Source organism: Oryzias latipes, chromosome 13, assembly GCF_002234675.1.
Source record: "Oryzias latipes chromosome 13, ASM223467v1".
NCBI lineage: Eukaryota > Metazoa > Chordata > Actinopteri > Beloniformes > Adrianichthyidae > Oryzias > Oryzias latipes.
In genome coordinates, this window is record NC_019871.2 from 16,450,763 (window position 1) to 16,520,630 (window position 69,868).

General features: G+C 42.5%; 4 protein-coding genes across 6 annotated transcripts in view; 1 reads left to right on the forward strand and 3 right to left on the reverse strand.

The window, feature by feature from the left end:
• Positions 1-1,881: 1,881 nt before the first annotated feature.
• rnf26 (ring finger protein 26) lies at positions 1,882-5,352 on the forward strand. The gene has a single exon (XM_004075683.4). It carries the CDS (start codon positions 2,259-2,261, stop codon positions 3,600-3,602), a length of 1,344 nt encoding a protein of 447 aa, XP_004075731.1. The 5' UTR covers positions 1,882-2,258; the 3' UTR covers positions 3,603-5,352.
• A 5,431-nt stretch (positions 5,353-10,783) lies between these two features.
• c1qtnf5 (C1q and TNF related 5) lies at positions 10,784-15,069 on the reverse strand. The gene is made up of 3 exons (XM_020708292.2): positions 14,449-15,069; positions 12,429-12,667; positions 10,784-12,349 (listed from the first exon to the last, which is right to left on the reverse strand). Exons 2-3 carry the CDS (start codon positions 12,652-12,654, stop codon positions 11,829-11,831), a joined length of 747 nt encoding a protein of 248 aa, XP_020563951.1. The 5' UTR covers positions 12,655-12,667; positions 14,449-15,069; the 3' UTR covers positions 10,784-11,828.
• Positions 15,070-15,166: 97 nt separating this feature from the next.
• On the reverse strand, positions 15,167-51,197 carry kmt2a (lysine methyltransferase 2A). 3 transcript variants are annotated; one of them, XR_002291524.2, is made up of 35 exons: positions 50,878-51,197; positions 44,257-44,329; positions 40,799-44,127; positions 40,276-40,453; positions 39,862-40,090; positions 39,050-39,744; positions 38,758-38,831; positions 38,366-38,602; positions 38,120-38,266; positions 37,020-37,118; positions 36,692-36,812; positions 36,435-36,548; positions 36,079-36,263; positions 35,791-35,970; positions 34,887-34,997; positions 34,561-34,634; positions 30,309-30,523; positions 30,102-30,196; positions 29,889-30,026; positions 29,647-29,805; positions 29,435-29,546; positions 29,271-29,349; positions 28,986-29,146; positions 28,525-28,677; positions 25,759-28,405; positions 23,049-25,676; positions 22,309-22,377; positions 21,936-22,162; positions 21,772-21,846; positions 21,520-21,694; positions 21,307-21,414; positions 21,140-21,220; positions 20,858-20,987; positions 20,261-20,781; positions 15,167-15,234 (listed from the first exon to the last, which is right to left on the reverse strand). XR_002291524.2 is itself a non-coding variant. In XM_011482583.3 (34 exons), exons 1-34 carry the CDS (start codon positions 51,121-51,123, stop codon positions 20,506-20,508), a joined length of 13,617 nt encoding a protein of 4,538 aa, XP_011480885.1. In that variant the 5' UTR covers positions 51,124-51,197; the 3' UTR covers positions 16,468-20,505. The 3 variants fall into 3 exon arrangements, 2 of the variants coding, with proteins under 2 accessions (XP_011480885.1, XP_011480884.1); XM_011482583.3 differs by lacking the exon at positions 15,167-15,234 and having other exon boundaries at positions 16,468-20,781; positions 30,309-30,520; XM_011482582.3 differs by lacking the exon at positions 15,167-15,234 and having other exon boundaries at positions 16,468-20,781.
• A 4,480-nt stretch (positions 51,198-55,677) lies between these two features.
• The window catches only part of ube4a (ubiquitination factor E4A), a 17,361-nt gene continuing 3,170 nt past the window's right edge, over positions 55,678-69,868 (reverse strand). Inside the window, exons 3-20 of the mRNA XM_011482584.3 lie at positions 68,418-68,594; positions 65,641-65,753; positions 65,208-65,360; positions 64,924-65,083; positions 64,590-64,792; positions 64,280-64,471; positions 63,834-64,167; positions 62,542-62,668; positions 62,140-62,447; positions 61,454-61,586; positions 61,169-61,359; positions 60,438-60,538; positions 59,837-59,950; positions 59,507-59,681; positions 58,240-58,420; positions 57,902-58,049; positions 57,591-57,748; positions 55,678-57,385 (exon numbers count right to left, since the gene is read on the reverse strand). Of these exons, the coding sequence (XP_011480886.1) occupies positions 57,253-57,385; positions 57,591-57,748; positions 57,902-58,049; positions 58,240-58,420; positions 59,507-59,681; positions 59,837-59,950; positions 60,438-60,538; positions 61,169-61,359; positions 61,454-61,586; positions 62,140-62,447; positions 62,542-62,668; positions 63,834-64,167; positions 64,280-64,471; positions 64,590-64,792; positions 64,924-65,083; positions 65,208-65,360; positions 65,641-65,753; positions 68,418-68,594 (3,101 nt within the window). The 3' untranslated portion in view covers positions 55,678-57,252. The remainder of the gene's footprint in view (positions 57,386-57,590; positions 57,749-57,901; positions 58,050-58,239; positions 58,421-59,506; positions 59,682-59,836; positions 59,951-60,437; positions 60,539-61,168; positions 61,360-61,453; positions 61,587-62,139; positions 62,448-62,541; positions 62,669-63,833; positions 64,168-64,279; positions 64,472-64,589; positions 64,793-64,923; positions 65,084-65,207; positions 65,361-65,640; positions 65,754-68,417; positions 68,595-69,868) is intronic.

Below are 69,868 nucleotides of genomic sequence, written 5' to 3' on the forward strand. Positions count from 1 at the left end.
ACACAGCCACTCAGTTTGAGCGCAATGTGTGACGTGTGAGGAGCTGCAGCTTCAAAGTCTCAGCGGGACAAAGACGGGAGAGGATCCACTATTTATTGTTTTTCTTTTTAATTTATCAGTATGTTTTTTCCTGACTTTGTGTCTTTTAATGTCACAGTTATTTGGTCATTTTTTATTTTATAAATAGTGTTATTTCTTTTATTAAAAGGATTATGAATTAATATACTTTATTATAGGGCTTTACAAAAAAGAAAGATCAAAGAAGTTTAAAGAAAAAGACTTATGTGGCCCTCACAAGAAAAAGTTTGGGGACTCCGCTCTAGCATCCATGTGGTGTTGGAAGATTTGTTGTTTTTTATTCTTCCTATCATTCAAACACCACATGAACGCAGCATTTCTCTAAGTTTTACACAATTGGCCCTAAAATGAGAACAAAAGTTCTTACCCTAAAAACTTTAAAATGCTCTGTTTTAAAATATAAATTTCAATCCAAATGTTTTCAACCAGATTCCATGTTATTTCTTTCTCACTCCATGCATCTGCTCCTGGTCCGGCCCTTCTATTCAATTTTAGAACCCTATGTTGCCCAAGAGTCAAAATAATTGCCCACCCCTGGATCACAGTTATTTTTAGAACGTAACTCCTGTAATATACGAGGTAACTCTGTACTGGTGAAAAGGTAACGCAGATATATGTCCAGCTGCAGCAGAAGACATAGAAATGTGCTTTTTTCCTTACTGGATGAGAAACAGAGAGCTGCAGCCCTCAAAGTCTCAGCTGGTCTGAGACGGAAGAGGATCGACTATTAATTGTTTTTTCTTTTTAATGTATCAGTCAGTATATTTTTCCTGACATTTTGTCTTTGAAAATCACAGAGAGAGTTATTGGTCATTTTTTGTTTCATAAATAGTGTTATTTATATTATTAAAGAGATCATGAATTAATAAAACTTTATTATAGGGCTTTACAATAAAAAAAATATAAAAGAAGTTTTAAGTTTTAAAGAAAAAGACTTATTGTGGCCTTCACTACAAAAATGTTGGGGACTTCGCTCCAGCATCCATGTGGTGTTTGAAGATTTGTTGTTTTTCATTCTTACGATCATTTAAACACCACATGAATGCAGCATTCCTCAAAGTTTTACATGAGGTACATCAAGCCATTGGTGCAATTGGCTCTAAAATGAGAGCAAAAGTTTTTAACCTAAAAACTTTAAAATGCTCTGTTTTAAAATATAATTTTCAATCCAAATGTTTTCATCCAGATTCCATGTTATTTCTTCCTCACTCCACGCATCTGCTCCTGGTCCAGCCCTTTTATCCAATTTTAGAACCCTATGTGGCCCGCGAGTCAAAATATTTGCCCACCCCTGCTCTGGACTGTTAAAATTGTATTCCTCTCCTTTCCACTGTCCTTTTTTACATAATGACAGATACAGTTTCATAGGCTTATAAAGGCTTTACCGGAAGCATTAAAAAAATTACATCTATTTTATAGGTTAAAGACTTAACTTGTCTGCACATTCAGATGGCCTTGATTCTACTACAAGATACTTGTTTTGTGGAAATTTCATTTTTTACTGATTTAAATAAAATTAAATTTTTTCTCATTACCAATCAGTTTTATGATAATTAAATAAATCTGCATCACGTTAACTAAACACTTGGATTTTGTGATTTAAAAAATGACTATATTTTATTGTTTTACTTTTTGTACTAATATTTTATTACAGAGAGAAAACGCTGTATTTGTAATAACTAAAATGTATTCATTTTTTTAATCTTCTGCTACTACCTTTTTGAAGTGTGGTTTCCTTTGTATTTTGGTATTGTTGATTTTTTTAAATAAAGTTTAAATGCTTCCAATTCACCGGAACTACACGAGATCACGTGAAACGAGCAAAACAAATATGGCGGTCACAGAGAGAGTACCATAAAGCTAAGCGGTCATCCTTTTTGCGTTAATTCTCATTTTCTAGTTGTTTTAAAAACATTTTTACTGCCATATGCACGTCGCTTGATGAATACGAGCGTCCTCGCGCCGCAGAATCGACCACAGAGCAAAACCGAAACCAAGAAAATGAACGGAAGTGTCAGGCGTTCGTTTGAAAACAAACATCCGGCTTTGCGTCGCGTGCGTTTTTGTGTCCCTGTTAAGAGATGGACAGACATGAACTCTTAGGTGAAGGAACGTCTGTGATGTTCGTGAACGCGGATAAGGCCGCGGGGCGCCGCAAGCTTAAATAAGGACGAGCCGCCATGGGTTTTGTTAACTTAGTGATAACTTCAGTAGGAAAATGTCTGGACGCGGTCTGCTTCCTTCTGGACCTAAACTTTCTCATGGTCCACACGGTGGTCCGGACTCTCCTGACTCTGCTTGCCTTCATACACAGCGTGCCCTCCCTCCTCATCAGTTCGGCTCTGCAGCTGGGGAACCTCTGCATGTACTGCGGCATGTGCGTGGCAGAGGCATCCTCACACCTCGCCCACGGCTCGGTCAGCCTGCTGGGTAGCGTGGTCCTGGCCCTGGAGGGGCTGCTGGAGAGCCTGAAGATGGTGGGTTACCTGTCGATGCACGTGCTGCTCAGAGGAAAAGAGCACCTGTACCGCAGTGTGCTGTCACTTCTGGAGGGTTGTGGCATTGCTCTCAGCCTGGTGGTCTACTTCACCAATACGGTGGTGAACTTTGTCCTCATTGCCACCCACAATGTCTACTTGGCAGCAGTCAGTGTGTGGCAGACGGTGTCCAGCCCACTCCAGAAGGTGGTGGAGCTCGCTCTGACCTCCATCACTTGTCTGTCCAGCTGCCTGACGGGAACGTCAGCTTTCCTGTGGTCTCCTTGCAAGCTGGTTCTGGACTTCCTGATCTCCCTGCTGCATATGTTCATCAGTATCTTCATATTGAACATCTATGGCCTTCTACTCACCGTCACTATCGCCTTGACTACCACCGCCTACCTTAACCCAGGACTGGTCCATCAAGCCTTTATTCGCCTCGTGGAATACATGAAGTCTTTTTCTGTTTTGCGGGGATTTTATCGGGCTGTCCATCGCTGTGTCACGGCCCTGTGGAACACTCGACATCTGCTCCGCCGAAACATGCAACACCTGCATAGGTCTCTCCGTCACCTCCAGCTACTGCAGGCTGCCATGTGGCAGCAGCTGTCTCAGTGCAGCAGGCAGCTGTGCCGTCTTCTGCGAACGATGCTGCACAGGGGCAACAGAGTCGGAGGCGACGGCGACCCCGGAGAGAGGAGGCGGGACCCGCCGGACGGGAGAGCAGGAGGCGGGGACCACCGGGAGCTGCTGGATTTAGTGTTTCCCTCCTCCAGCAAAGACGGCCCTTTGAAAAAGCTGCTGTCTTCTGGAAAGAAGCGTAAACATTTGCCTGCTGAAAGCCTACTGACTTTACTGAAGGAGCAGGAGGAGAGGAAGAAGTGCGTGATCTGTCAGGATAGCACCAAAACCGTGGTGCTGTTGCCGTGCCGACACCTGTGCCTGTGTCGAGAGTGCACAAACATCCTTCTGAGGCAGCCCATCTACCAGCAGAACTGCCCTCTCTGTCGTCACATGATTCTCAACACTATGGACGTGTATTTATAGGGATCAATGATCCGTGAAAAGCCTTACAGTATTTACAGAAATAGAAAGGAGTAACGATAAGCCTAAGAGTAACACCAACACTGTTCTTATGTGATATTCAATCTGTTCTTTCTCCATAAAGCTGTAAATCTAAAAAAAAAAAATGTATCTGTAATGTTTTATTTTGAAGGTACTCCTCAATCTTAAAGGGATCAGTGTTAAAACAGATCATAGTGGATACTTGGTATATCGCTTTTACTATTTTAGATGTGAAAAGCAAAGAAGATTTCCAGACTCTTCTTGCAAAACTGGGTAAAAAGCTGTGGAAACTAAACTCAAAAGTTGCACATACTCAAAACGAATGCCAAAAATCTGCAGTCTAAGCTCCATTCTGCACATTTGATACCAAAATGAGACAAACATTGATTAACACGCATAGTAAATCTGTTTTTATAGACCAGAAGTGTGTTTTTTTTAATGCTGGGTAGTGCTGTCACTAACAGTCTCATTTGGATTCTATTTTTTTTTTATGTTTCTTTTGTTAGCTTTCTTTTTCGACGTTTATTTATGGAATAATTCTATCTCTAAATAGTATTTTTACTTGCCCTGCATTTAAAATTAACAATGCTCTGTGCATAGGATACACATGTACCGTTGAAAGTATTTTTTGATTTTTTTTTTCCCACTTTTAACCCTCATTTCCATATTAACCTATTAACATTGCATCCTAATGCTGGTTAAAGGTAGTTAGCTTAAAATCTCTAGTACTCAAAGAAAAGTGAGGCATCCTTTTCATATTTTAACCCAAGAAATCTACCAATACAAATGGAACATACCATGTGTGTAGCAGGGTCGTACTAAGTTATCAGAAGTGCAAAAACGCTAAAACTGTGTACACAAACATTTTAGAATAAAAATTGTGCTTTAGGTTTGTGTTCCTGTCACTCTCATTCTAAACAGCTGCAGTCTTTGTTGTTTCACTACATTGCTGTTGAGTCTCAGGTGTTCTGATCCATGTGTGCCCCCCAGAAGAGCTGAAGCGTTTCCCACCGCTCACATCTTAAAGCACTGAGTAAAGGTGCCATTTTTATCTGTTCCTATCACAAACCTGGCAACCCATAAGGAGTTTCGAGTTTTTCCCTCTGACCTCAGCTCTGTGTGGCATTAGAGGCTTTTTCCAGACTGTCAGCTGAGCTCTGTTACAGTCACCATCTCCAAACAATCCATAAATGGTCTCCCCTTTCTGTCTAACACACTAAGAAGCAGATTTCTGTTGTATAAAAGCAACATAAACTAATAACACCAGTAGCCCAGTTATATTTGCTCTCCTGGTTTATTTAATGCTTTCTCAACTGAGATGTTGGTTTTATCCTGTTAAAAGTTTACAACAACAGGAGGAGGACATGTGGGATCACATGAGTTTCAAGGACAAATGTCCATATCATTTATACATTTTTTTTTACTTTTAAATCAACATGTATTTTGTGCTATGAAATTATGATTGCTGTGATGTAAAAATAAAAAAGTAGTAAATGAATGTTTTTTTTTTCCTGTACTCTGGCTCCTCAGGTATTTTTGAAACACTGTTGGCATTCCTTACTAATTCCTTGCGTGGGTTTGAAAATGTGACTCAGCTGTTGTTTGCTGCTACATTTGGCATGTATGATTAGAAAATCTGAAAGTATTGTGTAATTATTTTTTTTTTACAGGTGTGAGTCTGCAATAAAACTAGCAAATTCACAGTTCATAATAAAACAAAATCTAAAAGAAAGTTTGTCTGGGTTCTCCTTCATGAGTTTGGGATACAACATCTTTCTGAATGAAGCTTATACTATATTATTTTTTTAGAATTATTATTTTTTTATATTATTTATCGCTGGTCATATTTCACTCTTCAATACATCCTTATTCACTTCTTCCTGCTCCTCAGCAGCCACCTCTTCCACTCTGCTCTCTAACTTTTTCCTCATTTATCAGCTCTTCAAAGTTCTTCCATTTTTCCAGCACACTTGGAACCTGTCAACACTTTTCCATCCCTGTCCTTCATTACCATAAACTCCCAAACACCCTTTCACCTCTGTCTTTCTGTACAGATCCACCTCTCCCTCACACACCCTGTGTTTGGTCTTTTCCACCTCCACCTTGTGCTGCAGCCTCCTTTCCGTCCTCCCAATGCCCCGCGTTTTCCTCTAAACACTCCTCTAAACGTCTTCATTCCACCACCAGGTCTCCTTATCTGTCTTCCTTGTTTCAGATGACACACCAGTCTCTCAGATCATTTTAGCTGTCCAGTCATCTGGAAGAACTCCTGACCTCCCAAAGTTTGTTTTAAATCCTCCCTAAAAGCCACACAGCATTTAACCACTAACAAGATAAACGGTCTATTTCAAGCTTTAGACTTGTCACCTTATTTTACTCTTTTCACCTCCAGAACATTCTTAGCAATCTCCCCCTTAAAGATCTCTCCTCCTCTGTTTCTCTTTTCATCCGCACTATGATAACACTGCATGAATTTGTTCCCATCCTGTAATCCCTGTGCTATCCTAGGCACTTTAACATTGGGAGTTGGGTCATCTAGACCCACTAGACAGTGCTCTGAACCTTTTTTCTTCAATGATTTCTGATCTTCACTGGTGTCCATGGATTACATGAAATCTTTCCACCTTTATCCACCTTTGTCATGGTAGGGAGAACACGTCAATGTAAGGGTGGGGTCATTTAAGATAGCACAAGGGATAAACATTGCTTTTCTTCTAACTGTACACCTGAATATCCACCTTTCTTCTCTCCTTCATGTTAACCAACTCTTTGGTTATTCCTGTCAAAGTTCCCACATTTAAATTTCTACTCTTCTGGGTTTTAACCCTTGTGGTATCCTATGACCCCACCCTTACATTGACGTGTTCTCCCTACCATGACAAAGGTGGATAAAGGTGGAAAGATTTCATGTAATCCATGGACACCAGTGAGGTTCACAAATCATTGAAGAAAAAGGTTCAGAGCACTGTCTAGTGGGTCTAGATGACCCAACTCCCAATGTTAAAGTGCCTAGGATAGCACAAGGGTTACACTCATCTCCGTCTGACCCAAGGGGTCGTTCCTGGGAATGCCCCGACTCCCTCATCAGGCTATATTGTCTGGTTCTATCCTTGTTCTCTGGCCTTCCCCTCCTCTCCTCTGCCCTCATCTCTAGCTTCAATCTTTGCATGCTGGTGGGCGGGGTGGCGTCTTCTAAACCATAACAAGCTCTCACCTCCCAGGGTTTTTATCCATTCATTAATTCATCTACTTCACCATTTATTCCCTTTCGGGGTCACGGGGTTGCCGGAGCCTATCCCGGCCACTTGGGCGAAGGCAAGGGATGCTCTGGACTGGTCGCCAGTCTGTCGCAGGGTAGAATATCCTCAATCACACATCCATTCACTCTCACACTCACACCTATGGACAATTTAGAGTTGCCAATCAACCTATGAAGCATGTTTTTGGACGGTGGGAGGAAGCCGGAGATCCCGGAGAAAACCCACGCATGCACGGGGAGAACATGCAAACTCCACACAGAAAGGTCCCCTGTTGATGTGTTTTTCAGGTCCACCAGCCGGGACTTGAACCGGGGGCCTTCTTGCTGTGAGGCAAGAGCGCTAACCACTGCGCCACCGTGCAGCCCCGGTTTTTATCCATCACAAGAGAAATTCTGTCAGGATCAGCGATGATCTGTGATAAGCTCCATGTCAAAATGTTCCTGACAATTTTTAGCAGGATTCATTCATGTTCATAAAAATGAAGCTATATTTGGTCCATAAAAAAACACCTCACATCAGTTAAAAGCCAGACATGCACAGTAACCCAAAAAGTGCTTTGGTGTCTCATTTTTTGAATTTATCTTGAGCATTTTTTTCCATGAAAACAGTAATTCTCTCCAAAGATGGTAGTGTTTGTAGTATTTTTCTGTCTATACATAAAACATTGTGGTGTGTTCTTTTATCTCTACAACCTTTTAAAATTTTGACTAATCCCCCTGGTGTTTAACAGTTTCCTTATTTTATTATGATCATGCAGATCTTAATTTACGAAAGCAATATTTCATTTGTTTTTGAAAAGAACTCTTTGTGATATCAGTATTACACTTCACGTTAGTAATAGAATAATAAAAAGAAAAATACTGGTTGAATTTATTTCTGTGTGATTGTTTTTTCTTTTATGCATCATAGCATTTTATTAGTAATGGGATTCAAACACATTTGGACAGAGGACTGACTGAAGTGGTCACTTTGAGCATGCGCGACATTGCCCCCTGCTGGATAAAATAACCCCCTACTGCAAACTGCAAGGTTCTCAAAATCCAAGCTTTATGATGTCACCCCTTTAGCAGATTTTTTTTCTACGTGATATTTTTTCATATTTTTTTTACATTTATTATGTATCCTTTTTAGTAGAGGACAATAACGTAAAGTTATTTGTTTCAAGGTTTTAACATTAAGGTTTGATTTGTTCTTGAATGTTTTGCAAAGAAATTATAAGCATTGCCAAATAAAAAGAATAATTTTCCCATGAAAATCAAATACCTATTAAGAACAAGAAAGCAGTGAAGCAGAAAGAATGAAGAGGACAGGTTGAAAGTTTAGAATTGCCTCTATAGGTATTGGGTATGAATTTTTTTAGCATATTGACCTTAAAGTCTCATACAGTCCACGGTGTTGTGGAGGCAAATGTGAGGGGATAATGCCTGGTCAGAGCTTGTGTTGGTTCACGCAACATGACAGCATTTCTGAAACACCAAACGAAGCAAAAAAATGACTTTCACAAACAAAAAATCCCAGACTTCAACATATTTTAACCCTTGTGCTATCCTATGACCCCACCCTTACATTGACATGTTCTCCCTACCATGACAAAGGTCGATAAAGGTCGAAAGATTTCATGTAATCCCTGGACACCAGTGAAGATCACAAATCATTAAAGAAAAAAGGTTCAGAGCACTGTCTAGTGGGTCTAGATGACCCTACTCCCAATGTTAAAGTGCCTAGGATAGCACAAGGGTTACAAATTAAGTCCCCCTAACATTAAGTCCTAATGATAAAACCAGATGTGCCAAGTCTTGCTTTAAAAGATAATTTTGTGTCCCCCTTTATTTTATTTTTTAATGTAATTGCAGACTACAACAGCCCAGACACAGTTTCAGATGTCAGGAATTTGTGCCAAGCATTGAAACTGGTCATAACGTATTTAATTTACACCACAGAAGCATGAAGCCTGCATAAGGTCATATAATATTACTGTAATAGGATATATTCTGACTCTGTTTTCAGAGAGGAAACATTAAGATTTATCAGCTGCATAAATTTAACTTCAATCTATCTTGTTTGATGATTCCTCTGCTCTCACTGAGGTTTCATGGCACCTCAAACACATCTGCCAAACAGAAACTTAAAACCTGCTCTGGTTCTGGAGGGGATGTGACCGTCTGCCTCAGAGTTTTCCTCCTACTGTGAACACATGACGATAACGGATTGATGCCAGTGGAATGATTGATTCCCTCCTTGCCACTCCCAACCCGCCCTGAAGGGAATGCGTTTGCACATTTGGAGCCTAATCATGGGCGTGAGTCTCAGACTTATGAATGTGGTAGACACAGAAAGGCTGCCAGAGGCTCGGATCTTGTCAAAGTTGGCTTGCCTAACTTATTAATTAAGTCTCAATGACAAGGTCAAGGGAGGCAGATTTGTTTGAATGAAGTGGGACGACCGTGTCATCACAGCTGGAGAGGGTGGGGAGCTGATGACCCGGGTCTCGTTGAAATGTAGCGTGTCTCTCTCAGTGTTTGGTGGACTCATTAGGCAGAGGTAATCCACAACCAGACAAATGTTTTCCAGACTTTTTCCATGTGGGGATTTCATTCGGGAGCTTTCTGCTTTGGGTTTAGGAACCAAAAATGAAGGTGGAGATTGTCCTTGAAAATGCAGACTTTCCACTTGTTAGCCAGACATAGATGTTAAGCAAGTTTGAAACGTTTCTGCAAGGTTCATTTTTTATTCTGTAACTCAGCTGGTTCGGTGTGAAGACTGCAATAGAGTAACTCCTGTAACCCTTGTTCCTAGGCACTTTCACGTTTGGAGTTGGGTCATCTAGACCAGTGTTTTTCAACCAGTGTGCCGCGGCACACTAGTGTGCCGTGGGAGATGGCCAAGTGTGCCGTGGGAAATTGCCCTCATTAACTGATCTAAAAACATTTCCCATCTCCAGGATTTTAGCTCTCTGTTCATCCAAACAGGCCCTGATGAAACACTGAGGAGTTAGGAATATAAAAGATCGTAAAATACCTTTTCTTTGCGTTTATTTTATTTTATTAAAGACATTTTGATAAGAATGACGTACCGCGATTCAGCTGCACCTTCGGCTGTATTTTGGAAAAGTCCCGTGTTGGGGGGGTTAATCACATGTCATCGGTCTGACCAATCAGAAGTGCTTAAAGTATTCACTTCCTTGTCCCGATTTAGCTCGTAAAGTCGCTCAGTTCTAACAAAAATACCAGCTAAAGCTCGTCTTTAGCGGTGTAGCTTTCCACAGAATCCGGTATCAGACCGTGGAACAAGTGAACAAAACAATGAAGCTCCGAAAACCGATCTTCGGCCGTTTTATGCACTACATTTCCCATGATGCATTGGGTTGTGAGAGTGACAGCCCAAAAGGAGATCTGTTGTTAAACGTCTTGAAACTAACGAACACACAAACTGTTTTTAAATCTTCTAACTTAACTTTTATTGCATCTTTTAGAAAAAAACAGCTGCAGTTTCCAGCTTTTTCTGTAACAATTATCTCAAAAATGCATGTGAGATTGTGGAGGGGCTGTAGATCAATACAGACTATGAGTTTCTCCTTTTTTTAAATTTTTGGATGCTGGTGTGCCGCGGGATTTTTTTTAAGGTTAAAGTGTGCCGTGGCTCAGAAAAGGTTGAAAAACACTGATCTAGACCCACTAGACAGTGCTCTGAACCTTTTTTCTTCAATGATTTGTGATCTTCACTGGTGTCCATGGATTACATGAAATCTTTCCACCTTTATCCACCTTTGTCATGGTAGGAAGAACACGTCAATGTAAGGGTGGGGTCATCTAAGATAGCACAAGGGTTAAACATCTCTGTTTTTATTTCATGTGAATTGGTTGTATTAAAATTATTGTTCAGATCTGATGAAATAAACAAGTGTAAACTTAGAAAATCTTTTAATGAATGATAATGTTTTCACACAGACACTGAATCCTGAAGCTAAAGTCCTTTGTAGCTCAGCTTTCTTTTCCATGGAACCAGTTTTCAAACACAAGATGGAGAGGAGAACTATCAACCCTGTTTAGAATCAATTATAACGAATCCATTTATGCTCTTATCTCACGATATCCCTTTCAGGTCGGGGTCGCGGGGTGACTGGAGCCTGTTTGGTGAAGGCAGGTACACCCTTGACAGGTGGCCAGCTTGTTGCTGGACACACAATCACTCCCACACACACCTAGAGAGACTTCAGAGTAACCAAATAACTTTTTAAGCATGTTTTTTGGCTGCTGGAGGAAACTGATGAAACGGATGATTCAGCACTGAGTTTTAATGCAATTTGTATCAATAAATGTAGCGTCATAATCTGTGAAGAGTTGTAATATATACAGTAATGACTGAAACTTTTAATTGAATGAAATGAAATACAGATAGAATGACTTCAAATACCTATGTTATCAGTAAGAGAAAATATGTATAAAATTGTGTGTTATGTCTCTTTATGTCTTCTTTTCTTTCCAGAGAAAGTTGTCAAAGAATTGGAGGCAAAAACAATAAAAATCCTGTCATTTCTAACTCTGTTTAGTTTAGTCAGTCACCTCCATTTCAGGGTTGTTTTCAATAAAACGCAGCTTATGGCAAATGGGATGTAAAAATGAGTCTTTTCCCTGTCATTATTATAAATTGCTCTTTTTACAGTTGTGACCTTTTGCATTTGTGCCTCAGTTTCCAGCATGATGAGGACTTTTATTCCATTTGAATAATGGCTTTCATCTTTTCAAAGCTGCCAAATCTGCTGATCTAAAAGCATAGGATCTCCTTAGAAGATCAACAAACACCTTCAATTGGTGTGGGATTATTGTGCCTATTTTTTCTAACATCTGTAACTAACAAACAAACATGTAAAACTGTCTGTATACGTCATTGGATCTAGAAAAAAGAAAAGTGAAATAACACAAACTTGGACCTCATTTTCCACATAATGTTAAGCAAACACTGCAGAATTTTTCCAGTCTGAGTTCACCAGGAAGCCGGAGAAGGTGCTGTCTGTCTTGGTGCTGGAGTAAAAGCCGTTGTATTCAGAGAGAGCCATCTGTACCCACACCTGGTCACCAGGAACAAGGTGAAGCAGGGAGCCCCCCGATAGAGATGCTGGTTTGGGCCAGCTGCCGTAAAACTGAAAGTAAGACGCCTCAGCGTGGCCGTTCTTCATCAGGTCAAACTGAAGGCTGGCCCGGTAAACTGTGGCGTGGACAGCAAAGTAGTAGACCCCAGGGACCTTGCAGGTGAAGCGTCCTGTCTCTGCATTGTAGTCACCCTGCTCGTTTAGCAGGATTGTGTCAAAGCGAACGGCATCACCCACACTGAGGGGCAAGGGTAGACCCTGAGACAGTTTGGCGCTGAAGGCTGATTTGGGCGCCACTGCACACTCCCCATGCTGCCCCCTTTCACCCTTTTCTCCAGGGTTTCCTTTGTCTCCCGTCAGGCCTCGCTCTCCTGTTTCCCCTGAAGAAGAACACAGTTATGTGAACGTGTTGGTGGTAACTTCGGTTCATTCTCCCAGACTTGAAGTGAAGTTGGGTACCTGAGCCCCCTTTGTCCCCCTTCTCCCCTTTCTCTCCCGGAGCAGCATCCCTCCCATCCCGGCCATCTCTGCCCGGCTGACCGGGGCTCCCATGAACTCCAGGAGACCCAGGGATCCCAGGGTGACCAGTGCACAGACTGGGAGGGATCTGGTTGTCCTCCAGCTGCTTGGAAAAATGTACTTGAAGAATGAGGAGGGACTGAAGCAACAATCTGAGTGAATCCATCGCAGACGTCAGGCTTCGAGAGAGAAAAAGGTTGCATTGGTTAAGGAAACTCTGAAAACAAAAATATTTATTGAACATCCTAAAAACCTCAGGATGTTTAAACATCTGGTTCCTACAATAATATGGTCTGAGATCAAACAATCCATTTAAAATGGAATCATCAACACAGAAGCTGTTATCTTCTGCTTCATAATCATGATTTAAATTGGATCTTTAATTAAAATTTAAACGTAAAAAATGTGTAAACCAAAAGATAATCTCCTGGCCTCCTCAGTTGGTCAAAGTTAAATTAAATTATATGTAAAATAATTTTGCTCTGTGCACTTTTTTGTAAACTGGCCTTGGATGAAAAATTACTTCACATAACAGAGTGTGCACTCATGTCGAAACACTTCCTTTGGCCATTTGCTAATCTGGAGCAGTGTGTTTTTTCAACACAAAGCCAAGCAACAATCTTTAAAGCAGCTACTAGCGTCCAATATGAAAGCAAAGAGGCTTCACAACAAAGAGCAGAGTTTGAAGAAAAACACATAAAGCGTCTACAACAACCTCCTCATTCCCATTGTAAAGCACGGTGTTGGAAGGGAGGTGATGTGGGCTTGTGGAGATTCTTGACAAAGATTTTTTAAGCTGTGGTCATAACATATCTGCAAAGTAATATATATTATTTAAATCTACAATTAATCTTTTTAGAAGGCTGAATCTGGAACTTTTCTGTGTGGAGTTTGCATGTTTCTCCTCGTGCATATGTGAGTTTTTCTCCTCCCAATGTCCAAAAACATGCTTTGTAGGTTGATTGGTGACTCTAAATTGGCTTAAGCTAAGGTGTGTGTGTGTGTTTGTGTGGCCTCTTGACAGGCTGGCGATCTGACCCCGCCTTCACCCAACAGCGACCAGGCCATGCAACCCCATGACCCCCAAAGGGAAATAGTGGGTTAGGAAAATGGATGGATCTTTTTCAGCAATTCAAGCTGACCAAAGTGTTGTTAGAGGCGCTTCAGATTGAAATCACAAAAACAAGCAGTATGGAATCTGCAGAGTCCTTCCTGCCTCTGCCAGGAGAACGGTGGGTATCCCATCTTCACACTATACTGTTACTTCTCTGTAACAGAGGTGCAAGACAGATGTTCTGCTGTTTAATGCGTGGAGGGTTTGCATAAATGCTGTATTGACATAAGTTTCTGTTGAGTCATCATTATTTGTTTCTGAAGTGTTCTACAGTCACATCTGTCCAACAGCTCACCACCAGCGGAGTTCAGTGAAGAAAGCCTGTCAACTCATTTACACAAATATGCTTTCTGGAGAAACAAATGCTGCTAATTTTGTCCAGTTTTTAATCCAAAAGCTTGAGAGAGATTAACAAAGTGATGCTAAGAATGCACAGTGCATCTAAAGAATCTGTTGTTCACCTTTCAGCATATCTTTTCTGTGTGAATCAGCTTTCACTGATTTGTACTGGTGATTTGGGCAGAGATTTTTACGCCAAACGCCCTTCCTGACACAACTCTGTATTTTATCCGGGCTGGGGGATCGGCACAGGGGGACCCAGACTTGGGCCACTTGCGGCCCCATAGTTAGAGGGGTGAAGGGTCTTGCCGAAGGACCCACATTGGATAAAGCTTGACGCATCCCATGGGATTTGAACCCTGGTTTCCTACGCACCAGTCCTACACACAGGCAACTAAACCATCCAGCCGCAAACTAAAATGATGGAACGATGCTCCAAAACTGATGTTTCTTTGTTTTTTGTAAAAACTACATCCAAATTTAGTCTCCACCTCCTCTGTAACTCACCTGACCCCACTACCAAAGGGTTAAAAGGTTCCCAATTCCTGATTTGTTCCACTTTTTTATATCTGGGACATGTGAGGAGCCCTATTTTCATGCCGTCATGTTGTCCTCTGATATAAGAAAACTTTCTTGGGCTTGTTGAACAACCTGAGAGCAAAAGTGAAATCACAAAATAGAGGAGCAAAGCAGAAGGAGGAGTGACTGCTGTTTTTCTGACACTCTAGTGGTAAATAAGTCGCTGAGTGATGAGAAATGCTGCCAATCAGCAGGTTTCCTAAGGAGCTGCTGGAGTTTTTACATCCACAACAGCTGCAGACAGAGGAGAGAAACTATGAGGGTGGAACAAAGAGTCAGCATTCCTGGTAGAAGCAGGGAGCAGACGAGAACACAAATATTGGGGAGTCTGAGCAGCTGTCTGCCCTCACAGTTCAGGCCCCATCAAGATTTAGTTCTGTTGTTGAGAAACGCCGTTCTCAGACCTTTTCAATGTCACAGAGATTTTGTCGTTACATAACAGTTAAATGCCACCAAAAACAGGCAAAAAGTAGTAACATGAACACAACACTGAATTTATTTAAAGAATGTTTAGTCTTTCTTTGCTTTTTAAACAAAGACAATAGCTCAGACAGGACACACTTACTGGTAATGCGGTTCATGTTTGTTGGCAAACGACATTTTCCATGCTTGGATTGATGAGGTTTAGCTCCAGAGAGAATCAAAACCTTACCAGAATGCTCAGGAACTGCTTCTTCTGGTGCTTGTGTGTGCTGCGCTGGACCAAAAGATTCCCTTAACCAGAAAAAAAAAAAAAGTTACAAGGAAATGGTAATAAAGTCCCATTAAAACTGAGCAGGGAGAGGAGGAGCCATGTGTCCAGAAATGTGATGTTAAAGCAGCGCAAAAAAAAGCCAAATAACTTGAAGGCAGTGTGAGAAAATCATTGAGGAGGGAGGGATTTAAGGAGGAATAAGCAGTCTAAAGGGGAGGGGGACACATGTTTGCATAACGGTCCTCCTCTGGACATGACCACAGAAACTTCAGAGGACTGCGATCTGAACAGCCAGATGCCCCACAATGCTCTGGGAGTCAGCTGTGTTTTACAGAATTTGAGGTGAAAGATGCAGCACGGAATACGATTTCCACATTTTTCTCTGTGCTGACTCAGATGGGTTCACAGTTGCTCAGTTTAGATGTTTTTACTCCAAAAAAAAAAAACTATTAATAGTAATTCTCTTCTTTATATGCTTCGTCTTGCATCACCCTGATCAATAAGCTAAGCATCCTGATCTTTTCCTCCATCACCAGCTTCATTTCAAGTTTGCAAGACTGTTTGAGTTTTATATGACAGAGAAAACTTTCACTTTTTGAACACAATAATGAGTTTCCACCATTCACTCAGGTAATTAATGAGGCATTATGGCCAGTGAGTTCAGAGGCTGGTTTTATGGGGATCTGCAGGAAAACGAGCTTGTGCTTGGTGTTTGAGCAGTAAAACGGCTTTTATGGGAGCAGAAAACCCTTTTAAGCACAAAACTCATCCTTTTTTCTTCTTTTTTTTTGTAAAAGTGCGCTCCCTGTGAAGGCAGCAAGACGACACCGAGCTTCAAACGTTTAACGAGCAACACATTCAGCAACTTCTACTACAGCCACTTCCTGTTCTCTCCTAAAATGATGACGGAGGGGCATTTACCTCCATACCATGAAGCAATTCAGCAACTTCAACCTTTAGCATTGGAAAAGCCGTTTGTCGTGTCAAATCAGAAAAAAATAAACAATAAAAAATAAAAAATGTGATGCTAGTTTTGATTTTAAAACACGAGAGCCGATGCGATCAAAAAGCAGACAGAGCAGAGTAAAGGAGACATGTTTATTATTTAAACTATCACTTAAATAAAAAAAGTGCATAGAAAATAAACATGATTAGAAACTTTTCTTTTTACACTTATGTACAACTTTGTTTCCTAATTATACATTCAACCAAGTAGTTTGTAGTTTATTTTCACATGGTGGTTTTCCTTCATATTGTTGATGTGTATTGAAAAAAACAAAACACTGTTGAATGGGAAAATATATATATATATAGATGTATGACTGTGGTGAATACCGTTATTACAGAGCAGGGGGGGGGGGGTTTGATATATGACAAAAGATATATTCAAGGCAGTTAAAAAAAACAAAAAACAAGCCGTTCATGATCTTACTTCCTCCCCCCCCCCCCCCCCTCCTAGATAGGAAGACAACGTCTATACACAACAAGGAAAAATCTACAAATACAGGCTAAGTACTCGTCCCACCTCCTCCTTTTTCTCGTAAAAAGTACAAATCTGGGTAAAGATGCAGCCCAAAATAAATAAATAACAGGTTTTTAACATCAACGTTTCTTCAGCATGATGACTTTCTGGTACGACAGTATATGACAAAGCTTCTGTGGAGAGATGGTTTGTCTTTCAAAGTGACCCAAAAAAAATAATTTATCCCCCCCCCCCCAAAAAAAAATAAAATTGGTGGTATTTTCAAACTTCAAGTCAGCCTTTTTTTGTTTGTTTGTTTTGTTAAATTTACGTCCGTCATCTCTGATACCCCTGTTAAAACATACAAAACATTCACTATGACAACTGGGGGGAAAAAAAACAAAAAAAAAACACATAGTAATGAAATCCAATCAAATGTCTGACTTCAGAGAAGTTCACAACCACATTAAAAACATTTCTCATCACATTAAAACCGTTCTGCTCCAGAGAGAAAAGAAAAGCGGCGCCGCTCCTCGCTGGTGGAGGAGCAGCGCCGGCACGGCAGAAAAGTGGTACTGAATATCCATATACAAAAGAATGATGCACGTTAGCTGATAGTACTGTAACACAAAACCATTATAGGTACATTGAAACATTGCTTTAACCGTTATAAATCTGCTGTTTTGCTACGGTAACTAAGTTTGTCTGACCATTCCATATACTATAGATACTAAAGTACAAGAAGTTACTATGCATGTTTCTGTATAATGTTGTCAAGTATTTATACTATAATTACAGATCATGACGGAGAAGGGCCACTGGTGTGGCGTGGAACAATGTCCCGAGAATCAACAGAAGCTGGTTCCTTATTGGATTCGCTTCATTCTGTAAAGTAAGTGACTTCTTGTTGACCCTGAAAACGCAGAAGTGGAGCTTGTGAAGTGAGAGTCGTGCCCAGAGCCCTTCGCGCCAGTAACTGTTCCGCCCACCGCCGCTGACCGCTCTGCGGTGGACAGAAACGGCGCTCCCTTCAGCTGCTCGCGCTTCCGGTTTCTTCCTGGTGCGGAAAAAAAGGAAAAAAACTGCTGCTGGAGCCCACTTTTCAGGCCTCGTCCGCGTCTTCCATGTTGACCGGGGGGGGTTGCGCAAGAACTCCAAACAAATACAGCTGACGAAGCTTCAACATCGTGTGAAGGAAGAATATACATTCATTGTTGACCTTAGCAGCAGAAACTCAGCGGGCCCACAGTCGGTGCCGCTGTACGGGGCCGCTCTGCCAGCGGAGGAGCCTCAGCCCAACGGTGCACACGTTGCACCAACAGGAAGGAGAGGGCTGCTGGTTCAGTCCCTGCCCTCACTTTGCTGAAGAGAAAGAATCAAGAGAAGTGCACTTTGCTGCGGCCCCCCAACAACCCCAAAGAGCCGGGTGCACAGACTCAAAGCGTCCCAGCTGACCGTGAGTGCTTGTGGTTTCAGGGAAAGAGATGTTTTTCCTATGTCCATTCAGTGCCTGTGTCACAGCTAAAGTGCAAACCTTTCAGGGGTCATATTTCACCTTAAGTTCACAGCAAGGGGGCAGTGCGGGAGGAACTGCTGACGGCCATGACGTCCCAACCAAACCGGCATGAGTGGAAAACGATAACGGGGGGGGGGGCAAATTGCAGTCACAGACTTCAGATCAAACTGTGGACGCCAATTGTCCCGCCTCAATATTCCATTCAAGCCTCATTAAAAAAAAACAAAAAAAAAAACAGCTTTAAAAAAGGACATGCTCACTTACAACTAAGGCAAACACCAAGAAGACACAACCGAATGCATGTTTTCCAAATGCTGGTGAGCCACGGACAACACAGATCACAGATGGATTCAGAGGAGATCTGCAGCCGACTGGAGTTTATGGTTAAATTAAAGGCACCTCTTTGTTTCAGGGTCTGCAGAGAGAGAGACTCATCACCGTCGACCGGTGGGATTCTGCCGAGTTTAAAAAAAACAAAACAAATGTGCACGCTTACTTTAGTGCCAGTTGACCCATGGTGTGACTGCCTGGGAGCAGCCAGTAGGCAGACTGGGTGTGGGGCTGTGGCGACAATAAGGCTGGAGAAAAGAGATATCAGCAAACGACCAATAATCCTACCTCTCTCAAGTGCATAATAATAATAATAATAATAATAATAATAATAATAAAAAGAATTCACATATCTGCCATATCACCAACATAGAAAAGAAAAAGCTCTGGTAAAACGGCCTGGGGTGAATGAAGAGCTACTGGTGGACTGAACTTAAAAAGGGAATCCCCTCACAGACCAGCGTCAGTCTTTGGAATTAAAGAAAAAAAAAAAACATTCAGGCTTTGAATTTAAAAAACCAAAAAATAATGTTAAAAAGTGGAATATAAAACAGAGACAAAGCATTAGTGTTTGTAAACCTCTATTTCCTACAAAAATGGCAATTAAAATAAATACAATTTTAAAAAAATATATAAATACCATCATTAAGTGCTGTGAACAACTGTTTACTTTCTTCTTTTTTTTTTTTTTTTTTTAGAAAAATATACATTATTTACATTTTGGAAAAGTAAGCATATTTCCCTGTCCGTAATAAAAAGACAACAAATAAAAAAACAAATAAACACTTTTCTCATGATAATATTCATCGCAACAGGTCAAGAAGAAAATTCAGCTTAAGGGCTTAATGTTTGGTTTTCCTGCTGCTGTAATTTGGAACATAACTGGAAAGTTCAAGTTTACACACACACACACACACACACACAAATAATCGAATTCAAAACAAAAAGCAGCATGCACAAATGTGCAATACGCCTGTCTGTGCAACTTTCCAAAATAAAGAAATGAATCAATGACACCGAAGCACAGCAGTGGGTTTCTCTGGTCCCATGCTTGTCAGTCCACCAGAACCTCTAGCTGCCTGGCCCTCCCCAACAAGAGACTTCATCTCCTCCACAGCACATCCAAGTTGCTCCCAAGCGGTCAGACTCAAGTTCAATCTAATACCGTTTCATCCCAACGACAAAAATCAAGTTTTGAAAAACGTTCTCTCTTTTTTTTTGTGGACTTTCTTCCCTCGTCTGTCCTGTAGCTAGAGCTCCCTCTAGTGTTTCCATCTGTTCCGCTCAATCGCTCGGACCTCCCTGCTTCGGCCGAGGAGAAGCTCCCAGTAAACTAGAAAAACCACTAAAGGCATCAGGGCACATTCAAACAGGGAGATCTGAACCACGAACAGCTGATGATAAAACACAACACCATGAATTCACTGTCAATCTGAACGGCTAACCAAATGTCCCCTCAGCAAATTGCACTTTGGTGGAAAAATGGAACCAATTTGTTCACTTTTTTGTCATTCTCTGTTCACATGAGCAAATCTGCACATATGTGTTGAAATATGCTATGAAGGGGAAACTTTTGCACTTTGGTGGAAAAATGGAACCAATTTGTTCACTTTTTTGTCATTCTCTGTTCACATGAGCAAATCTGCACATATGTGTTGAAATATGCTATGAAGGGGAAACTTAATCATCCAAATATAAATAAAAGTTAGTATTGCGATGCTGTTCCGTCATTACTGACCTCTTCCGAAGAAATGTCCAATGCCAAATTTAAAATAGACTAAAGGAGGCACATCAGATGGAATGGCCCATCCTCCAAAAAATGGCCCTTTCTGCATATAAAGTATGACCCACAGCTGCTGTCTCTTCCAAATCTGCAGAAGAGGGTCTCTGTGGGCCGGACCAATACGTTGACATGAAGCCATGGCAAAGCCTCAGCAGGGTGTTGGACGCTGCTCTTCAGAGAAGTATAGGAAAAAATGGCCATCAGTTGAGAAACTTGCGACACTTCTTGGTGCCGCAGTTGCAGGGCAGCTTGTTGCTGGCGTCCTCGATTGGGAACTTGTAGTCGTAGGTGAGCTCCTCTCCGCAGCAGATGCGGCGAGAGGCAAAGATGACGATGTGCTTCTGGCCGTCCACAGTGAGGACCCTGGAGTAGCAGTTCGGCTCACAGGAGTGGTTGATGAAGCGGGCGGCGTTGCCGTGCACCGTAGCATCCACCACTTCGTAGTCATCGATGCGAAACATGTAACAGCCGATCCCCTTTGGAGAGCAAAGACGGTCATTTTAACACCAAGCTACAAATAAACCTTCGTCTATGGTACCGAAACGCTCTCACCTTTGCGTCATAGTATTTCTCCCGTTTGTCAGTGAGTACAGACCGAATTACATTCCCAGAATATTCAATGACCATCTCCCCGGCCTCAATGGTTTTCTTGCAGAACAGACCTCTGCCATGAATAGGAGACCTGCAGAGAATCAGAACACCATTAACCAGGGGCAACACATTTTGACATCATCTTTCATTCTTTCATGCCTGTTTTTCTCTTTTGAACCTTGAACTTTCTTAACTTTCAATAGAAAATCTAGCAACATTCACAGAAAATTGTTGTGGTCTAACCTGTAAACTCCAACAGTTTCCTTGGACATGGCCTTGAGCTGTTTAAACCTGACAGCAAGCGGCAGCTCCATGGACGCTCGCCTACAATCACAGATGAAAAAATAAACAAGACTCTGAGAAACTACGCTTTTGGGTCATTTTAGGGGAAAAATAATCCGGAGACATACCTAATGATCCTGAGCTGACCTTCATCCTCCTCTTCCTCCTGTGGCCTGTATTCGGGCGGCTGACGATGTTTTGAGGCCAGGAAGTTGAACATGTCGAACACAGACCTCCTGGAGAGAAAAAGCAGAGCCATGATCAAAATACGACACAGCCCAAAGAGATTTCATCGGCATGCTGCAAAAAACCTGGGTGCTTGATGCAGTTCCCTTCCTCACCTGTGGTGGATTTCTGCACGGGCAGAGCCGTGGGGATTGAGGGGAGGGTCTTCGCTCTCCTCTGGTTTGTGGAAGCGAAAACTGTAGCTTCGGCAGTGTTTGGAACCGCACAGCTGCTCCAGCAGGAAGACCACGGCTTCATGAACGATGCCAAGCATCCTCAGTCCGTTCACACCTGGGATGAGCAGAAAAAGACCGTTTCATGACTGACATCTGTAGTTGCTTTTTGTTGTCATGTGAATGAGCCCTTACCATCGAAAGAGAGGTCGCTGAGTCTTGCGTGGGAGCGAGCCTCCTTCACCTTATCCGTCAAGCACTTCCAGGCATCTGCACAAACAAGGTCGCATTTCTTTCTCAAACAGTTGTCCTCTTTCACTGACAAATTAAACAAGTAAATTTAGCCATTCTGGTCTCACCTTCAATACTCTCAGAGCGAATGTGGAAGCCATCCTCACTACAGATTTCAAAGATGATTCCTTTTTTGGGTTTGCTGTCCGTGCTCGGATCCTCGACGTTGCTGTCCTTGTTGGGTGGTAGCGACACAGGAACAGACACGCCTCTTCCAACAGGGCACGCTTTGTCTTTTCCTACTGGCTTCCCTGGTGCAGCAGTCCCTTCAGGTGACTTCTTGTTACCAAGAACACTACGCGAACAGGTCAAACATTAAAAAACATCTTTATGAATAGTTTGAAATTTGATGTTTTTATTTATACATATTCACCAACAGGCCGAAACCCATTAATAGGTGAATTGGGAAAAAAAAATGTCATTCACTCTGACACGGTTTACCTTTTGCTGGTGGTTTTTTCTGAGGGCTTGGCTGTGTCCATGGGTTCAGGAGAGCTCAGGTCTTTGGAGCTACTCAGAAGAACGATAGAGAAGTTTCAGTTAGAATCGTATTTTTATGAAAGTTACTTTAGCAAAGTAAAATAAGCCTTTGATTACTTAGTAAACTAAATTTTTTGAAAATAAGAATGAATCCAATTACATGGATTTATTGCCATGTCTGGGAAACCCCATCTCCTGGGGCAGGTCAATTTTAGAGGAAAAAACTAATAAAACTAGTTAAAAATGTTAAAAACTGTGCTAACAAAGTGGGCACACTGCAAGAACTAAATCTTAAGAAGGTAAAAAGAACCTTGTTTCAATAAAAAAAACTTTTTTTATTTCTTCTTTTGCAAGAAAATTGATCTCATCAAGAAAGTTTTTGAATAGCAGCAGGATGTTTTTCTTGGTTCGACCATTTTTCTTACCCCCAAAGATATCTGCCAATGGGGTAAAAATGTATGACTTATTTCTAAGGAGCCTGTTTTTGCAAGAGACCTAAAGAAATCACTTTAGAAGGTGAATATTCACTACTTGGCAAAGACAAACACAAGAAATGATATAAAGGACAATAATATAATACTGGGGGCTGCTAAAAATGCAGCCAAAAGAAGCAGAATTCCTATTTAATTTTAAGTTAAATTGTATTTTGTCAATGACTGAAATGGGGAGGATAGGTTTCATGAAAACAGTGAATTTCTCACCTTGGCTTTAAGATTGGAAGCTGCCCTGCAGGTTTGTTGACTTGATCTTCTGCCTGTGAGGCCTTGAGCTTTTTGCCACTGCTTGAGTCCAGGCTCTGCCTGCTCCTCTTCACCTTCTGTTTGCTCTTCTCTGAGAGTGCGCCTGATCCCGCTGTGGTAGAATTGAGTGGCCTCTGCTCCGACGATCTCACGATGGGTGTTGTTCTGCTACTCTGGGAATGCGCAGAGGGGAGTGCTTGAGTGAACACTCCGACGACACGTCCTTTGGCGGGGCTTTGAGGTGTAGATGGGCTCGGGGATAAAGCAACAGTGTTGTTTGCACAGGAGTCCACGGTCTGCGCTCTACTAACAGGCTGGGACTGATGTTGCAAGTACAGGTTATTAACCTCTGTCTCTCCCTGCCGGTTGACGGCCATGGTGATGGTCTGCTGAGTAGGCAGGACACAAATGCTACTAGCGATAGATGTTTGAACAGGAGAGCTAAGTTGTGACATCAAAGTCCCCGTCCCTGCTGACTGAATGACCACCGGCTGGTCTGACAGGCCCAGACCATGAGGACCTGCTTTAAAAAGGAGGTTGCTGATTGGCCCAGTGATCTCAGTGGATCCAAGAACAGGGGTGGAGAGGGACACCGATCCAGGTGCAAGAAGGCCAGCGGAGCCACTTGGGGGCACAGACACAACATTCAAAACTGACTGACTGGGACTGAGGCCAGAGACGGTACAAGGTATCAGATGAGTGGAGGATTCGTGACCCATAATTCCAGACTGGGTGGTACCAGGAATCCTCTGCTGTAGCAGGGTAGTGGGGTCCAAGTACATGAACCCCCCTGATTTTCTTTTGATAATATTGGGAACCTTGCGCTGGGAAGAGGACAGGGTGCTTAACTCGACCAGACCACTCGGTTGGCCGGGGATGCTCGCAGTGATCTGTGGGGAAGACAAGTTGATGAGAGTCATGTTGGCGGGGGCCACGTCAGAGGGCGCCAGAGTGGGCTGGCTGCGAGAGCGGCTCGCCTTTTTGCTTTTCCTTGGCAGGCGAGAGATGGGACGCTTCTTGCCATGAGCCGAGGCAAGCACAGCTGGGGAAGAGTTCATAGAAGAGGGGCTGGAAACGATGGCGACACTAGGACCCAACTCGTGTGGCCGACCAGCTTCTGAGACAAGAATCTGGGACTGGTCATGCGCCTGAGAGGGAAGACCAATGAGAAGACCGGAGGTGGTGCTCGGGATTCCTGTCTGGAAGCCTGTCTGTGTGGGTCCTGTGAAGGCGTGAATCTGAGAGGGGTGGGGTATGGTGCCCAGGACTTTGCCCCCACCAGGAAACATAGGCTGACCTGATGATAAACCAGTATTCAAACCTGTGGTGAGTGTCATGGAGCTTAGCACTGTGGGTGAAGCAGTGTCCATCACTCCTGTGGCGCTAATCTTTTGAGTGACTCCGTTAGGGACAGTCTGAAGGACGTAAAGAGGCTGGAATTGCTGATGGACCACGATGAGCTTGTCTGGGCCTGATTTGATGACAGCAGGACTGGAAACCTGAGTCTGGGAAGGTCCTGGTCCAGGCACCGGACTGGGGCTGCCTGCAGTGGTCACAGAAGCTGGGAGGTACTTCTGACCCTGAAGGGGCATTGATGGAGAACTTGGCAAACCAGGGGTACCCGGATTCCTTGGAACATCCTGGCTAGCTGGAGCTTCGTTCACGGGGCCGACAGCAGGACTGGCAATAAACTGTTCAGGAGTCATGTGACCTTCTGTAACCTGAGTCTCCCTGTTTCCCAAAGCTGTGCTGTTATGCTGGTTCTCAGAGGGGGACAAAGCTGGCCCCGCTGTTTTCTTACCCCCACTCTTTTCTCCACTGATGGTCTCCGAGTCAGAGTTTAGGCCTAGAATAGTACGGTTTGAGGTATTTGAGATAAGAGTCCCGGCAGAGTGGTTCTGACTTGTGCCGACAGTGGGGCTGCGTGTGGTCAAGACGGACAGATCTGAGGGCAGCTCCAATGGAAGATAAGGCTCTTCCACAGAAATGGAGCTATTAACACTGCTCTCCACAACCCCTCCGCTTTCACCACTCGCTAGTGGCTGTGGAAAGTCACCAAACAGCATATCTTTAGGCCTGTTGACATCCACTCCTACATAGCTCTCATCCAGCAGTGGCTCAGACTGCTGACCTAAAGTTGGCAAAGACATGGACTGCGTGTTCAACACAAACTCCATGATATCCGATGGTAAAATATTCCCACAGTCGTCGCTGTTGTTGTTGTCGGAATCTGATTTAAGCAGGTCTGTGCTGAGGGTCAGTGGAGTGTCCAGGGGGTCCTGGGCCTGACTCTGAGGCTGGGACTTGACACTACCTCCTAGAGGAAGGCAGTTTTCCTTCTGGTTCCTTCTGCTTTCCCGGGTGTTGCTGCTTACGGCTCCGCCGCAGCTGTCCGCCTCTTTGCTTGAAACGTGCGCAGCAGTTTTCTCTGTGTGCCTTTCTCTGCCCCTTCTCTTTGGAGTAATCTTGTGAGGCGTGGACGTGGAGGTGGCCGTGGTAGTCGTGTTGCTGGTGGTGCAGATGCTGGTGTCACTCTCAGAGCCGTCATCAACACCGTCAAGCTGGCCTATTTGCTGCTTGCCAAGGGTCCTGTCAAAGACAAAACACAATGTGTGAAAAAAAAACATTACAACCAATGCAAAATCATGGTTTCCAAAGTGAGTATACTAACAGAGATCCCAGCATGTCCGTCTCTGTTTTTTCTTGAACTCTTTGTTGCTGCTGCTCCTCATCTTTGAGAAAGCGCTGGAGCTGGGACCCCCTTCCGAGACATTGGTCTAATCCTTCTATAGATGGAAGGCCCTCGCCGGGATTGATAATTGTCCGAGTGAAGTTGTAGTAGTAAGGATCTTTACCCCTCTGTTTCATTCCACTATCGTCATCCTCTCCACTTTCCCCTGATGAAGATGAGGTGCTTATATCATCTGCTCCATCCACCTGCCCTTCCGCTGACTTCTTACGACTGCCTGTCCTCCTCTTCACCACAGGGCCCGCTCCGTCACCACTGCCATAGAAGGGAAGGTCCTCTTCCCCATAGGAGCGGACTCCATAAAGAGGCGTGAGACCAAAGAACGTGTTGGAACGGGCACGAGCGCTGCGGCGCGGGTACCGCCGCTTCGCTGACCCTGACCCGTCGCTGTCATCTTCGTGATGTTTGTCATCCAAACTTCTGTTGTGGTCGTCCTCTGGGCCGTCGTCGTCTGCGCACTCGGTGAGTAGACTGTGGTGATCTCGGAGCTTGTTGCTTGAGTAGTCTTTGTGAAGCTCGTGCTCCTCTGCTTGAGTCCGAGTATCAGACTCCGAGCTGTCACTGCTGCTGGCAGATGGGGATGAAAAGAGGGCAGAAAGGACAGAGCAGTGAGTTGTCTGTCCAGCAGCAGCGGCAGAGGAAGTAGTGCCAGTGTGACAGGAGGATGGGGAAATGCCTGCAGCTGTGATAGTGCCATTAGGGTCAGTCATTTTATCAGTCTTCAGTGGAGTTGGGGTAGAGAGCCTGACTGATCTCTTTTTCTCTCTGGAAGCCAGTGGTAGCTGGTTAGCTGCCTGCTTAATATAAGACTGAACAGTGGTGTTTCCACCCGTCTCAGCTGCTAAACTAGTCTGCTGCAGCTGCTGCAAGCTGCTCTCCAGACTGGAGCTGTTCTTCCTCTCCGGACAGCTGTAATTGTCCCTGCTCTTGGAGGACGACCTGTCCCCTTCCAGGTTAAAATGCTTCTCCCCCTGAGCCTTCCCGTGGGCTTTGGTGCTGTTCCCAAGCACTTTGTTATTGCTGCTGTTGTAGAAGCTGGTGCTTGAAGCATGCGTGTTGGAGCTGCCAGAAGCTTTTGTGTTATTGTTGAGAAGTGGCATTTTGTTACTGCTGTTGCTGTTTGGAATGTTCTTTTCTCTGTCTTTGGACACGTCTCTGCTGCCTGCTGCCTTAACTTTGGGGTGCTTGTCTTTGGCAGTCGAAGCTGCATTTGGAGAGGCCAGGGGCATGGTGCCTCGTTTGATAACATCTTCATCTGCTGACGCCTTTGACAACCACTGAGTCTTCGCAGCTGCTGCTGTGGCTGGACCTGATGCGTGTTCATTTGATTTCCGTGTGATAGACTTCTGCGGGGAGCAAGATTTTCCAACAACAGAATCTTTTTGGAGTGGAGGTGGGACTGCATTTCTTGTGCCGCTGATGCTGTCCTTTCCTGAAGCGAGCCTTTCTTTGCTTGATGTTGTGTTGGAGTTGAAAGAGGGACGGTGATGAGACAAGAAGTTCAGGCTTGCAGACACATCTTGGTCTTTGCCTCCATGTTTCCCCTGCTTGTCTACTTGTTTGTTGCTGCCACTTCTCTGTAGACCTGAGAGAACTGCAGTGCCTACCGGAGGAGAGGACTGACCACAGCCTGCAGGAGCCAGTCTGGAGCTCTTGTTCTCAGTGCTCATTGGTTTGCACTGGCTGCCTGGGTTAACTTCTTTCCCTGAACCAGTTTCTTTGATTCTCTCTGTGTTCCTATAGCTGGAATCTCTTGACGGATGCTTACCTTTATCAGAGTCTCTGCTAGGAGGTCTGTCTTTCCCTTGACCACAGTCTTTTCCTGTTTCCCTGCCATACTGCCTGTGCTTGTCAATGTTTCTCATTGCAGAATCTTTACTGAGAGATCTAGTTTTGTCAGAATCCTTGTAGCTGGGGTCTCTAGAAGCTGATTTGCTCTTATCTGTCTCTTTATTGCTGGAATCTTTGCTCACTTTTCTTCCCATGTCAAGGTCTCTGCTTGCTGGTCTTGGCTTTTCTGAATCTTTTGAAGGATCTCTACTCTGAGGTTTCCCCCTGTCTGATTCTTTTAGACCTGAGTCTTTACTTAGCGGCCTCCTCTTTTCTGGGTCTTTGGTTGAATTTTTGCCCTTGTCGGATTCTCTTTGTCCGATTTCGCTAGACGATCTGTTCTTGTCAGATTCTTTGGATGGGTGATCTCGGTTTGAAGTCCTGCTCTTGTCTGCGTCTCTCAAACTCTGCTTTTTGTTTGGCTGTCTATATCTCTCTTCAGAAAGGGGCTTTCCTCGATCGTTATCTCGCTGGGCCGGGATCTTAGCTGAGTCTTTGCTAAGGTGCCTCGACTTTTCTGGGTCTCTGGCGGGGGAGGGTATCAGAGGAGGAGGTGAAGTAAGGGGCCGGGTTAAAATCTGAGCTGCAAAAGTTACACCTCGTTGTTTGTTTAACTGATAGGACGCAGGAGACAGAGAAGGGGAGCTGTGACGTCTCGACTCGATATTCTGAACACCAGCATTCACCAGGGAATCCCCAAATGTCATGACCTCCTTGCCTTGGGGTTGCACAGTAATCCCTAAATGAAAAAACAAATCTGTGAAAAACTTGGACTGCTGACATCACTCTAAAACAAATGAGGAGTATTATCTGTAAATGTACTTGACATGAAACATTCTAATGGCTCCACATCAGTACCTGCAGATGGCATGAGCTTGGGGCCGAGTGAGCGTGGACAAGGCGGGTAACTGGGGTGTCGGTTTCTGGTATAAACCCTGAGCTTGGGGGTGTTGGCGGGAGACAGTGTATCCGAGCGCCTCGGTGACTCGAATGGATCAGGAAAGTCTACATCTGTAAAATAAATCATACGAAAATTTCACTCTTTGCCGTTATTAAACCAGTCAAACATCTAAAAAAAATCAAATGCATCTCTGTCTTCAAAGGTCCCACCAAAAAAACACAAAAACAAGGCCTGTTATAACTAATCAAAAACCACTGCTGACAAGCACTAAAAATGTAAATGATGGAAATCACCAGATACACATAAATGTTCTTGAAAAAGTAAAGTTTATTTCAACTCAATCTTTGCAATATACTTTGTCTTGATGAGCAACTCTACCATTATTCTGATGTAATGGAAGACAGATGTCAGGCTTTACCTGCATTGGGAGGTGGGCTGTGTGCAATAGTGTAATTCTCTTCAGGAGTCATCGCACTCTTCAAGTCAGAATCTCTCACAGGAGGGTCGCAAACTATAATCCTACAAGTGTAGACACATCGCTTTCGAGCATCTAAGGTACTCCAGTACACCCTTGAACACCTGTAAAGAAATATTGTTCAATTATTTCACAAAAACTACTATCAGTTTTTTTGACAGTCCTTTGTGTTTTCTTGCAGAGAAGAAAAGCGCTGACAGTAGAATGAATAGAAAAAGTGGAACTCACTGGTATCCTAGAGGAAAGAGTTTGCGTTTGCAGTCTGAGAGTTCAGTCAGTATTCCCAAACAATCAATTTTCATGGATCCTGAAAAAAGAAATGTTGTTTGAAACAATTCGTACAGATAGTTGAGATAATCCAACAGAACAAAACTCTGTAGTCGTTTTCGTACCTATCATCATATGGACGCTTTCTGGCTCCAGTCCCGCCAGAAATTTCCTCTTAAAGTTAATCCCCTCCATGTCCACTAGGATTCTACGAGTTACCTCAAACCCTGATACCACCTTGAGAAAAATAAAACAAAACACTTGGGTAGAAGAATGCAGAACAGTTGTGGGAATGTACTGATAGTGGCTGGTTAAAGAGTAAATATGGCTTCCTTACCTCTCCTCTGATGACATCCCTGTGTTTTGGACAGTAGATTTTTTTGTCTTCCAAGAAGGTGCACTGACACTGGCGGGCGCACATGAAATGGTAGTTCCGGGTGCAGGAGGTGAAGCAGCAGCTAACTGTAGCCCCTGTTTTTTGGCACCTTTCACAGCACTGGATAATAAAAAAAATAAAAAAAATATTTAGATTGGTATTCAGAAACATGTCCTAAAGGGATGAGTAACTTGGCATTTTACCATTTTCTTTCCCCTGAGAACAGCCATGTGAACGTTTTTCAAAGATGCATCATCATCTTCAAACACCTCAGCAGACCAGAGAGCACAGTTGACATGTGTCCACTCATTCTGACCGATGTACAGCAACCTGCCACACTCCTAAAAGATTCATAGAGGTCAAACACCTTTAATCCCATATGTCTTCAAACAAATCAGAGTCTATCAGTCACTTACATTAATTTTCTCATCCCCATACTTGAAGCAAAAAACACATTTCCTGTTATCAGTGACACCTGGTGGAGGAGGGGGCTCTGGTCCGTCGTCTAGATCTGGGGCCAAACAGATTTGATTAGGGGTGATCATGAAGAACATTGTGAGCTCTGAAAGATTTTTATTGATTTATTTTTCAATTAAGGAGAACCGAATTGCTGTGTTTTTTACCTGGTAGGAGAGAGGGGGGCGGAGGCAGGACAGGAGGTTGAGGAGGGGAAGAAGCAGGCAAATCAGGTTCACCGGGAGTCTTGGGCTGGGGGGCTGGAATGATTTTTTTCATGAAATGGGGGTGCTCAGCACGGGAAAGCTCCTGTCTCTCCTGCCACTGGGCATAGTTGTGATCCAGGGATGGAGGCAGCACAGCGTTGGGGAGGAGCCCACTGCTGGAGAACATGAGGAGTACATGATGTGACACCAACAACCAGGCTTAATGAATACCAACGTTAACTAGATGAGTTATGACAACTTTATTGAAAAATTAAACAGTTTAAACAGCAAAAGTGATAGACTTCATAGTATTCATCGAATACTAGATGATCCGACATAATAAAACCTCAAGTAAACTCTTTCCAACCTATCAGGAAACAAAACCACCACAGTAATCCCGCCCACTGTTTTACCCTCTGCATATAACTTAACAATGGACCTCAGAAATTTTTCACTATCCTTACACCACCTTAGGGGGCTGCTCCAGCCTATAAGGGAGCGCCGCCAGAGAAACTTTGCATCCTCCTGTACCATTCATACGAGGACCTCAAGCAGTCCAGGTGGAAAGTCGTCGTACAAATAATCAACGTGTTGCAAAAAGACTTGGGTGGCAGTGAATGAGCTTTGAGTGCTTGAGTCATAATTACAGAATAAGTACATAAGTGTGGTTTGTAAACAAGACAATAAATGCCTTGAAAAGTAATTTATGCCTGACATGAAATTTAAAAGAAGTGCCCTTGGCTTTAAAATATTGATGCGATCCTTGGTAGTACTAAACCAGGCAATTGAACCGTAAAAGTATACATGTATAAAGGGATTCAGCTGGTTCAGAAAATGAATAAGTGGATGTATAAAGTAGCATTTGGTAAATTTCAAGTTGGCTCTATTGATCAACTGTCCAGAGTGTACCCCGCCTTAGTCTTGAAGTAGTCTGGAAACCCTCCAAAAACCCTTGTGACCCTGCACAGAACTAAGCAGAAAAAGATGGATGATGGATCAAAAGAGATTAAAGGTGCAGTTTTGACAGCTGATCCAGATGTAAAGAAAAACCTTCTAACCACTTCAGCTAAAATACAAACCACACTGCAAGAAAGAGCTGCAACTATTCTGCAAGCAGGAAGTGCTTAAATAAAAAAAACGAATCAGTTGTTCGAGCTGTAAGAATGAAATGATAAATGGTTAGAAATATGATTTGGGTTGAAGAACCTGCTTTTTTTGTTGTTTTTAACATTAAGGTAAGAATTACAAATAAGTTCTTAAATGAAAGCTTTTCCAGGCTTTCAGAAGCTCTTCTCCTAAATAAAATTCTCAATCTATTGTTTTAATGGAATGGTTTTCAATCCCTTTTTTTTAACTTGTTTTGCCACTAAACACTGAATGTTAATGCAAACAGATCTTCACACAAAATAAATCAACTTTGCAGGAAACATTTTTAATTTCCCTACTGGCACTACAACTACAGTAAAAACAAAAATAAATAAATAAGTCAATTTAAAAGACGACTGACGTTTAGTTCTTTGGAACAAAACACAAGGATTGTCTGAGTGTTCAGTACATTATGTACTGAATAGAGACAAGCACTAATTCTCCAGACGCAAGAACTTTCAAATGTTGTGTTCTGGCCAAGACAAGCACGACTGATTAATTTGTGCAAAGCAAAGTTTCATCTTAATAAGTCAGTCGAGAAATACGTAAACCAACAGAGAGCGATGTCAAGAGCCAACCACAAATCAACCACAACAATGTATCAGATGGACCTCGAGTGAAACGCGACACCCCTGCAGTCGGCTTCTCCCAGCGTTTGGGGGAAACGAGGGAAAGAGGAGGCCGAGGGCCGAGTCTAACCGACAGTATTGGTGAATGAGTGCTAGGAAAACGTCTCTTACAAAGACATCAGCGAGCTGAGAATAAAGTTATCTCCAATGCCAGCTGACTTAACTGATGTTATTATCCTGTCTATAAAGGGCGCATTGCTTCAGGATTCACTGCATTGCTGGTGAGTGAATGTTTTTACGGAGAGAAATGTGAAACTGAATGCGGCTTTAAACAACGTCCAAGGCTTAAGTAACAGTCGCTGTCATGTAAAAATGTGTCGAGAGAAAACAACTTTAATCCTTTCCATTCAATCCTAATTTTTTTTAGACATCATAAATGGTCTCTTAGGTGTTTTGAGTCAGACTTTTAGTTATAACTCCCGAGAATGGAATTGCAAACATCTCAATAAAGTATCAAGTCCCCATCGTGCAACAGTCGGATCCTGCTTCTTCTCAGATGGAACATGCAGCCCAAACATTTCTAAATATTAGCTTGCTGCTAGCTTCAAAATACAGATAATGATACAGTTTCTTTCTGAGAAACCTCATCTGTCTCTGGGTTTCCATAATTACAGAGCATCACTTCTTGACAACTGCCGTTTCAAGAGGATTCCAGATGTGCTCACATCACGGGAGTATCGAAGGTCAACCTTTTCCTCCCTTTTATGAAGAGAAAGTCATCTCAAAATGCTTCCAAATGTGCATTGCACAAGTGTTCACTAACACTGGAAGGCAAACTTAATCAAATGTCCAAATATCCGTGTTTTATACACGTTATGACTTTAAGCTCCAACAGTGTCTTCTGACTTTCACTTTTGTTTAAGGAGAATTAAAAAAACAGCTGGTTTTAAATTCTTAGAATTTATTAAAGCTTGCATTTTACATTCTATGGGGAACCATCTGTTTTTTATAGTCTACGAATTGTGTCATCTGCCATTAAACCAGAATTGTTATTTATACATTTTTGGATGGAAGGCCTCATCTTCCAGGTATAGCAGCACTTGTAAAGTGGGTGTGTACGGAGGACTAGCAATTGGAATAAAAGCGTTAAGATCTGCATCAGATCAGCTGATTCTTGTATAGAATTTCTTATTCAGACAATGCGACCACACACATTCAGTTAGATTCAGAAAAACTTCTGAGTCGATGACAGTCTAATGCAGTGTTTTTCAACCTTTTTTGAGCCACGGCACACTTTAACCTTGATAAAAATCCGGCGGCACACCAGCATCCAAGATTTTTTTTAAAAAAAGGAGAAACTCAGTCTGTATTGATCTACAGACCCTCCGCAATCTCACATGCATTTTTGTGATAATTGTGGCAGAAAAAGCTGGAAGTTGCAGCTGTTTTTTTCTAAAAGATGTAATAAAAGTTAAGTTAGAAGGTTTAAAAACTTTCTGATGTGTGTTCGCTGTGGTGTCAAGACCTCAGAGGAAGACTCATTGTGCGCTAAGACTCTGTCACTTTAACCCAATGCCTCAAAGTGCAAACAGCCGCCGAACGCCAGACAGACTCGCATCTCTGAGATTCTTGTTTTGTTCACTTTTTCCACGGTCTGATACCGGATCCCGCGGAAAGCTACACCGCTAAAGACGAGCTCTACCTGGTATTTTTGTTGGAACTGAGCAATTTTATGAGCAGAATCGGAACAAGGAAGTGAAGACTTTAACCACTTCTGATTGGTCAGACTGATGACGTGTGATTAAGCCTCCAAGAATGATTGGTAGAGACAGTTAAAGGGGCGGAACTTTTCAGAATTCAAACCACCAATCAAATAAACACAAAGAAAAAAGTATTTTATGATCTTTCATATTCTTAACTCCTCAGTGTTTTATCAGGGCCTGTTTGGATGAACAAAGAGCTGATATCCTGGAGATGGTTAATGTTTTTAGATCAGTTAAAGAGGGCAATTTCCCACGGCATACCTGACCATCTCCCACGGCAAACTAGTGTGCCGCAGCACACTGGTTGAAAAACACTGGTCTAATGTGTGAGTTTGTAGCTTTGACAGATTTATAGCACAAAAAGCTCAAGCTTCTGTGACTTCGTTTGACCTTCGTCCCCATCAGTACAAAGATTTGAAACCCTTTCAGAACAAATTATCTTTATGCTGTTAAAAGAAATATATACTGGAGCATCATAAATATATTCATCAGTTCCACCAAGGAAGCAATGAATGACTGCTAAGACCTTTTTCTTGATATATAATTTTGCATGCCATTTATACTAGTTAGATTTTTTTCACTTCTGTGATTCTGCTGGTTGTCCTTCCAGTTGTTAAAGAGTCCTTCATGTGCTAAAGATAAATGACAGTTTATATAACCGTAATGACTTCCACAGAGGAGACACTCAATACTTTGCAGTGACATAACTTCTTGTATTTGCTGTTGGACACTCACTTGGCAGAGACTTTTTGGCTTTCCCAGAACCGCGACTCTTTCACTTTGAACCACGGGAAGTTTCGCTCCATTTGCTGAAAAAGAAAACATTCCGTCATATTTACACATGAAGCACCTGCACAGACTTGCAGTTTGGGTGGAAAATCCATTGACGATTCAGTGTTCATTCAAATAAATCCCAGACAGGGTGATCGATCACTTCAATCAGCGCAAGAAAGATGTGTTTCTTTAACTTGTTGCTCTGCTGCCACTGCAGAACTTGGATAGAGTTTGTGACACTGAGCAGAATACTAGTGTTTGCAGTGAAACATGTCTGGGATTCTTACCCGAATGAAGAAGGACTTCACCATGCTGTTAGCCTTTCTGCCCTCAGGCTGGCCTCCATCACCCTTAATGGCTGTCTGGATGATCCGCACAATGTCATCATTAAAGTCCAGCTGGCAGAGAAAAGACAGAAGCACATGATTTACATATCCAACGCATAATAACACAATATAAAATCACAACATGTTGAAAGGCAAGTGTGGAAAGGCCTTTGTGGTATCTAAATTACTCTGGATGACATAGGATTACTTTATCCAGAAAATGCACAGGAAATAAAAAGTTATTTCATTGGCTTAAATCCATTACACTTTTTAAAAAGTGAGTGTGATGGTAGAGGCCTCTATATGTTCTTTAACCTAAATAGGCTTAATGGCAAAAGTTTAAAACAAAATAAAAGTCAATGAGCTGGAAAAAGACACAAAAATGGAAAATACACAACTAAACAACATGAAACTACAAGCTAAACAGACCAAAAGAGTTATGTCCATTTTCATGTTGGATATTCTCTTTCTTCCTTAGATGTTGTGTCATTAATAACATACTGCAGCGACCCTCAAATGTTGTAAAGCAAAGGAAAAAGTGCTTAAAATATCATCAATTTGGTTTATTTTGCTTTGATATTTGATGAATACCTTTTCTTCATTTCTTTGGTGCACATTTTTGAATTTTTGAACTACAACAGTGATTATTATTTTCACTAGACTACTATTATTTTAATGGCAGCATTATGCTCAGGATGTGTGCTTATGAAAGTCACCTTTGATATAAGTAATGAGGTATTAGGAGGAACGAACAAGCAGAACACAAACCTAACATCCCATAATTCAACAGCATTAAGCCCTCAGTCTATGAAGTGCCTGCAAAGTGAGTTGCCTTCTGTTTTAGGAGCAGACACAATTCACGTACCAGTGACCTGTAATGGCCTTGATCCATCTTCTTCTCAACAGACTCCAGATCTGGAGGGGAGTCACCGGGAGGGGTAGTGGGGGCAACTTCAGTGAGGACTGGAGGATCTGGGCCCTCCGGGGAACGGCGGGACGGAAGGCTCTCCTCCATTTCCGGATTCAGCTCTGGAGGCTTCACCGCCTGTCGCATAGTCAGAAAGTAAAGCTTTCTCTCTTTTAAATCCGAGTTTACTGCAGTTACTAAAAAAAAAAAACACTCCCATAACGTGGATTTAAACAGCACCCTCACCTGTCTGTAGCGTAACAGGTGTGTGGATGTGCGTGAGTTCAGCAGTGCATTGAGGACATTGCGGATGCAGCCCTGAAGCTCCATCTCCAGAGCTGATCTCCACTCGGCAGGATGGCATTCGGCACATTTCATACAGGTGTAGGCAATGTTTTCTGGCAGCTTTGACAGCAGTTCAAACATTTCATCTGAAAGACAGTAACAAGACAGGTTTGCTACCATCTTTCACCTCGCCTCCTGTAGATTATCAGCATTTTAAAGACGGCCCCGACAGGGATATTCCTTCAAAAGCTGACAGCGGTAAATTATGTTAGCATGCCATGTGATTGAATAGAACCTCTCTTCTCCTGCTGACTAACCTGTAATGTTCTCACACTTTGCATGAACCCACTGTTTGCAGCGAGCACACTCCATCATCTTGCTGTCATAGTAATCATCGCTGTAGCTCTTATCACACAGTGGACAGAAGTTACCTGCAAGACCAAAAAACAAAACAAAACACATTTAGCCAACAATTTTTGGGTGACATTTCTAATCCCCAAATAGTTTAATTGATTGAGTAAAATTAGCAAATACTTGAAGTTTTCTCTGATTCAAAAAGCAGTCAGGATCTAACCTTTAGCAAAGAGTTTGGCACAGTCATGGCACATGGAGAAATCATGTGACCACTGAGCATCCCAGGACTTCCCAGGTTTAGTGGCTCCACAACTCTTGCAGCGTACACACTTGGTGCAAATCTGACGAGAAAACACATGACATGGATGAACAGATGTGATGAAACGGTGTAGAGGTTACATTGTAGTGTGGGTGACAAGCTTTTGAAGAAACTTTATGTGAGTCTTCTGAACATAAGGAAGAAGAAAACTCAATTGTTTGAAGTATGGTTAAAGAGATGAAAGTGAGGTAATAGAGAGAGAACAGGGAGGAGTAGAGAGGAAACATACCCAGATTCTCTTCTTCTTGGTGGGTTTGGTAGGGTAGTTGGGACCCAGGCACTCCGGGTGATAGCTGTTGCGGCACTTATCACACTCTACCAGCTGTTGCTGCAATCAAAGCGATCCCAGATTAAATTAAAAAGCTAAAATATCAATCATCTTTATTGATTACCGATTTGTTTTTGTTGAGAGCTGATTAATAACAAATATCCCTTTTTTGGTTCTAGCTAATCCCAGCAGCGGTCATTGTCATTTGGAAATGAATTCAAGATCATCAGTGAACTGTTTTCACATTAAACTCAGAGTACCGGTAGTTTGGATTTTAAGAACACTACAGCCAGCACTGCTTCCCTAAGTTAAAAGGTAAGGATCATTGGCAGTGGGCTGTGTAAATGCAAGATCGTCGTTTGAAATGGGTTATTGTGCTTCTATATATAGATCAGTGGATCTGTAGATGGCCACAAGCTCTATCAAGCTTCTCTTGTGTCCTTGGGACAGCACAGTTAGCTCACACAGCCCTTTGCAAAACACATCATTAAAAGCTGAAGCATCTATTTATTTTTCCAATCAGGAGATATATCTGCCATTTATAAATCTATCACTCTATGTTTTACGCACACAATTTGCATTACATTTGTCATATGGTTTGTCATGTCAGCAGCCTTAGTAGGAGCTGAGATGTGAGCCATTAAATAAGTCTCTGCTGTAAAGTTAGAGTGACAGCTGACCTGAGCAGCAGCTCAATCCCAGATTAAAGTCAGACCATTAATACATTTTTTTCTGTGCTTTGATTCGATCTTTTCTTTTTAAAAACTTGTTCCAACAAACCCTTTTCTTTTGGCTGGCTTGTTCTGAATGGGCAGCAACCAACCCCTTCATGGTTTGCAACTATCTAAGCAGTTAATTTACTGAGCTGCTTAGACCAAATATGCATAATCCTTAAATGAGACAGCATGCACATTCAGATAGGACACGACTTTAATGAACAAAAACATGGCAAAAATCCAAGATTCTCGTTCTCTGTTCAGAAAAGGCCGGGCACTCTCCACTGTCACACTCCAAACGGAGCTTCTTTTGTTTGCTACTTCAAACTGAACTAAACGGCTTACTTTAGCTTTCTGGTGCTGGCGCCCACAGGCCTGGCAGAACCGGCACAGTCGACAACACCAGTTCTCAAACTGCTCCTGAAGAGGGCGCTCTGACTCCCCCAGGCAAAAGAGATGGAATGGTTCACAGCATACCCGGCAGTAGACAAACTACCAAAAAAAGAAGAGACAATTTAAAAGGCCAGCATGTAAGCTGAACTAAAAATAAAAATCAATGGAAATTGAAAAGCAAAATTCACAATATTTCACCTCGACATTTCCACTGCTTGCACACAGGAAGCAGAGCACCCTTGGAGTGATAGGCACAGAGGTGAGCAGGCTGAGGCCTCCAGCCTCCCACACCTTCTCCACATCATGGTCCCTCTGAAAATCCACTCTGATACGATGCACTCCGTCGCAGGGCGCTCTGGGCTTCACCTGGTCCCTAGTCGAGGGAGTGCTCAGCAAGTTTAAAGTACTGCTGCTGGTAGGTTTAGTGTTCAGCGGCTTTTTGAGAAAACAATCGAGGAGATAGAAAAGATTAGAAACGATCCACGGCTCACTTACAAAGAAAAAAAACAGAAATTCAAAGTGTTTTCTTCTAAGAAAATGAAAAAGCTGTAATGTAAATGTGTAAAACACTATCCTCAGTGAAGTCTCACCTTGTCTTTTGGTCTCTGTTTAGTTGATGGAGGAACAGAGCGAGATGTTGGCTTCTTTGACTGTTTTGAGTCAGCTGAGGAAAGGAAACAGGCAATACATTATGAATTTTAGCATATACTGTTTTATATATTCATTTATGTCATTTATAATTTTGTGATAAAAATAAGTAGTAGCACCAAACCAAGTTCATTGAAAATTAGCAGCTGGATTGTGGTGGCAGGAAGAGTACAGTGTGGGGGCTGCTCTCTCTGAAATATGAATGCAGGACAAACGTGCGCCCCGGTCTCTCACCTGTTGGAAGTGGGCTCTGCTGTTGTGCTGAGTGCTGCTGGGGTTTCTTCTTGTGTTCACACGGAGAAACCTTGGGTGAGGACTCTTTTGTTAAAGCCGGCTGGCTGGCGGGAGGCCACGGCTGCTGTTGCGCCATTTGGGAAGGTTGAGATGGTTGGGCCATTTGCGGCGGTGTTGACTGAGAGGGGGAACTGTGCGCTGAAGAAGATGAGGAGGAAGATGAGGAGGAGGACGAAGAAGAAGAGGAAGTGGAAGATAATGATGTAGAGGAAGAAGCCAGAGCGGGCTGCTGTGGTTTCGGGCCTTTTTTGCCGCTTGTATTGCTGGAAACGGGGAGCTGCTTGGGGCCCTCCTTGGTCAAAGATGGAGACTCAGCCTCAAATGTGACTGTGTTGGAAGCCTGAGAAGGTTCGACTGGGGAGGGGGTCGACAAGGGGATAGGAGAGGATTGCTTTGACAATGGCAGCTGTTTCGATTTCTCCTCTCCCAGCTTTCTAGGGGGACTTTCACTCTTTTTACAGGGAGGATCCTCCTTTGGTGGGGCAGGGGTAGCTTTTGGGGCAGACTCTGTGACGGGCCCTTTTACAGGATTTTTGTCAGGCAACTTAATCTTTTTCTTGTCCTTTTTGTCTTTGCTCTGCTTCTGAAGAAACATTTTTGAGGGCATCCACTGCAAGTTCTGGCACTTTCTCATCCTGTGAGAGGAAACACAGAAAGCTCAAACCTCCTAATTCTACAAAATGAGAATTTGTAATCAAGTTTCCTTTCAAATTACTGGGGGGAAAATTGCAAGGCCATGAACAAAACCTTACTTGCAACATTGCTTTTTAATGTTTCGTCCTCCAAACTTTGGTTTGTCGAGACAGTTGGTGCAGACCCCGCAGTCTTCTGGAACTTGGCAGCCTGAGCATTGGCCACAGCGGCGTGAGCGACGCCCCTTCTTGAGTGGAGCCTCTTGAACGGCTTTTTGCCGTGTCTCCCGTGGCTTTATGGGCGGAGACTGTGGTTCTGCCTCCTCAGAGCCCGCTACTGATGATTTATCTAAAAACACAAAAACATTGTTAGAAGTTATCATAAACATTTATATAATTTTCACAATCTAAAGCAATTTCCTCTTAGAGACTCATTTGTTCCTATAGAAGCATCTTATTTTTTGTGGATTACAAATGCAGATCTTTCAGGTTAAAACAAGCAAGTCAACAGCAGGTTGGCTGAAGATGTCCTACCATCGTTCCCCATAGAAGACAGGATCTTCTCTCTCTCTTCCCAGGGCAAGGCACTAAGTGTGGGCATGTCATCAGGGAACACGGCCCGATTACGGCCCAACGCCACAGCAGCACGACGGCATACGTGCTTGATCCGTGGACCCCGGACTGAGGCCTCTGACGAGTCACTTTCCTGACCCTGTAAGGCCAAACATTTGTTTAGAAATATAAACATATAAAAGGCTTTTTGTATTCATCTATTATTTTGGTTTCTCTAACAGGAGATCAGATCTATATGACTTTCTGATGCTTAGTTTTAGAGTACAGTTAAGCAAAAACAAACACTTCTCCAGAGGAAAGCCAGCTCCTCCTTCAACATGCAGCCCCGTTACCTTAATAACTCTCTGCAACGTTCCTCTAATCAAACTTTAATAAAAGTATAAAACACAAGTTTGATATTTGAAGAATGTAATTTATAAAATGTAAGCAAAGAAAACAAAACAAAACAGTGCAACTTAAGATCTAGAAAATCAGCAGAACTAACCTGGACCTTATTCTGCTCTGCAGGTTTCTGCTTATTCTTCTTTATCGCAATGAGCTGGTCTTTGGCCTTCTTCAGGAGTCCAACTATGCGCTTATCTGGCAAAGGATGTTGCTCTGTTTGCTTTACTAATAAGGAGACGGGGAGCTGATGTTTGCCTGATGGCTGCCCTGGAAGGCTTGGTGTCTGCTGGTTAGGCATGCTTCGCTTCTCTTTGTCCTTTTCCACATTTTCTGTTTCGGCTACTTTCTCAGACAGTCTGCCTTTTTTGGGTGGACGACCTTTACCAATCGAACTGTGATGAAGGCCGCGCCCGTCCGAGGAAGCAGTGTCAGAAATTGTGTCGACGGATGTCGATTTCTTTCTCCCTGGGGTTTTTTTTGGTGAAAGGTGTAAGACACCACCTTCTGAGTCCCTCTTATCTACCCCAAACAGGCTGGACGGCGGATTGGGGGAATCATCCAATGCAATTGTCTTATTTCTCTTCTCGAAATCCTTTCTTCCATCTCTTTTATTTTCCTTCTCTTTCTCTCGGTTCTTCTCAAAATCATTTTCTTTTTCTTTAGTGGCTGGCTCCGGGGGAGCCTTTTCTTTGCCGCCTTTACCGGCTCCTCGTCCTGTGTCCTGAGCACTGGATGGAAAAGCAGAGAAAAGTGGAGAAGGAGCGGCAGGTGGAGTTGACAAAGATGGGGTTCCATTTGCCCCTCTTCTGCTCTCAGGTGTTCCTTGTGCAGGGAGACTCAGAGAAACACTGGAGAAGGTGCTGAAAGGAGCAGGCACTAAGGCACTAGTGGCTAGTGAACTAGCCAAAGAGCTGGGGTTACCACTGGAGACGGAGCTTGACAGCACAGACATTTCAGATGTGACTTTCCCTACAGAAACATGGCCTCCCATTTGGCTGCTGCGCCTGGTCATTGAATGTGATGGAGATCGTGGATTGCTGCGCTGCGCCACAGAGACCGGTCGTCTCCTAGGGCGCAAGTTCTGAGCGGAAGAAGAGGAATTCTGATGTGGGGAGAGAGAACCGGGACTGCTCCCAGATGATGAAGGCAAAGTGACTGATTCAAATATGCGAGAGTGGGCCTCACTGGGTGTAAAGCACGGAGCCCGAAGCAATGGGCTGCGCTTTGCGTGTGGTGCATCAAAGCGGGTTGATGAGGGATGCTGGTGGTGGGTATGAAGAGGGCCGAACAGACGAGTGCCTGTGCCTGCTCCGGCGCCTGGCAATCGAAACGCACCTGCAGTGGCTCCTCCGGCTCCTAAGACGCCTTGGGGCAACAACCCAACATCTTCGAGTGTGAGAGGAGGGGGACGGAAGTTGTCAAATATTGGTTTTCGGATGAGGCCCTCCTTGGCATATTTAGCCGAGGAGAAGCAGGGAAGTTTAGGGTTGGACATGGAGGTCCAGCGGAAAGTGGGCTCTCTGAGAATCGATCGGTTCCGTTTGTCTGACAAGTTGGACAGCACAGGTGACCCGGGCAGGAAAGGTGGGATGGGGTGAGGCATCCAGGATGGCTGCGAGAGGTGTTCACTGATGGCAGCTGCGCTGGAAGAACTTGATTGGGGAGGCTGTGTGAGAGTAAGAAGAGAAGAAGGCGGAGGAGGGGGGGACGAAGGAGAAGAAGCTGTGGATGACGCTTGCTGGGAATTCCCAATCGTAGAGGAGGGCATCAGCAGTCCTGTTGGTGGGCTGATGATTGGCTTCTTAACCCTGGTGGTGAGTCTCTCCTTGACCCTCTGTTTGTGACTACCCCGACCTACCCCTTGTGCTCTGCGGCCTCTGCGACTCCTGTCTGACAACACATGCTCGGGCTCTGTTTCAGAGGGGGGAGAGAGCGGTTGGGACCCTTGCAGCAAACTGGACTCTCTCTCTCCATGAGAAGACGGGGAATTGTCCTCCTGATCTGACAAAGTCTGCGTGGCTTCAGAAGCTTGGGAGTCGCAGGACGAGTCGTCCAAGCTTGGGCTGCTGGACCTGGAAGACTCTGCAGATGACAGCTGGGAGGAATGCTGTGACACAGCACTTGAGCCGCAAGATGGTGCACTGCTGCTAAATCTCCCGTTGGCCGTGTTGGAGCTGCTGTTGAGCAGGCTGGGAGCTGCTGATGGGACAGCGTGAATAGGCTCAGGAGATGCTGTGTGAGGAGGCGAAACAATAGGAGCAGTCATACCACTGCTCGCAGTGGCAACAGTAACAGAAACAAGTGCAGGAGAAGGGGATGAAGAGGTGGCAGACGTGGTCTGAGCAGATGTAGAAAGTGCTGAGGTGGGTGTCTCTAAACGCGGCATCTTAGCCAGGGGTGTGGAGGTTCCAAAACTGCCCTCGTCCTCAATGAAGCGCTTGGGGGTTTTAATGATACGAAGGGAAACAGTGCTTACTACAGGCATGATAAACTGCCGGATATTTTTTAGTTGGGTTTTTCTGATCCCAGCTTCAGAGGATGAAACCACACTGCCCCCAGTGGCAACGGCTTCTTTCTCCAATCGCTTTTGTGCTCCTTTCTTCGCACGCTGCAGAAGCTGTTTAGCAATAGTCGCATCAGTTCGTTTAGAAGGGGGGACTATTCTGACTGGTTTTACGTGTCTGGGGCTTTTTCTGAGGCCTACTGGCTTACCCAATTTAGACGGAGGAGGAGAAGCAGCTGCGCTGGAAGGGACTTGGTCATCAGACCCATCCACATTCTTCAGTATGGCCTGCTGACTTGTGAGCTGATCTGTGCTGCTGTCTCCACCTCTGACTCTAAATGCTTTATGTTTCCCTTCCCCACCTTCAACCAAGGTGCACAGCTGTGCAGCAGCAGTCATAGCTTTCAGACGCTCGGCCGAAGGCGGTCGGCCAGGCCTGCGTCGGGGGACACCGGGCACAGTCTTGAGGTGTGGATTGAGAGGCGTCATTTTAGTTTCTGTTAGCCTCTTCAGTTTGTTAACTTTGGGTTCACTCCGTCCAGCTTTGGAAAGCCTTGCCTCCATGTCGTGAGGCTGAGCAGAGCCCGCTGGCGGCTTTTTTGCGGCCTTTTTGTCCTTCTCCCCCTCCGTGTCCAAACCCAACTCAGACTCAGCAAGCCTGCTGTCCTCGTCTGCTGCATGGTTTCCTGAACTCCAAGCTTTCTTGTTGCTTGAAGATGGTGGCCGACCTCTTCGCTTCTCTCCAGTGCCAGGTGGTCTCCCAGGTAGCCTTTTCTCCTTTTCTGCTGGCAATTCGGGACCCTCAAGTTTAGCCTGTGTAGGGGAGGGCAGCGATGAGTGTGGTGATAAACTTGCAGCCGTTCTCTGAGTAGTCAGACCCCGCGGGGGACGGCCTCTGGGCTTCTTCTCCTGTGCGGCTGTGCCTGCTAAAACAAAACAGAGAACAAAACATTCATTCAGCATAAAATGCCAACTTCAAATAGCCTACACAAGTACAGTCTTCAACAAAACAGTAACAGAGTATCTGGATATTTTAAAATCTGTTTTGGCTTTACCTGAAGAAGGGTCCGAGGGACTCTGGGCCCCTGTGTGTTCAGCAAAGGTTCCAAAGCCCAAAAAAGCTTCTTCCTACGAACAGGAGATACATGTTTTATGATAACCCAACACTGAAAAAATGAAAAGGATCGAAAAGAGTCATAAATGATAAACAAGAGGTCTAAAAGCCACCAACAATTGAGTTCTTCCTGAATTATTGATCCTGACAAATGACTTTGACTTTTAGAATGACGGGCCTTCAATGACGGGCCTTCAGCTGCAGACAGTCTAGTTTAGCCATTTGACTTATGGCTGGCTGAGTGTCTGTCTGATACCCCTTCTTGAAAGTGAAGAATCCGTCTTGAGAAAAATGACCTTGTTCTAACTAAGCATCACCTCTGAAAAAGATGTTAAAAATTCAGCAAAGTAAAAAGGAGAGTAACTTATCTCCTTTAGCAGAGGATAACCAGACCATCATTTTTGAAAGAGAGAGCATAATCTAATTTCACAGTTCTGTCCAGTCGCAACATTGAAAGAAGAAGTAATGGCCAAAATCCTTTATGATTTAGGTGCAAGAGGCATGGAGGAATCAAAGGCACTTCAGCAGAATATGTTGTTGGTGCCTTAAATGTATGTTTTGGTAGGGAAGGAAAGGCAAAGATTGTTTTTGTAACGCTAGACACCCAGTGACTGCAAGTTGTCAAGCTCTAAAACAAATAATACCCCAACCTCTGGACTGCTAGAGAGTTTGTGGGATGGATGGATGGATGGATGGATGGATGGATGGATGGATGAATGGATGGATGGATGGATGGATGGATGGATGGATGGATGGATGGATGGATGGATGGATGGATGGATGGATGGATGGATGGATGGATGGATGGATGGATGGATGGATGGATGGATGGATGGATGGATGGATGTTTTCATTCAATGATAAATTATTAATTTATTTGAATCTTTCTAGAAAAAAAAACATGCTAGTCCATATGGAGGGTGAGGGGCATTCTTCTCGAGGCAACAAGTGTCAGAGTTGTTCTCCTTTTGCATCAGTCCAGTCTTGTCCTGCAGTTTTCATCACTACTTGCAATCAATACCTTCGGAGTGGAGGTGTGCATGTCACTTCATGATGTTTATTTATAGAAATGTGTGGGGATGCAGTTGAGGTCTTGCTGGCCCAGTTTAAAGAGCAGCTGCTATCCAAGAGTGTGCAAATGACTACATGCTCACAGATTTTGCAGATAACACACATCATCATGAGGACACAAAAAATGCGCCTGATACACACAATATGGAATCTAATTTAAATACTGTATATTTAAGATATGAGGCAACCGGAAAAACTTTCACCTGTTCTCTGTATAAGCAAATGGCAATTTTAAAAATGTAAATCCTGCTGTTTATCCTGGCAGGCATTATGAATCTGATCATCTGACATTCCTTACAGTGAATCTGCATCAGTTATTTCCATGAATGCTTCTCTCCTCTCTTTCCCTCTCCTCATGAAGCATAAAGCATCCTCCCCTTTTGGAGCAAGTGGCTGCTCTTGGTTGGTGCTGTTGCAGAGCTAAAAAAAGGGGCGGAGCACCAACAGACAGCACTGACTTGCTGTGGTAGTGCGAGTAGCAGTCAATGACATCACAGCATGCAATGCTAACAGAAAGTGCTGCAGGAGCTGCTGACATGTACAGTACACGGACTCGTGCACCCTCTCCATACGCCTGCAATCATAAAACACACACCAGAGGCACACGCGTCCAACGTACATATGCATAGAGACTCCGGATATGAACCGCAAATCAAGATGTAAACAAGCAGAACATCAGACTTAGGGGAATGGGGGAGGGGGCGCACAAGAAAGCCAAGCGAGCAATCCCGTGAAGAAAGGAGGAGGGCTGTGGGGAGGCTGGAGAAGAAGAGAAAAAGAGCGAAAGAGGCAGCATCTTGACCACATGCAGCATCGGTACAGAACTGGACTGCGGTTATCTCCTGGGCCCGGTTGGGTTTTGGACTTTCTAATAGAAGCTCACCAAATCCCAAACTACGCAGTCTCACACACATGGCTCCCCTCTCCTCCCCATCCCTGCTCTCTGCCAATGCTCCCCAAAAACATTTGCAGTCAGTCACTCCCTCGTTGCCCGCTCACTTGCTTCCCGCCCACTAGCTGCTCAGCAGCAGCAGCAGCATGTGAAACACGAGGCTCGCCACAAGCTCAGTGGCAGGAAGGCATGGGGAGGTAACTTCAAGAAGTAAACAAATGCTGTAGTAGACTAACACGGTGGAAGTTTGAGCCGCCTTTCCTTGCAACAAGGAGGTAAAACCATCTAAGCTGAAGAGCGTTTTTCCTTTTTGCTGCTGTGCTGTCACTCTTAGATCTGTTGCATTTCATCCAACCGTATTTGACAGAAGTCACTAACAGATTCAGAGAAGAAAAGCAGAATGATTCATTGAGGGAGCAAAACAGTTACATCCAGATGATGCAAGGGGCTGTCCCTGCTCTTTCTGAGATGGATGAGAATTTGGTTTCAGGGGTACTTTTTCCTTTCAATCTGACAGAGCATTTAAATGAAGCTACTGGGACTTTCTAGAAGTAGAAATCTAAAGACATTTGACTGACAATTTGATACCAGCGTCTGGTCCAATCTTTAAAATTTAGATTTCTTTATTCACTAAAATGTTGTGAAATATTTAAAACCGTCCTTCAATGCACTTGTTTATTATATAAAGTAAAAAAAAGTGTTTTTTTTTTCTTTATAACTGTTTCTGAAGCACATATACAAAAAAAAACACCCCCAAGGATGGGGGACCGCCTCTTCCAATAACTTGCACAAAGGAAAATGAAGACAGTTGGTGAACAAAGACAAACAGGAAAACTGTCAAATGTAAAGATGTGTCCCACTCTTACACACAGTAAGAGTCAAACATAGATTGACAGACACCCACTAGCACCCATCTCCCCCAGCCCCCATCCAAGGAAGCAGCATGCACTGAAGTTTTCATCAAAACTAAGACAAAGAAAACTCGCCTGCATCCATAGCAATGAGTAAAATAAAACCTGAGCAACACCGCCCACCCCTTACAACCAGACATATAGAGGTGAAAGCTCCCTTGCCTGCCTGCTGCAGCAGAATAAAGCCATGGATGGAGAGTCTGTGACTAATTCTCCACCCAGTGTTGCCCCGTTGGGAAAGGGGTTGGGGGGGGGGGGGTCGTCCCGCACCCTTTGATATCCTTCCCTGCCCTCTTTCAGCCATGCGCACTTTGTGAGAGCGAAGATAAAAGCAGACACAAAGCTTCCTGCTCCAGTCCACACGCTGTCTTGCGGAAGGTTTGGCGGGTGTGGGGGTCTTCCATTTAAATAGGCCAAACACCTGCTGGACTAAGCCCCCCCTCTGCTGCTGAGGAGAACAGTTTTGCTCAGATGGCAAAGCAGAGACATTGAGGTTGATTTATCTATTCAGTATTTTCTTATATAAGGAATAACAAAAACTTGGTATTTACATGAGGGCAAAATAAATAAATAAATGTGTCAGCATGCATAATGTAGGGGACCCAAAAAGAGAAAGCATGGAGAGCAAGGTTAGCACTTTAAAGTTGAAAAAAGTGTTCACCAAAAACAAAAAGGTTTAATAATTTTTCAGGATTTAAATAAAAAAAAGCATATAAATGCATTTATTTAAAAAAAAGCAACAGCCAATGAGATCCGTTTTGAGGCACCCCCTCCAGAGGCTTAGTAATCCATTTCAAAGTGGCAGCTGTCAGAAGAAAAGTCGCTCCCTTTCAGACAGAGATGTGTGCCTGAATTGGATTCTGAGTTTTTTTCCCGATGGGTGGGGGGTGGACAAGTGTCCAACTGACACAAAATTTGGGGTAGCTAGGGGCTCAGTGGGTTGCACAGGGACATAATGGTCTGAGTGCATACATCTCCACTTCTGCTACATTCTGACAATGAAAGGACCTCCAAGTGATGGAAATGCATTTGGAAATACTTTCCCTCAATAATTTGCAAATCAAAAGAGATCAAGGTGTAAATATCTAAGGGTGTAGTCAGACTGGAAAGTCAGTTGGTCCGTACCGAGTCCTGAACCTTGTGCTTGGTCTGTCTTCAGACTGCCTTTCCGCTTTGAACCAAAGCTTGTAAACCAAACCATGTGACTAAAGATCTCCTGTCATTGGCCAGAGGGCAAAGCAATTAGAGAAAGAATAACGGAAGTCCTGCGCTTTGCGGTCCTTGTCAGGATACTTCATTCTTTCAAACTTTATGTTTCGCCGACCTGTTTTGAACGACAGGTATAACACTTTTTACTTACTACTTGGGTATGGCGAAGGCATCCTGCAAGACGGTTACTGAAGAGACGATGACTATGACGGTACGCTGATAAGTTTGAGCCTCCATTCATCCAATCAAATTGAGTTGCTGTGTCTCATTGTCATGGTTGCCTCCTTCCTACTCTGTTTACATCCCATAATGCCCGGCTCCGCTCGTCCCTTTGGTCCAGTTGTTCTGCTCCGAACACAGACTGATACATCTCAAAGCGAACCAGAGCTCAGTCCAATTGGAAACGAACAGAGATCACCTCCAAAGATGGGACAGAGAGCGGTTCCTGGTCCCAGACCAGAGTCCGCTTGGGTGTATTCAGACTGAAAACTTGTTCCAGATTATTGGGGGAAACGAACTCTGGTTTACTTAAACAGGACCAAATGTGTCCAGTCTGAATACACACTAAGTGTTTAACATGGCTGTATATTTTCCAAACAAAATAAATAATATACATTATAATTTTCAGTATATTAAAAGTTCACAGGAAAGGAAAACCCTATTAATATGTTATCAAGATTTTTAAAAGTATATATATTTTTAAATCAATGCGTTTCTTAGATAGTTAATAGCAGGTTCCGATTTTTTTCAATGAGAAGAATCACGTGTAGTTTAGGGCTACTATATATATGTATACATTGCTTTTTATTTTAACAATGTATCGGTAATTTACACGTTTGTAGAGGTTATGTGTTATGATAGGCGCAATCGTCTTCAAGCGATGCCTGAAAGTACATTCTGGGATCAACTATTTTTATTCGAAAGGAAAAAATGTCTCGCTGTTTTTTTGCCAAATAAATGTCTGTCTGAGCTCAGATTAGGAGCACCAAAGCTGCTGGTAAACATCCCCACTCTGAGTACTCCCACTGCAATGAGCGCATGCTGCTCATCACGAAGAAGGAAGATGGTAGTTCGCTAAGGCGAACACACCCCCACATCACACGGCCCGTCAAAGAAGGGGCTCGGTGTTGTTGTAGCCAGCCCTGCATGCGCACTGACTGTCACTCTCGCCTTACTCCTCGGATAAAACGCTCGGGAAACCGTAGCGAACCACGGCGATGGAGCTTCGATGGCGCTCGCGCACACAGTGCGGAGTGATCTGAATCAGACGTCACCAGCAGGCGTTATAAACCCGATATTATTATAGTACTGTTACGTACTGGCTGTGTGATGAAGGGGAAAACATGTCCACCTCCCATTTTCCTATGCATCAGCAATAGCCCCGATGGCTAGCGTGGCGTAGTGCGTAGCATGGTAGCTGTTGTAGCTTAACCCTAAAAGCAGGAATGGAATTTACATAGTTTTTCGCGTGAGCTGCACCAGCTTTTAGCCCCGAAGCTTTCGCTCCAGCGCTGGCTGGAGGTAAACACGCCAACCCCCCGAAGCAAAAACACAACTTTGACATGCTCCGACAGCGGAATAATGGTGTGATCCTTAGACAGCTAGCATGCGTGCTAACCAAGACGCTATGTTGGCTAAGAGTCGCTAGAAGGTTGACACCTCAACGCCAAGAGTTAGCCATTGTGCTCATGCTGTTTTAGTGCCCAATCATTTCTAAAGCTCGATTACACCAAATCCGATCAAATGGACAATGTAGAACCCCCAGGAGCCCCAGACGGACGCCAAGTTTACGTTAGCTCATTACAAATATTGAAGCCTCGCTTCCTTTCGTTTGCATTGGCTTCGAAACATCATCTTTTAGCTTTCTTTCTCCATGATGTTGTTACACATCGGCACATAAAATCTGCTTTTAGTTGGAAGCGGGACATGCTTGATGCTTATGGGACGTTTAACTTTTACACAGTCAACGAATGTGGAGGCACTGTGCTAAACTAATAAGCCAGTTGTAACGGCGTTGATACACTCTAGTAAATAGAGAGTCCATTCCACCAAAGGTTCGTCCAAAAAATGTACATTAAATGATAAACATGAATGCACTAAATCCGGCATCTGTCTGCAGTAATTTGGCTAGCAGACTAAACGTTAGCATCACTCCATCCAAACTGTGTGGATGTAGCAACTGGGAGGAAAACTTTGCTGCTTTTAGAACTCCTGCGATCAAATACAATAAAAATGTTGTGTTTATGTAGAGCCCACATAAAGTTAGTGTTGTAACACGTTACTGTTAGAGTTTCGGGCCAAACAACGTAAACTCCAAGTACAGAGCATCCTGCCAATGACAAGTTTGTGGTCGGTAGAGATGATGGTTAGAACCGCAAACGAGAACTGCTCGACTTCTCTCGTCGGCAACAAACGGTCCTCCTCGTGCGTTGTGCCGCGCGGCTTTGAACTCGATGCTGCCGGCTTGTCTTGTGCTTACCTCTGCACTGCTTGAGTCGCTCGATTCCCCCAAAACATCCCGAAATTTCTGCAGGTTGCTCCCGATAACCGAAGAAACCTGTAGTGCCGCATCAAACCCAGGTCCAAGTCCAGCTGTGTTTGACTGGGCTCCTGGTATACTCCGCAAAGAGGCAGTAACCCTGATCCGGCCCGCTCTCTTCCCGGTACCGGAGTTGCTGCTCCCTCCGGGCCGAGCGGGGAACCGCCACCGACAGCTGTGCGCCATTTTACACTCTGCCTGTCTGCCCTGCAATCAGAGATACCTCGGTGGGCGGAACCCTAACCCAGCACTCCACATAAACAACCTCTATCACAGTGCTGCGCTCTCACTGGACTAGTCATCGCTATTCATGGTACAGGGCGGAACTGACGAAACCCCAACAATGCCTTTTCGTAGAGGTCTTATTCAGGTTCCGGGGCTATGCCCGGGAAAATAACCCCGTGTTTGAAAAACAGGCGAATTCAGACTGCTTTCTTTCTATTTTTTAAATGAAAAAGAGGGTATATTTTACAGCAAATGTTTCAAAAATCTTTCAGACATGCTTTAATTGAATTTCTCTCTTACAAAACAAGGTATCTACAGAGCATTTCCTGAAACCCAACAGCAAAAAAATAATACAAAATAAATGTGACATTTGATAGAATGTTTAGTTCTATCAAACTAAACTAGTTAATTTAAATTTTGCCCCTTTTCTGTTTATAACTTTAGATAATAAATGAGTATGATGGGAAATATATAAATTATATTTCTAAGTTATTTAATCAAAGACTGCGTGACATGTGGAAGTATTTTCTATAAATCCCAAACACACATACAGAAAAAATACTTCAACCAAATACATTTGAAATGGTTTTCATGGATGCAGGCAAATACTTTTAATTTTTTTAATTTTTTTACATGGCATTTCTTGACTGTTCAATAGCCTACAAAAACCTGTTACCATACTTAAAATAAGTGGGTTTTATGTTTAACCCACTTCTGGGGTTATTCAAGTCATATTTATCGCTTACTTATTGGACCGCTGCAATTTTTTAGGGTTTTAGTGGTTTCAAAATGTTTTTATTCCTTAGTTTAACCTTGGAGTTGGGTTTTAAAAAAAAAAAACTTGGGTTATTTTCAAGATGTTTCATCTCGATCTATCATTTTGCATGTCTATCACAAAAAAAAAAAAAAAGGAGCAAAATTTTACATTTTCAAGTTGGCAAAAGTTGATCAGTGCTGTAAAATATTGCTCGTTCTCACTGATAAATAATAATCTGTAAATTGCAAACAGAGATTAAAAACTTTTCTATGTCTGAGACCCCTTTTTTGTGAGGTGACCAAACAGATGCTCAAAGCAAAGCGCTGACCCCTTTCAAAAATGGAGAAGCATGAGCTCTTGGATTGTAAAGCTTCTGACTGTCTCTAGTAAGGGTGATCCTGGTCTCTTTTAGTGACTTGCTTACACGAACAATCACTAGATGGTGTTTCAGTCAAAGAAATCAAGTTGCTTTTGTTTTCTGTGTAACCATTGTGCTATCTTAGATGACCCCACCCTTACATTGACGTGTTCTCCCTACCATGACAAAGGTGGATAAAGGTGGAAAGATTTCATGTAATCCATGGACACCAGTGAAGAACACAAAACATTGAAGAAAAAAGGTTCAGAGCGCTGTCTAGTGGGTCTAGATGACCCAACTCCCAACGTTAAAGTGCCTAGGACAGCACAAGGGGTATACATGCACAGTGCTTTATTTTCTTACAAATGTAGGGATAACTATGTCATTTACAGAGACATCTTTTGACTGGTGGTCTGCGTCTGGTCAAAAAGAGAAACCTTATGATGTGCCACTAAGTCTGTTATTCTAAACAGGTGAGCATAGCCCAGACATGCTTCAGCTACTCAAAATACACACACTGTACTCCTGATACCTGCTTGAGTATAACACTCAGTGAAACAAACAGGACAAAAGCATCTTTGGTAAAGAATCTCATACTTTGTATGGCTAAAGCGTCTTCAGAAAACACGAGGATAATAGCATGAGCTTCTCTAAGATCATAAAAAAATTGCAAAGGTTTTAGAGTGCTGTCACTAACAAGCAGTAAAGCTCAGTTACCCACTCTTTGATGCTGTTCTATTTGTGAAAAAATTCTTAAAAATTATCTGATTGTAAATTATTTTAATATGTGGGAAACACAAATTCAACATACAAAATTGTTTTTGGTATTGGTTTTTTTTTTAGAAAAATTAATATGTTGGCATTACAAAATATCCTCTTCCTGCTCTTGATACACTGACAATCAGTGTGTTCCTATGAAAGCAGGTGTTGTCTTGGTTTGTTTTTCTGTAGCATTCAGGTGTGTTAAAACACAACAGAAAAACTTTGGCAACAAGTTTCAAGAACTTTGCTGCCCAACAATCTAAAAAGGGTTATAAATGATTTCTAGAAAATTTGGAATTTTTCAGGAACATGCTTCTGCAAATATTGGCCACACTGGTCTTTGTTATGCCCAAAGAAGATAAGAGCAGTCTGCAAAAACAAACAAAATACTTACAGATAACTTACTTTTATAGTCAAGAACAACAGTAGCAGTGTGATCATTTGAATCAGATTTTGCTCCTTTCTAAATAAAAAATAAATTGCCAAAAATGGCAGGAAGACTCCTTTTTTTACATAGTAAATAGCTATGTTTTTGGAAGTCATGTTCATTTTCTTCATTTCATCATTTTCCCCATTATAACATGGACACCCACCTGAGCACAGATGATTTGTATACATGCACAACAAATGTTTGTTTGTGTGCATAAGCATGTGCGTGTGAGCTGATCTGTATTTGTACGTGTTAACATGTATGTGTATAAAGGTGTTTGCAGCCAAAAGGAAAATGTAATATTTAAGTGTGTGTGGATGAGTGTGTCTGTGGACAGGCCCCATCCTTTTGATAAACATCTACATCTGAAGGTAGAATTAAAAAACCTTGAGCAACTTGTAACCCTTTTTTGTAATTCCACTCCTTCCTTCTCTTTAATCATCCAACTTCATCAATCATCTCAACTCCTTTTTTTGTCTTATACCCTAATTCCCCACCTCTTAGAGTGGGGCAAAAAAGTATCTAGTCAGCCACCAATTGTGCAAGTTCTCCCACTTAAAGTTGGGAGTCCTGTAATTTTCATCTAAGTTATATCTCAACTATGAGAGACAAAATGAGAAAAAAGAAATCCAGAAAATCCCATTGTCCGATTTTCAAAGTATTTATTTGTAAATTATGGTGGAAAATAAGTCTATACTTTGTTACAAACACGTTGTTGGCAATGACATCAGTCAAACGTTTTCTGTAAGTCTAATCAAGATTTTAACAAACTGTTACTAGTATTTTGGCCCAATTCTCCTTGCAGATCTCCTCTAGAGCAGTGATGATTTGGGGTTGTCACTGGGAGCCATAAAGTTTCAACTCCCTCCAAAGATTTTCGATGGGTTTGAGATCTGGAGAGTGGCTAGGCCACTCCGGGACCTAGAAATGCTTCTTACAAAGCCACTTTGTCTTATGAAGCCATTCCTTCCTGACTTGGGCAGTGTTGTGGGATCGTTGTCATGCTGAAAGACCCAACCACGTTTCGTCTTTATGCCATTGCTGATGGAAGGAGGTTTTCATTCAAAATCTGACAACACATGGTTTCATCTGACCATAGGACATTCTTCAAATCCCCTTTTGTGTGATCCAAATGTTCCTAGTAAACTTTAGACAGGTTTGGACATGCACTGGCTTTAGCAGGGGGACACTTCTGGCGTGGTGTGTTACTGATGGTAGCCTTTGTTACTTTGGTCCCAGCTCTCTGCAGGTCATTCACTAGCCCCACCTCCTCATGTGGTTCTGGGATTTTTGCTCACTGTGATCATTTTGACCCCACAGGGTTAGAGCTTGCAGAGAGCCCCAGATGGAGGGAGATTATTAGTGATCTGCTTACCTGTTGCAGATTCAGTCTCCCCAGCCAGATGTGGATCAACACATTTGTTTCTGGCGTCCTTTGAAAGCTCTTTGGTCTTGGCCATAGTAGAGTTTGGAGTGTGACTGGTGAGGTTGTGGACAGGTGTCTTTTATATAGATAATGAGTTCAAACAGGTGTCATTCATGTAGGTAATGAGTGGAGAACACATGATACTCTTACAGTAGTTTCAGGTCTGTGAGAAAGAGGTGATGGCTCTTGGCAAGAGCATGAACCAGCAAAAGTATGCAGCCTAAATCCATCAGTCCGTTTTATTAACCCGCAGCATCCCTTTCAGGGTCACAAGGTTGCTGGAGCCTGTCCAGACAGGGTACACCCTGGACAGGCTGCTAGTCTGTCACAAGGCACACATTCACTCCCAGACACTCATACATAAGGACACTTTAAAGTCACCAATTACTCTATAAAGCATGTCTTTGGACTGTGGGAGGAAGCCAGAGAAAACCCACAGATGTATGAGGAGAACTTGCAAACCTTAGTGAACACAATTTTTAATAATTAATAAAATAAACTTTTTAATGTTTTTTTGTCCAAATGCTTACAGGGTAAAAAAATATGCTAATTATGTCTCAGGAAAACCAATTTTAAATTAAGTACAACTACCAAATACAGTTTACGACTAAAAAAGGAGTAAAAAATATGCTTCCTGTTGTAAAGAAGCAACTTGAATTATTTGTTCCAAGCTTTTAGTTAAGAAAACAATCCAAATGAAAGTTAATGGTGGATGGGGGTGGGACTGATTTCTGCAGAATGATAGTTTTCTTCCATACCAATGCAATAGACAGTGGCACTAATGAGAGAAAGCAAAATATCTTTAATTACATACATGAGATTATTTCATAATTACACTGTACATCCAAGGTAAACATAATACAATCACAGCAAAGAAGTCAAAAAGGGAAAGGATTTTAATCAAACAGTGTGATCATTAGAGAGAGAGTACATGTTAGATTTTCAAAACAGCATTTGAGAATGCCAAAGACGTCTCATCACAGTTCACTTAAATTTAAATAAAACTCCTTTAATTCAAAACACTTCTTCCCAAAATGTAATCAATGTATGCTTTTCTTTAACTCCATAGATCCATTTATTTAATGAAAAAATAATAAAATTAAAAGGAGTTTGAAACAAGGTCTTTATTTGCTGATTTTACTGGAAGGCTATGGGTTTTAGGCACAGATACTACTGTTTAGATGTTTGCTCACATGACGCCGTTCTGTTCAATAACTTCATTAGAACACATCAGCCATCTTTTGAAAAGTTAAGAGGAAATGATGACTGACGTGCACTGCAGCTCAAAAATGATTGCATCGTTTATTTGTATTTTTTTGCATTTTAGGGTTTAATGTGAAGAAATACGGTCATTCCAAATACCCTAAAATAGTTAATGGAATAAATTAAACAAACCAGAATGTGGAACCAATCAGAACCAAAAAAAAAATCAGTGAATTTATAGGCGACCGGCTTTTTCTCAATAAAAAGATGACAAAGAAAAATGTCCATTCTGAAATCAACATGTGTTTTAAGACTAAAAAAACCACAATCTGGAGAAACGTGTTGATCATAGCATCCCCTCAAGAGGTTATCCATTACACACAAGTCATTTTGGAAGCCTGTGATAGCAGCACTACTGTCACTTTCATGCTACACCTTTCTCTCAGACTTGAATGTTTCCTGGAGCTATCATTAAACGGTCAGTTTGCATTTATTTTAAGCGGTGTAATTAAACAGTTCAGACATTTTCAGATGTCATTTTCTGACTGTGTGTGTAAGCAACTGAAAACCTAGCTTTAAGTCTATTAAAACAATCTAATAACGAATCTTTAAGCACAGTAGTTGTTCATAGGTCAAACTCCTTTATGCACATTAAAAAGAACAATAATCTTAGGGGCACCAGTTTAATGTAGAATATTTACAATGAAAGAGCATAGAGTTCCAGTTAATTTTGGTTAAGGGCTCAAAGGAAGCATGCTGCTTAAAATATGACCAAAGTGCAAACATACGAGGCATTTGCAGTGAAAAGCAGCAGATGATGTAAAACAGGTTTAAATAACAATGGGATCCATATTCTGACTTCTAAAAATACTTATTTTGTGTTACAAAATCTGGGAGTTCATAAGCATTTAGGATAGAGAATCATAGACGAAACTCGACTTTGAAGTTGTAACCAGCAGATGAGTTGAAGCGTACCTGGACTGCTGATGCTAAGAGGATCCTGTGAGGATGAATGCTAGGTGAAATGGCTAAACCAATGGCAGCCTGAGTAAAAAAAATAAAAATAAAAATCACCCCAAATCGCCATAAAACCAAGGAGCATGTGGCCCAGGAAAGAGAACAGACATGTTAAGATTCACAAAGAGAGGTCAGGACTAGCCACTGGGCCCCAGCTGCTTCTCCTGCTTATGTTTCTCTAACCACTGTAAGATCTGCTGTTTAAGTTCCACGTTTGGCCTGATCTGGTCCATAGTTAGAGGACTACGGTTGAAAGGATCAGTCTGATCACTGCAAAAACAATAAAAACAATATGTTAGCTCACTTCTTCTGCTCTATATTGTGTTTCTCTACACAGTTCACACTCAATTTTACATTTAAACTTCACCAAACTTTTTGCTAAAAGTAAAAGTTCTACTTCTGACCAGTACTGTCAGTGAACATCATTTCTGCATTATGTTGAAACTTGCAGCTTTTGTGTTTTAAAGTAACTGACCTGAGAAGATGTCTAGCTATAGTGGAGCGGTCTACTGTCACATTGGAGGAGGGGAGAAGAACAGGATCCATCATCAGGGTGGACATGATGGGGTCCAGGAACTCATCTGGAGCATCTGCATACGTTTCCTCTTCCTGCTGCTGCCTGTCTGCATGAGACTGGATAGAGAGGCAAAGGAAACAAAAGACTTTGCGGTAAGGACACATAAATGTTTAATTCTTCTTCATAAAGTAAAAAAATGAACGAAAACAAGATCTATAAAAGATGCTCTGTCTTATCGTCTGTCTGATGAGCCATGAGTTAAATTAGACCTTTATTTTGTCTGCAAGGACACCAAACGCCACAATCATGTCTCCGGGCTTGTTGATTTTCTTCAGCACACGAAGCGTCTGAGAGAAGAGCGTAGGAGAATACGACCTTCCATCCTTTGGAACTGTAGTGCAGAAATTCTCTTCATCTCTGCCAAAAGAAAAAAAAATGTTAGATTTAACTCTGCAAATGTGTTTTTTCTTCTTATAAATTTGGCTTCAGATCAAGATTTACGTAAAAGAAATCCAAAAAAAAATAGCAAATTAACATTTTTTGGGGTTTACTTTGTGACATTGGACTGACTTATTCTGTTTGTTAAGAAGGAAGTCCTTCTACAAACCCCAGATTCAGGTAGATGGTGCAGATGTCCGAAACAAGCTGCTGTGGCTTAAAGTCAAATTCACTGAAGTCCTTGACTTTAAGGGCACCCATCTTTGGACCCACCAGGTGCTGCAGGAAGTAGTTTAGCATTGAGATAATCCTCTCAGCCAGGAAGGGGTGCACAAAGATCCCTCTGATTTCTGAGGTAAAAAGTTGAAAAATAATTAAGTTGTTTTTGAAAAACTGCAGTTAGTGAAAGATCTGCACATGAAATCTGATTTCTAAAGTAAAGATAGATGGTACTGCGCATCTGTATGGAAGCAATTGCGTAGCATAATTAAAAATAAAAGTCAATACCAGAAATGCTTTTTCATTTTCAAAATGAAGCTGGTAGCTCCTCCCACACTCGGCCTGGTGCGTTCACGGAGCTCCAGTACATAGAAGCTTCGCAGAACTCCAACAGCCACACAGTCGGGTAATATATTTTCATGAGAAAATAAGAACTGCCAGACCGACCCCTAAAATCACCCAAATTTTGCCTACTCTCCTAAAGCCATTTTTTTACCCGCAAATTTAGAACCAAAACCGCCCAATCTAGCAACACTGCCGGGAGGGAAAAGTGCGCAGAAGAACAGTGAGCACTGACGTCATCGCCCCGCCTCCCCCTGGAAATGCTGACTGGGATTGAATTTTGCTACAGATTTTGCGGGGTGGATGTGAAAACGTAAATGCAATCCCGTCTTTGCATTTTCACTTTAATTAAGTCACAGAATGAGCGATTTTAAAGAAGAAATAGAAAAAGTATTTTGGCGGATTGCTTTTTCATTTTAATTTTGAGTCACAAAATGCAGCTTCATTTTGAAAATGAAAAAGCATTTCTGGTATTGACTTTTATTTTTAATTATGCTACACAATCGCTTCCATACATCTGATCCTAATAAGTGGGAAAGATCCCTTCTCAAGAATTGCAAAGATATTCGTTTATACTATAGACTGGTTTGGTTGAGAAGATTCTAGTGCACATTTTTAAAATAACTGAATATTCCAGAAGACAATTCAATACAGATTTGATCCCTTTTGTGTGGGTTCACTGCTCAGAGTCAAAGGTAAGCTAAAAAGAGAACAAAATGTTTGACATAATCAAATTATCATATTAAAGGAAATGCTCTCTGAGGGGGCGTAAAATGTGTGAAAGGTTATCAAAGTAAAGATTTAACCCTTAAGAAACAAAACAAATGAAGGGAGCCCTTTGAAGAATGACATGTAACAGTTTTTTTTGGTCTGACCTGAGGTGAGGAAGGCCAGTGTCCCTATGGTCTCATTAGACATGATGTTGTGGAAGCGACCCAGCTGTCCAAACATCTGGAGGCTCGACTCCTTCTCTCTACGGGCATCTGGGGCCAGGCCCTCCCACTCCCCTCGATCCCGCTCCAACTGCAGAACTTTAATTTTACTCAGGTACTAAAAAGGCAAAAAGTTACATTTGTTTAGGAAAATGTACAAAAAAACAACAACAGACAGAATCCTATGTAAAGAAACAAGAGAAAAGTACCATCAAAATGATTAAAAAAAGTATTTGGGTAATTTATTTCTATACATTAGAAGTTGTGACTCACCTGAATGGCTTCATCTAACAGGAAGATGGCATCATTGGTGAGTAAGTTAAGGAACCTGAGAAACAGTGGGGGGTTCATGGCCTCCAGGTTCTCTGATGCATAGTTTGCCAAATGCTGAAAAAATAAATACATGTCCCAAAAAAATAAAAGAATTGGACGAAATTTGCTTTTGTCTGTTTTAAAAAACCACCACTACTGACTGAGCTATTATTTTTTCATGTTTACAAGGAGCAAACGGTTCTTTCGGCAAGAACAGAAAACCAAACGACTGGATGGTTTTTTTTGTCCTTCAAAGTATTTTAGATCGTCTTTGTATGAAAGAGGTTTTACAAAACTGCCTTGTCTTTCTTTCCTCAATAGATATGTGATTGTGGACAGATTGTTTGACTGCTCTGTCAAGGCAAAAAAAATCATATGGGCTCCAAAAGATGCCGGCTTATTCTTAACACTCCACAAATACATCAGAAAGCCTTCAAAACCACCTTTCATACCATCAAAAGCTGAACTGGTGATTAAGCTTGAAATTAAACTGAACTCTGAGTCAGATGTGATCTTCTGAAAACAGTTTATCAAGATGAAGACAATTTTTTTTTTTTTTTACCTTAATGCTCTCTCTGTAGTTTTCTTTGCTCCACATGTATTTCAGAATTGGATACATGGGTCTTCTATAGTTAAATTTCTGTTCAAACTGATGAGGATCTCCTGGTGAGAGCAAAAGCATATGCAGTTTAGTTCTAAAGCCTCGCTGAGGGAACAAAAAAAAATTGGCATGATGCTTAAAAACAATAAATAAAGTCAAACATCTGTTGGTAGGACAACTTAAGTGGAAGTCATTTGAATTTATTCCTGGTTTTTGGAAAATGTTTTTCAGAATGAGGTTCTCAACCTGACTCTGTTCTTATGGCATTCAATGTGATTTCATCAGCTGTAAAAAAAATAACACAAAACTGGAGGGCAGGCACGCTGTTCATGATTACACCACAAAACCACAGCAGTAATTCCTGACAATGACAGCGTCAGAGCTACCTGCTGTGATGGCTTTGTGATCATAATGAAGAGATTACCTTGTTAGATACTGAGGAAAGTCATTTAGCCACTAACTCACACGTACACAATTTGTCTGTCACCAAAGCTGTACTTTTGCAATCTGACAGGGAGCCAGTTCCACTGATGCCTGAAAAGCTACTTATGCCAAAGGCAACGCTTCCCATCAGGACCGACAGATCCGCTGCCAGACCAGCAAAGTTTGACATCGACTTCCTCAAAGTCAGTGGGATGGCAAAGCCACCAATGTGTCTGCACAAGTCACATACATAAGTAAATATACCCCACCTGTGAATTCAATGTCAACAAACACAGTGATGAGGGCCTCAGCCAGCTGAGGTGCATGTCTGTAGGAGCAGAAGACTCGCTCTCTTTGGAACACGATTGGCTGAGCGGCACCAGGAGCCAGAGGCTCCATGTGAGGCATTACTGCCTCCAAGACTTCTGCAAGCTTTGCTCTTAAATGAGGGTTCTTCATCCTGTTGAATCAAACACATCAGAGATTCAATCAAACGGAAAAGGCAAAAAGACGCCATGCATCCTCCTTCAATTCATCAGGATGGAGTTGTGTACCTCTCCACGTTACCCATGAAGACTGTAATGAAGTTAAGAATTGGCTCCAAGCTCTCTGCAGAAGTCTCTAACACATCATCAGCAAACCGACGCAAAAATATGAAAAAATCTCCCAAGTTTTCTGCAAAAAACTCTGAGGAACAAAAGAAAGATTTAGAATCATTGGAAACATGTAAAAATAAAAGATTCATCTATTATGATGCTTTTGCAATTGTAGCTGCTTTAAAAATATTCTGTATGCTTTCCATAAAGCCTAGGCCCTAAACTGTTGTTAAAAGTGAATAATGATGAGAAAAACACTAAAGAGACAAAGTGACCCAAAATATTAACATTTAAAAGAGACAAAAAAAAGTTGTGCATCTTACATTAATATACAGTGTTCCCTCATTTATCGAGTAGATATACTTTAAAGATAACCCCTGAGAGGTGCAATCCACAAAGTGGGATTATAAATGTTTTAAGGCTGTAAAACCCCTCACTTTATACACTACATTAGCATTTTCACATTTCTCTATCATTTTAACTCTCAAAGTTCAAACCTTTATAGAAAAATAAGTCAGAACACAGTGTGCTGTAAGAAGAAAAAAAGCAAAATTGCTCTGCAACAAATCTGCAAGACCGCTAAAGTTGAACCGGGATACAGCGAGGAACACTGTTTTCAAATTGCAGTGCAGGACTTGACCCACCGGGTATATAGCAGAGCATGTTATTCCTCAGAGAGGGCAGGGGAAAGCAGAGTGCTACATGATCAGGCCCCTGGTTTCCCAGACTGATCTGCACCAGCAGCGCAGCAGTGGAAGCTTGGAGGTTAAGGCAGCATTGCAGCATCGCAGGCTGCGTGGTGGCAGCTTTGGTTGACAGATAAACAATCATCAGGCGCTCAAACTGCTCCAGGAGCTGCTCCGTCATCGGGTTGTGAGTCCTCTGGGCTTCCTGGCATGCCACCTGAACTCGGTGAAGAGACTGGTTTATCTTGACCATCTGATCATGGAGTCTGCAAACGTCATCCACACACAGAGAGGTTTATGCTTTAAAGAGCAGAATCTTAAGTTTACTGCAGGTATTGGTGTTAGACTGACTGCTTGTACCTGTGGAAGCCCAGATACATGGTGAGCTGTGTGAAGATGAGGTTTTCGGTCAGCAGGCTGTAGGACTGCGCGGGCTCTACCTGCTGCTGGGGCGGCACAGGGATCAGGCACGTTTCCTTGTCCAGCCCTGATCAAGACAAAGGGTGGAATCAAAGAGAGTATATGCTTCTGTTCAGGAGTCCAACAACAACAGACTCTTCTGGAGTAGTAACCACCAAGTGTAACCCTAAATATCTTCTAAGGTAAATGGTTGTTGGTCTCAACAAGGCCCCCTGAAACATAAAAGTAAGTGAACCACAGAAATGACTTTCTGGCAATAAATTGTACTCTTATTTATGGTAGCAAACTCTAGGAGCCCAAAGTCATGGTCTGTTATGCAACACTGCAGCATCCCTATCATAAGAAAACACAGGAGATAAATCTAAGCCCGTCATCTTCGAAGAAAACCTTTCAAATAAAGAGGTCCTTCGTGTAAATGTCCACCAAAAAAACATCCTAATGCCCATATTTTCTACCAGATGTTTTCCACAAAAAAAGACCAACCAGATCAATCTGTGTGAGGCAAGCTGTTAATCGATTCGACCATTTAATTGTTTCAAAACGAAATAAATCTATTATTGCAATATGTGAAGATACCATTCGGATTGAAGCACATTAGGTTTTTTTATTATAATGTAAAAATAACACAGCAGACAACACACACACACACATACACACACGTGATGTCAGCAAAAAAGGATCAGTCCATCATTCCAGTCCAATGTGTGGAAACACTGAGTTTTGCAGAAAGACGTGACCAACAGTGTGGTAGAATGTTCTAATAATGTTCCCTTTGGATTATTTTGATGTGGAAAAACAACAGTGGGCTGAACTTTAGGAAACTAAAGTATCAATGGATTTGTCATTTATTCTTGTTTACTTGTTTGTACACATACTTAATTTACACTGGATTATCTTTTAAAAAATACAAGATATCTGGAAAACTTCACTGTTTGGTTCCCAGGTATTTCTCTCTGAGTCACAACTATTTGTTACACCCCTAGTTAGTATTCTTTCCACATAAAGAGAGAAATTTTGCAGTGACATAGTCTACTGTTAGTTTAAATATGGCACAATACTACTGCATATCCAAGACTTGGATTTACTTTGTTAAAGATTTTAAAGAAAGAAAATGTTAACTTTAAAGTCAATCTGGTGGCCCCATAAATACCAAAAGCCAGTTTTTTTGTGTTTATATATTTTTCAAAATCCAGTTTTAAACGAACACAGGTTCTATCCTTAAATATCCTAACCTCTAGCGTGGATGCTACGGTTGCGTCTCTCCTCGTCGCCCATGTCTTTGAACGCGCAGTAGGTAGGGTTGAAGGTGAGCAGTTTGGGTGAGCGCGGCTTGCAGAACGGCTGGCACAGCTTAAGCAGAACGGCACCCAGGTTCAGGAAAAATGCATCCGAGGCGTACATTTGAAAGAATATCTCTGGCATCTGATTGGCCCAGATCTTGGCTCGGCCGGCATTGGCCTGCAGACAGTTGCCCAACCACGTGAGCAGCAAGTGGCGGGTCTCAACCGAACGCTGTAGCAGGTTTTTGAAGATCTGGTGCAGCTTGTCATGGAACTGACCCATAAACTGCAACGCGCACAAGAGAGATGTTAGAACTGCAGAACCGTTGGTTTGGAAATTGGTATGAAGTTGCCAAGGAATCAAGCAATGTTAGAAGAAAAAAAAAAGATGGAATTACTTGATGGATGTTTGCCTCTTGAACTTTTGTCTCCTGTGCGCTGGAGCGAGAGGGGTTCAGGAAGTAGCCATGTCCTTCTACAACACCCGGGGTTTTCAGTAAGCACGATATATTCAATACTGCCCCAATTAGGCTCTTCTGATACTGCAAACCATTAGCTGGGTCTTTTGGTTGAATGTGTTCCACCAATACCTGGAAAATAAGGAAAAGGAAGAAAACCTGAAACCTAACATCAAATAGTGGGATACTTGTTTCTAACTGCAAATTCTCTTTTTTTGACCCAAATAAATTTTTGTGTGTGCCTCCCAACCTTTGATATATCTTTATGATGGCTGAAATAGAGGAGAACATCTAGGTAAGAGTAGAGGAGAGGCTGACAAAGGTCCAGATCTTTGACACGGCCCTGGAAGATATCTAGCACAGGAACTAGCACCTCCTGAAAGGATCGCACCTCTTGGTCGGAGAGCAGGCCAGTAATGACCTCCTCTAAGAATTCAACCAACTCCTCTGGCTCTGAAAAACACAGATATTTTGAAAGCTAAGAAAAGAAACGTTTTCAATCTTGTGGCTAAAAGATAAAAGTGGAACTGATGAGAGAGAAATCACAAGAAAGAGAGAAGAGTCGGAGCCAAAGCAGAACCTACGAGCTCCCCTGATGCCTTCCAGCAGGAGGTCCAAAAGCTGTTCATAAACATTCTGGTTAACATAGATCTCTGGCGTGAGCAGAACCGTCCGTGCGTTTGAAACCGTGAGGGTTTGGCAGCGATCAGCAAATGAGTGCAACTTCTCAGGCACTTTCTTCACCTGATGAAAAGATGAACAAGAGTTAAAAAAGATAAACTATGGTGGATTATGGAATTAAATGACTAATAAGCATGTCAAAAAAAGAGATTATTTAAAATAAATACAACTAGACAAGAAGACGCACCTCTTCTTTAGCCCTCAGGTAACAAGCAAAAAGATAAGGGACTGCACATTTCTCTCCAGCGTCACGGTCGGCAGATAGGTTCACCGCACTACATGACGTCATGTAAATGAGATGATTTCCTGGCTCCAACATCAGAAGGCGATTAAACAGAGCCTGGAGGACAAATAAAACAACCACAAGATGTAAAAACCATCAACAATCAATTCCCTCAATAAGACCAGACCAGTGTTTTCAACAGTGTGTCCCTTAAAAGCTTCTATTTACGTCTTAAATAATACTTGTGACATTTAGACTAAACTGACAAGAATGGCATTTACTCAGAAGCTGAAAAGTTTATTATGTGTCTCTTCTATTTTATGGGCTATTGAGAAGGAAGAGACAAGAAAATTGGTGAGGAAGAGCTGTGACACACAAGCTGTTGCTGATGTTTGACCTGCTCTATGTTGTCCATGTCCAGCCAGTCCTGCCCATCCAGATCCGCTGCCATTTCCTCCAAGTAAACGCATCGAGGAGGGATCCCATTACCTCCTCTGAGACTGGGATCACCTGAAGTTAAAAAAAATGTAGTCGAATAAAGATTACCGTGTTGTAGCAGTCTAAAGAATTTACATTCAGTCGGGCTTTAGGTGCTAAATCCACCAAACAGAGGCCTAGCACTAAAAAAGACCACATGTACTGGAAAACAAATATGCAGCATGGGTTTTAATAACCCAGAGAATTGGTTCACGTGGAGCCTGCCTGTGAAATCAAGGGAGGGCTTTTATCCCACATTTCCTGAAGCTTATGACTCATCTTTAAGCTTTGTGAGGGATGCAGAGATCCAGCCAGCTCACTGCGAGACTTCACAGCAGTGGAGGTCTTTCTATTGTCTTTAAGTGAGGTGAGTCATGTGGTAAGTTGTTGCTTACTGGAAATTTCTGATTTGATTTTCAATATACCCACTTTGATCCAAGAATGGCCCCTAGAGAGAACAAGAGGTTGCTAACGATGACCTGCAATCCTTTCTAGATATCAAAGAATGACTTTCCATGCCAAGCGGTAAAACACTTCAGGGACATTATGCTTTGCTGTTAATGCTCCATCCACTTTTTCATACAGAATGTCTTTGTAGGACATCTATGGAAACTTAAGTTGGAATGTAAACTTGTTAAAAAAAAGAATAGAAATCAAAATAAATAAGTTTTGATATTTCAAAATCACTTGAAACTAGACTCAAATTTGTCGACAAACCGCCAAAAATGTCATGGAGAGTTGGTAAGCTAATTCACTTCCATTTTATTATTTCTCAGAAAACTATTTTCCATGAAACCATTCTGAAAACCAAAATGAAAACCCGAATCAATAAATTCAACGACAGATGCCAGCTAGGTCTTGTGAGCTGGATTCATGAATGTTTAAAGGTCACAGTGGTAGGAATCACTCCAGATGAGCTAAAGATGAGCTCGAGCAGCTTTGTGGTACAGTAGACACCCTGTTTATTCAAAATAAGAGGCAAGTTGTAAAATACAGTAATAATAATAATATTGGATTAGATTTATCTACACTTTTCCAGTCACTCAAAGCGCTTACAATGTGTCCATCATTCATTCACTCTGCATTCAGACTTGGTGATGACAGGGGCGTGGCTGCCAGTCGGCGCCTAAGGTCCCTCTGACCATCAGCGGGACATCCACGCACATTCACACACCAGTGGAGCCACACTGGAGGCAGGAAAGGTGAAGTGTGTTGCCCAAAGATACAACAGTTGACTGGGGCGAGCAGGGATCGAACCGCTGACCCTTGGTCATTGAATGACCTGCTCAACCGCCTGAGCCACTGCCGCCCCATCAGTTGTCTTCTGCTTTTTTAGTTTAAAGAAAAGTAACATTTTGTACCATGTATTCAAAGTGTTGGAGACAATAAAGTTGTTTTGTACTTCTAATTTAACCTTATTGTAACATATAAATGGACAATACTTTAATGTTACAATTCCACAATTGCTAGATTCCATATCAATCCATGAATTTGAGACAGTTGGGTTCACCCATTCATGTATATATCGCATTTGCGCAGCCCAGTAGTAGAAACGGATATTTGGGACAGCTAGACCCGCTTGATCTTTACTTCTCTGTAATTTGCTTAGTTTCATTCTTACTTTCTTCCCCTGCCAAAGATAATGTGTAAATATTTTATCCAAATCCGAGCACCAGCTATTTGGAATTGAGTTTGGCAGCATCTGTAGTGGATACATGAGTCTAGGGAGTATATTCATTTTCAGCACACTTATTCTTCCAAGCCAAGAAACGGGTAGGCTTTTCCACCATTCTAAGTCCTCCCTAATACGTTTAATTGTTGGTTTTAGATTCAATTTGAGCAATTTATTAAGAGAGGGGCTCACTTGTATTCCGAGATATGTTATTATTTTCGGGGACCATTGGAAGGGAAACCCCGTTGGGGGAGCAGATCCAGTCATGGTGCCAATAGGCATAGCTTCTGACTTCGATAAGTTTACTTTAAAACCTGAGATATGGCCAAATTGTTTCAAGAGGTTGAGTAAGTGTGGGATGGTGCTGTCTGTTTCGACTAGATACAGTAAGACATCATCTGCATATAATGAGATTTTATGTTCTGTACCATCGATGAGGAATCCCTTTATACTCAAAGAAGTTCTGATGAGCTCTGCAAAAGGTTCGATAGCCAGCGCAGTCTTCTGCTTTTTAATACTTTATTGTTGTTCACCTTTCGGCATATCCCTTCAGGGGTCGCCACAGCGCATTCTCTGATTTACACAGGAGGTCTAGGAGTGATTTTTACACTGGATGCTCTTCCTGACACCACCCTGTATTTGATCTGAGCTGGGGCCCGCCGCAGGGAGACCCCAACTTGGCTCCCCTTGTGGCTACATAGTGAAGCATTAGCACAAAAGGTGTTGCCTAAAGACCCACACTGGATGAAGCTCATCGCGCCCCCCAAAATAAACACTGGTTTCCTATCCGCCAGTCCTACACGCAGCCAACTGAGACATCCAGCTGCTCTGTTCTGGTTTTTAATACAAGCTCTTCATTTTTTTAGAAAAATTAAAACCTGTATTATTTTTGAACTAAAAAGATTAAATGTAAATGTACAAGTTTAAGACGCATCGATGTTTCCTATAAAAAAAGAAGAAGAAAAGAAAATCCCCTGGGCTTGTTTCTAGCTTGCAGACTGCAGTCTGTTGGAGTTTGTACTTACTGTTGTCCAAAGTGATCAGAAATATCCTCTGGATCATGTGATTGACATTGAGTTGCTCGCACAGCTCCTGTCGGGACCGGAATGAGCGGCTGATCTCTGCAACCGAGTCGTCATTGTCATCAACACTGTCTGACACGGAGTTTTCTGACTCAGACTGGCTGTCTCCAGAGTCCTCCACTGTGACAGCAAAGAGAAAGGGAGAGTAAATAGGAGGTTTGACCAGATGTTACTGCCAGAAGAAAGAAAAAAACAAAACAAACGTTCCTGGAATGTGTGTACAAAGGTTTGAAACTCTCAGTCAATATGCTTTGAAATCCACTGTGCTATACAGAGATGAACAGCTGGACATCCAACTATTATATACGACGGAGTTTTGGGGCCACGGTAAGGAAAAAAAATTCTGGCCAACGTGGCGACATTAAAGTCGTCATGTCAACTTTAATCTCGCCATGACGAGAAAAAACTCGACACAAAGTTTCGAGAAAAAACTCGTCTTGTCGAGATAAAAGTCGAAATAAAGTTTCAAGATTAAAGTCGCAAAAAAACTCGTAAATTTACGAGATTATTGTGGGAGTGAGCACGCAGAGCAGCAGGTGAACGCCGTGCAGCAGCAGAACAGACCGACTAAACTCAGTTGAACAGGTGAGCTGAATGTTAATTGATAATGTTCCAAATGTCTGGAAGCTCATTTGTTTGATTTACAAGTTATTAAAGTTTTATTTATTGATCGTTGGTTTGCAGGATCTCTGCAGCTCGATGATGAAGCCATCATCAGTTGTCCCTGCAGCTGTTTGCTTGAATCCCTTCTTCCTCCACCAAAGACCAGATCTCTATGTTTGTGTGACGCTTCCGTCTGAGGAGGAGAAGTACTTTTTGCCTTTTTCAACGTTGTAATGCAAATATAACAGACTATTTTCATTCATCTTCGATTTTTAATCATCAAACGGGTCGCTTCATCTGCAGGAGGGGGCGTGTGTGACACTGTTTACTTCCGCATTGGTGATCGGAAGACAGGTTCATGACGTAAGGTGACAGATGAACTTCAGGTGATGTGAATGAAAAGGAGAATAAAAGCTGCAGCGATCCTCAACACCCAAACGTGTCTCTGAGCTCCTTATTTTACAGATGAAACTCCGCTTTACTGACACCGAACCCCGGAAAGACTGCTACACGGAAAAAAATCTGATTTTGAGCCGCCAGAAGGTTCAGAATCTCTTTGTTTTAAACCTATAATCCGGAAATAAAGCTTCACAAAAGGCTCCACATACTTCATCTTCAAGCTAGGCTCCCATAAACGGAAAACTTCGGGGTTTTCTCCTTGTTAATCTATGAATTTTCCCCCGTAAATTTACGAGTTTTTATCTCCTAATAAAATAATTTTTTTTGGTGGCCATAAAACTCTGTCGTAAACTCTTAAATACAATTAGCCATAACACTGAATACTCCTGAAA

Excerpts from the sequence above, each read along its gene's own strand:
- c1qtnf5 (XM_020708292.2), bottom strand. The coding sequence starts at position 12,654 with ATGGATTCACTCAGATTGTTGCTTCAGTCCCTCCTCATTCTTCAAGTA. Across the intron at positions 12,350-12,428 it reads GGGGGACAAAGGGGGCTCAG|GGGAAACAGGAGAGCGAGGC; the intron begins GTACCCAACTTC and ends GTTCTTCTTCAG.
- kmt2a (XM_011482582.3), bottom strand. The coding sequence starts at position 51,123 with ATGGCGCACAGCTGTCGGTGGCGGTTCCCCGCTCGGCCCGGAGGGAGC. Across the intron at positions 30,197-30,308 it reads GCCCCCCTCTCTCCTACCAG|ATCTAGACGACGGACCAGAG; the intron begins GTAAAAAACACA and ends GTTTGGCCCCAG. Across the intron at positions 29,806-29,888 it reads TTCTCAGGGGAAAGAAAATG|TGCTGTGAAAGGTGCCAAAA; the intron begins GTAAAATGCCAA and ends TTTATTATCCAG.
- rnf26 (XM_004075683.4), top strand. The coding sequence starts at position 2,259 with ATGGGTTTTGTTAACTTAGTGATAACTTCAGTAGGAAAATGTCTGGAC.